This window comes from Schistocerca nitens, chromosome 9, assembly GCF_023898315.1.
Source record: "Schistocerca nitens isolate TAMUIC-IGC-003100 chromosome 9, iqSchNite1.1, whole genome shotgun sequence".
In the NCBI taxonomy this organism is placed as follows: Eukaryota; Metazoa; Arthropoda; class Insecta; order Orthoptera; family Acrididae; genus Schistocerca; species Schistocerca nitens.
The window spans coordinates 256,242,439-256,314,527 of record NC_064622.1 but is presented as its reverse complement, the minus strand read 5'-3'; positions in this window follow the sequence as shown (position 1 = coordinate 256,314,527).

Below are 72,089 nucleotides of genomic sequence, written 5' to 3'. Positions count from 1 at the left end.
TTTAGTATTGGATGTAATCGCGGAGGGTAAAAACCGTGAGACCAAGGCAGAAAGCTGTAAGTTGCTGTTGTTACTGCAGAAGCTTACACAGGATAGAGTTGCATGGAGAGCTGCACCAAACCAGTCTCTGGACTGAAGACTACAACAACAACAACATAGCTTTTATGTTCTCATCATTTCGTTATTGGTCATAATTACTGTGATGTTTGCGTTTAAGTTACACGCTATGCGAAATTCAAAAAATTTTGCAACGAAGTATATTGGTCGCTATGATTTTGCAATTGGTGCATAATATGTTGCTGCATATGAAATTTAGATAAGTATTGAAATTTTCTTTAGACTTGGGTGTCACCAGTCTCAGGAAAATTGATCTTCACTTGTGATCGCGTACGCCAACGATAAAACTAGAATGATATATCCATTACATTCCTCATATTTCATAAACGGTTTGAGAGATTATATCAGCGAGAAAGATGACAGAAAGAACTGAGAGGATGACGCTGTTCAAAAATCAAAATCCGTCGCGACAGTGTGCAGCTGCACATCTGTTCGACAACTAATCATATGATCGGCATCTTGTTCTACATAAAACGTATAGCTAAGATCTGTTTTCTCCTAACTTGTGCCTCTTTCGTCCAACAAAGCTCCTTCGTGGCCGAAAGACATCACATGTAGCAGTCTCGAATATCAGAACGTAGTCTTGACTAGCGATATTCGATCGCTACTGCTAAACAAATTTTTACACCAGACTAATAGCATTATAATTTTTTGAAACACAGTCCATCGAGGTGAAGTGCTCAAAAATCACTATTAAAATTTTTAATTAAAGCCTTCACGCCTTCCCTGAGCGGTTCCTCCTCCATGCCACCGTGTACAACAGTCATCATGAAGTAACTGGTCTGAATACGATATCACACAGATCAAAACCAGTAACCTTTCAGAATAAAAATTGAAACAAATTTGTTAAAGTTCGGTCATAAGCTGGATTGAGAAACATCTGTATTTATTTGTTGATTATTTTCAGACACTTACCCTCATTTTCAAATCATCCTACATACAATTACATTATACAAAAATACATCTAAGCTATACAAATTTACCATGGTTATGGAGTTTTATGCCAAAATACGTCTAAGCTATACAAATTTACCATGGTTATGGAGTTTTATGGGTTGCCTTACTAGTTCCATACTATATAGTGAGTGAGACAGTATAGGCGAAAGCCTATGTACAAAAAGTGCCCCTGCAGTGACGATCAAAGCGGTATTGTGGTCGGCTCACCAACAGTAAATAGACCACATAGGACAGACATTGGATAACTGATGTGCACACACACCAGTGGCTACCAGGTAAAACCTACAGGCCGCTGTCAATGGGTACTTCGAATATAAAATGTTTTTCTTACCAAACAATACTTTCCTTTTTATTTCCTTAACTTAATATAAATTTAAAATACCAGCAAGGTAATTTTTTTTTATAAGACACTCACTATTTTCCAGTGGGTCGAATTACACCAGACTGATATGCGTTACGTCACGACGTGACATCATCTGCAGCAGACGCCACAGCTGCATGAGGTACGCTCAGTAGTTTCACCAGCAGAATGCTGCAAGTTCGTAAAAAATTATTCTGCGCTGCCAAGATTGTTTTCTGATTGAAATTTTTAACGATACCATTATATGCAACCATACACCAAGGTTGATGTTCTGTTTATTATAAGCCGTAGTAAGATATCATCCCAATGATAGGATTCATTTCGTGGAACTTAAAAATGTATTACATTTTCATTACTGGGAAAATTGATCTCAAATGAAGACCGATCTATCATGTTAATGGTGGAACTCTCCAACCAGAAATCTGTGTGGGTTGTGGGGAGAGAGAAAGCAATTTTTATTACACACATTAGTCTATTTTGCTAGTGATCCTCTTCATACAATTTCTTTTATAGTTGCTGGCATACACTAGAAGATTCGTACACAAATACATTTGAAGGTAATTATGCTTTTGTTGCAAAAATCTAATTTTTAATTCATATTATCAAAATTTTCATGCAGCGCACGAATGTAGGAGGACATTCAAATCTATTTTCTAAACCTCATGTTTCTTTTTGTCAATCTTGTGAAATAATCCAAATATCAAACTCATTTCGCTTACAAGTCAAGCTGGCAAGAAGATGTCTTTCTGCAGGTTGTTCATTGCAACTGTTTTGAACTTTAAATACCGATTTTCTAATTAATAGCGAGACATGGACTTATAATCATTCGCCACGGTTACCTGCCCTATAGGCTCATAGCATCTCTTTACGAGAGAGTACTTTGATTATTAAAGGTCTTGTAACGCAGCGTGAAACGTAGATTTAATCTCAACATTTCTTCGGTTGAAATCCGTCCTTCATAGCCGTCACGACACGCCGTGCGCAACAATTACTCTGCTAACTGTTCAGCAGCAGCAGCAGCCAGATACCGATCATTCGGAGCGGCTTCCGTGATTCAGAAACCGAGAGTTTTAACACAACAACTTGAGGCCGACCATCTTCACGAGAGCCCTGCGGGGTTATCTCTCAAGCGAAACTCTCTCCTGACTCGGCTCTTGCTCGCTATCTACAAATTCATCAGCAAATAACAGCTAACCAGTGAAACAGCGTCCGTTGTTCCAAGACGGTTATCTAGTTGCATTTTATTCCCGAAACAGGTGACTTAGGGTAGTAGGGTAGGGTGGGGCTAAATGAATCATTTCAACTTTTTGGGCACAAAAGTGGTAAAAAATATTTGTAATGGTGAATACATCATAGTTATAAGTTTTTTGTGACAAAGGTACATTTCAGTATCTATTCTTCTTCATTGCAAAAAGTGAAATTCAAAATTTAGAAACAACGGAAGAATTAAAAATTTGTGGGTCTATTTAAGTTGTAAATAGGGCTACGTGACTCACTGCAAACTTTCATACAGTTATACGGAATATTACAATTTTAAACTGTTCCAGTAGTTGTTACAGGCATTTCCCATAGCAGAATTGGTTACATATATACATTAATAAAGAATAAATAATACATACTACGATTCAAAACGCCTCATGATGACTGATTCACATAGCTCCACGCCAATATTATTTTTTATATTTAATCTGTTGCTCAGATTTGTAACCGACGTGGAGGATGCTATGCAGCTGGTAACGGAAAAATATTTTAACTAGTTCTCTGTATGTCAACAATAGACCTTATTTTAAAAAGACTTAATATTGCGTGGCGTATTGTTATGAGCAGTACTCTCCTCAGATCTTCTATTTCCTTCAGAATGATTACTTCCTAGATGAAATATATTTTTAAAAAGGTTTTGGCGCTTGCACACGATTCGTCTAGCAACGGTCCTATAACATAACGGCGTTCGAACTGCGCCCACGGTTTGAACACTAGAATATTTTCTTATTTACACCCCCATAGCATCATTCAGAAAGCCACATCGTGATGACTGGGTGTTGTGTGATGTCCTTAGGTTAGTTAGGTTTAAGTAGTTCTAAGTTCTAGGGGACTGATGACCATAGATGTTAAGTCCCATAGTGGTCAGAGCCATTTGAACCATTTTCAGAAAGCCACATCCAAACCTATCTTTTTTGTAATATCAAGTTCCACTCTCTGTGACATGAGGAGGGATGTATAACAAGCGTTTTGCTTCTATATCTGCATCTTCATCTATAGGCCTACTGCGCAAGCCACTTTACGGTTCGTGGCAGAGGGAGTTTGTGTTATTTGCACGTCTCCTCTTGGTGTTATAGTCGCGAATGGTTCGCGGAGAGTACGATTGTTGGTTAACTCTCCGCGTAGGCTCCAGTCGTCTAATTTTACCTTCTCGCTCTTTTAGCGAGATATATGTAGGAGGAATGAATATATCGGTTGACTCCTACAGCAACATACAATCTTGCAAGTTCAACAACAAACGACACAGTGAAACAGAATGCCTCTCCGCCAGCGTCTGTTACTGGAGTTGTTTGAGCATCTTCATTACAGATTCGTGCTTACTAAACGAGTCTGTAAAGAAACGCGTCGCTTTTCATTGGATCTGCTCCATTTCATCTGTCTGATACTGACGAAAAATATTCAGATATTGTTACGGTATTTTAAGCTACCTTCTTTGGACCATTTCCTGCCTCACATGCGATTATTGTTATGTGGTTGTTCCACTTTAAATCGCTCCGTATGCGTGCTCCAAGATATTTTGTGGACGTGACTGCTTCCAGTAACTGTTCTTTAATCGAGTAACCAGACAATAATGGGTCTTCCTGTCTATTTGTGGGTCATACGCTACATTTGTTAAGGCTGGGGTTGCATTGCAAAGCGCTACATCTAACGTCGGTCCTGTGCTGGTCTTCTTGCATTTCGCTACAGTTTTCTAGTGTTGCAATTTCCATTTATGCGACAGTATCATCCGCATAAAACCTCCTGGAACTTCCGACGCTATCCACTAGGTCATTTACATACCCACTGACAAAAAAAAGTAAACACCAAGAAAGAGCTGTGCGACATAAACGAAAGTTGGTAGGCGTGTTTCTACATCTGAAAGATGATATCCATTCAAATTTCGCACAAGTTGCATAAGAATGGCGCTAGTAGCACCGCTATGAGGTTGCGAATCAGGTTTGCCTTAAATACACGCTGTAACTGTCGTGAGCGTTAGTTGCCTTTGAGATTGGACTTGGTTAGTTGATGTTAGTCAAGAATGCCTTGAAGGTGAAAAAGACACCATTATCAGCACCTCACTGAGTTTTAACGAGGTCGTCTAACAGGGGCACGAGAAGCTCGATGTTCCTTCTGCTGTACTGCAGAAAGACTTGGAAACAATGCAGGCACTATATATGCTGACAGCGGTAATCACGAGAATCTACTGTGACAAGAAAACCGGAATCTGTACTGCCGAGAGGGGAGACCATCGAGTTCGGCTTATGATTCTGGCTCACCGTACTGCGTCTGCAGCAGCAATCTGAGCTGCGGTTGGCACCACAGTGACACAACAAACTATTACAAACGGTTAGTACAGGGACTGCTTCGAGCCAGACACCCTGTAGCGTGAATTCCACTAGCTCCAAACTACCGCCATTTGCGACTTTGGAGGTGTCAAGCGAGAGCTCATTGGAGGTCTGGTGCGTTTTCTGATGAAAGTTGGTTCTGCTTCGGTGCCAGTGATGTTCGTGTGTCGGTTAGGAGGCCATTTGCGGGCCTGCAGTCGACCTGTTCTGCATGTTAGACTACTGGATCTATATCTGGAGTTTGGTCTCGCGTATCATTTCGTAAGACAGCAGAAGCATTCTCATTGTTATCCCACGCAACCTTAGTGCAAATTTGTACGTCAGTCTGGTGATTCGACCTGTTGTGCTGCCATTCACGAACAGCAATCCGGTGTGTTTTCCAACAGGTTAACGCACACCCACATACCGCAGCTGTAACCCAGCATACTGTACAGAGTGTCGGCATATTGCCTTGGTATGCTCGATCACCAGATCTCTCTCCAATCGAATCCATATCGGACATTATGTAATGACAACGGCAGAGTCATCCACAAACAGCATTAGCCTTCCCTGTATTGACGACCAGGTGTAACAGACGGGGAATTCCATCCCACAGAATGACATCCCGCAGCTGCACAACACAATACATGCATGTTTGCATATAACATTCTGGCTGTTACACCGGTTATTAATGTGCCAGCAGTTAGCTTTTGCAATGCTTACTCCGTATAAGAGTACAGTGTGGTTTGAGATTCTTTTTTCGGAACATAGTGAAATTATGTGCAGCGTTCCGTATGGAAGCTTGATGTGCTTGATACACTTACGACTTGTGAATTTATATCAGCCATACGCTCGTTGTGACACAGCAGGACACATTGCAAGACTCATTGGCAATTTTTACTCTGGTGTAGTTTTTATCTATTCTACATTAGGACTTGGAATGAACGTTTGGGTAAGCATCGGCATAACTTGTAGTGACTTGGCTGTGCCACGTCGGTGGCCTGGTCTCATTATTTCTCGTAATTATTGTCAGATGTATGGTCATAATTCCCATTGTATATTCTCCAACTGATGTTTTACATTTGAAAATGACGAATTAGTTCGTTGAAACCTTTAATCTAACCCTTTTCTTTTTAAAGAAACATTTTATATACTGTGACTATGATTTCACTACTGTAGGGCCAAATAAACATTTAACTGATATTTTGTCTCACTCCTTACGACCATTATGTCTCAATATAGAAATGAATGAAGGTTTTTATAGTGAAACTGAAAGCTGTCTATTAGAAACGTCTTTCATATTTAGTACCAAGACTCAAGTTGCTAGTACCGGCATGGCTCAAAAACTGTGTAGTTTACTCTGTCATATTTTAGAGAAGTCACTCTTTGGTTGAGTAGTGAGAAGCATACCTGTAACTGTACTTTGAACACGGAGTCTTTGTCGTTCCGGAACACCGAGCCTCTAGTTCGGAGTGCGGTAATAGGAAGAACAAACACTGTAATTAAGTTCTCAGAGGAGTGTGGGAGTGTAGGATGACGTGATGGCCTGGTGCCAGTTATATAGCATTTAGAGCGCTCCAAATCTATCAGCGTGCTCTTTCAGTGAGGTGGCTAATATTTTGTCCACTGAGAAATTGGCAAAATAATGAACTTCTGTTCAGCTTCGAAAGCAATGAAGTGTCCACTTCCGGAAATGTTGATATTCTGGCTTTTGACAAGAAATACATTAGTCACAAATGATATATTTGGACTGACAATACGAGAAGTTATGGTTGCGGAGCCATCATATGTATCCTTTTGCAGATTCCTTTGACCTTTTCTTTGGTTACAATATGTTTCTGCCACTAACAATGGAATACTGCTGATGTGCTTGGGTTCCATATCATTTCACAGTGATACCCAACATGGAACGTGTACGATAAAATATGTTACAGATGGTCTCAGACTAGTTTCACAGTCGATTCAGCGTTACTGAAATTGAGGAAAATCCCGTCTGGTGGACAGATGAACAAAAACACGGAATACTCCGCGCTAACATACCTAGAAAGTTTATTAAAAGGAAGGAATCTGTGAATACACTTCAGCTTCCTGTAGATCCTTTCAGCTGAAAACATGGATATAAAATTACATTAATAACAGAGACGTGCAATTAGTCAGTCATCCTACACTCTACGTGCTAATGGAATCTAAAGAAATCTTAATAGACTGTGTAGTAAAAAGTATCCTCTCCCACATAATTTATAGAGTTGTCCATTTTATAGATGAAGACGTAGACGTCTTTAGGATCCCTACTGTGAACGGGCTATATGTGTCTAAATTTTTCCCGTTTTTACTGAAGACTGTGTAGCTGAACGTTACTCGTGCCACTTTATGCAAGACAACGGAATGTAATTAACGGGGAAGGTAATCTCTTGTGGCAGGTAATAGTTTCCTCACCGCTGATATACTGCCTTTGCTACGGCTGATCAACGCTGGAGAAGTATTAGAATTTACGTTCACTTACGTGAGCGACGTGCTGTTGTCCAATAAATAGCGAATGTTAGTTAAGTATTGTTCTTCCAATAATAGTGTGAGCCTGTCGAGGAAATTATTAGTATTTGTAACTGAGCTTCGCAGGGACTCCGACAGACCTTTTCCTTTACTTGTGGCAAATTAGGAGCAACATATAAAACTATAGTCTTCTAAGGAATTGATTTTCTCCATACAGAAGATATACACAAATAATCTCCATTGCCTCTATTGCCATCAGCACATACTAATTGGGATTAAACAGAAAAGATGGAGTGGAAATCACACATGGGCCAACGAAGATAATAAGAGGCTGCGAAATTCGTCATTGCGTCAGAAAGCTGCGGGAGACTCACACTAGTAGAGTTTGTTTGGCATGCAGAGGGCTCTGCGACCAACCGCTGCGTCGACAGCCTGCTGCCAGAGTGGTATCATTTGATGAACTCTCTGACCCAGATGCGCTCCACTTGTGCTTTAGAAAGTAAACACTCGCGGCGCTCATCTTCCTGAGGTCTCAGAAGCCACATGCCGAAGCAGTTGCCGAGATTCTTATCTGTGTCGTGATCGTCCAGGCACCTGCTGCTAGAACCACGACTTGGGGTCGCGGTGATTGAAACACAGGCAGAAATGGCTCAAAATTAGCAGCAGAGGTGTGCAACAACGGAAATTCAATTTTTGTTACTAAGCAAGAAGATCGATTTTAACGACCCGTCGGTGGGACAGAAGTTAGTTAAGGATGAGGGTGAAAATCGGTGGTGCCAGCAACGTTTCAGAAAATAGCTGAGCATCAGCGTGAAAGCAAACCGTGGAAAACGTAAGTCACGATGGACGCATTGGGATTTGCGAAATGTGCCCAGAGTCAATCAGAGCAGATTACCATCGTAAGAAACAATCTTCAAACATAGAAACATGCTAACCAACAAATATGTCATTGGAAGGAGTTATTTTACTGCATTTATAACTCCAGGATGTGATAAAAGCTATTCTGAAAACTAAGAATCCCTGTAATAAGATCTTCAGTCTATTAATCTGAGTCGCTCTACGTCTTTTGCACTGTCACGTAGTTATTTCGAAACTCGGATAGTCCACAGACATAAACCTAAGTCTCATTCATTTCTGCGAGCCTGCGTCGCTTTTCAGTTGTTAAGGTTGTGTACTCACAGCTTAGAGAAAAAAGTACGAATCCCTGACCTACTATCAGATTTAGATATCTCGCTTCTAACTTACGCAGGGACGTAGTCAAAATTGGTCAAAAATAATAATTAAAATTTTGCCACTAGATAGTTCTGTAGCATGTTAGAAATACTGTCTGCAATTTTCACAGATTAATTCGAACTACAAATGATAAAAAAGCTGTCTCGTTTCAGTCACTGCGCAGCGCCTCGCCCACTTTTCTATACGACACTCTTCTTGTTTGCGACGTTTTATTATTTCTTGCTGTCATAAAAGCATTGGAAGAGTATAGAACGCTGTGGACCCGTTTACGTTGTGTTATCCTTACCTTCCACCAGCTATCTTTGGCACCTGTTATTGTCTGAGGTGCAGTAATATAAACATATTAGTTCTGTTGTAAGTGTGAGAATTACGACTGTGTTCGAGCTTTTTTTGTATGATTTGTGTTTTAAAATGCCAACCTCTAGTGGTAAAGTGTTTAAGAAAGTGGCTAAAGCTCGCCATTTACGTGTAAATAAACAGATTCTACAAGTGAGTCAACATAATTCAGCGGAAGATAATTGTGAAGCTGTTCATTCCCGAATGTAGCCCAAAAACTGTGTTACATTACGTAAACACATCTATTTTCTCCTACGTCCCCCAGGTTTCACAAAACTCTGCCTAATGTACATAATGTAACGCTTGACTCAAGTGTGTCCAGTATGTTTACCTGTGCTCATGAAACTTTTCATGGACTTCCTGTTGTAGCGGTCAGAAAATCTGCCCGTGAAGCTATTCAAATATTCACAATGTATACAACAGTCGAGTAAGTGGAGACGGCTTTCGTCTATGTTTGCAAAGTGTTGGTTGATATACTATCTTACCTTCGACACAAAAACTACGCAAACCAATGGACATCAGAACATTGTTTAGAAAGATGAATTAAAAGGGGCTTTCTGCGAACTAGCTCAGGGTTATTCTAAGGGTAAACTCGGCCGTAAAAAAATTTCTGACACTGGTGGAACATACACTCAAGATTTGCTTCACGCCTTCATTTCGAAATTCGTGGTACAGGAAACAAAAATTGGCTATTAAATATGCTCATATATTCAATTATTCAAAAAACAGTCTTAATCGCATTTATTATTATTATTATTATACCGCCAACCGGTTTCAACCCGACTTAGGGGTCATCTTCTGGGCGTTTACACCATTGGTCGACTGCTGGTGGTGTCACTCCTGTCTACATAACGGCAGGAAATGGTGTAAACGCCCAGAAGATGACTCCTACGTCGGGTTGAAACCGGTTGGCGGTATAATAATAATAATAAATGCGACTAAGGCTGTTTTTGAATAATTGATTAATCATACTCATCGCTGCTCCATCTCCACAACCATGTTGTCTAAAAGTCATATATTCATTTGCAACGAGTCCACATCAGTAAACCAAGCAGCAAACATTTGTGTGGCAACAAAATCGTCTCACCTTGCTCGGAAGCAGGTTTGAATCGGCGTTGCATACCATCAATGTGATCATCAAACCAGCCCTCGTCCAAACTGCCCCACTCTTCACTGGCGATACAGTGTAAGTCGCACAGAGTACGTGGTCTCGTTGACGTCCAAAAAACAGCTTGTTCCAATAGATCCCACACATTTCGATTGGGACCGTCTCCGGGGAACATGCATGCGACAGCGTTCTGGTGATCCTATCATACTGAAGGAAATATCTCACGTAAAAAAATTAGGCGATACGGCTGCGCTATAATCTGCAGAATCCCATCCCTGTACCGTAGAGCAGTGAGATTGTCCACCAGAGATTGACAACCACCAGGAATGTACGGTGGCCCCGTGCTATAGCACATGAGAACATCACTTCACCACCGCACTGCTGCACAAGTCAGACCCATAGACAACGATTATCGGAGTATAAACAGATCCGAGTTTTTTCCATAAACAACAACTGACGCCAATTGTGGGAAGTTAATTCTGCATGGTTTTGTGCCCATCTGTAACCTCCATGGTGCTATTGTGTTCTATGTAGCGCACGCCACGGCTGCCATTGTCGTCGCCTAACAGTTTGATGCGACACATGAAGTCCTGTAGCTTCTTCGAACGCCGAATTCAGTTTTGGAGCACCAAGCTAAAGGTTCCATCGAGTCAAAAGTCGTAGATCTGTTTCATCCTGGGCACCAGTCGAAAGCGGACGGCCCATGCAATGTACGTCCTCAGCACTGCCTGTCAGCTGGTACTGATTCCGTCTCCGCAAATAACTCTGACTACGATGCACACGTCGAGCGATTTCCCTCATTGACAGGCCTTCGGCACGTAACGTGATGTGCGCACTTTCATTGGCCGCGATTGTCCTTCGCGACATCAATATTCACACTACCGTTCGACAGGAGCATCTAATGCATCCCTCCTGGTGCCCCATTTTCAAATGAGGTGCTGCAATGTAGTGTGGCATTCTACCCATAGGCAGCACTCATGGTATCTGCGCGTGAGTTTACAAACGTCAGATGTGATCTTCCGATCAGTACATGAGCAGTCACAATAGCAACACACCTGCCCGAAATATGGGGGCGGCGCAAAATTTTTGAATCTGTTTTGTTCAAATGGTTCTGAGCACTATGGAACTTAACTTCTGAGGTCATCAGTCCCCTAGAACTTAGAAGTACTTAAACGTAACTAATCTAAAGACGTCACACACATCCATGCCAGAGGCATGATTCGAACCTGCGACCGTAGCGATCTGTTTTGTGCGGAAATTCCGATGGAATTTTCTTCTGAGCTTAAGATAACGGAGGTAAATTTTGTTAAGTATAAAATCTTTAAACATTTTTGGCCTTTCACTGTAAAGGTTTCCAGAAGTTACAGTATAAAATGACAAGTACTCGCTAACGAGCATTGGGTGCATTGAATGTCCACATTCTGTTACTAAACAACAATACCCCACATTGTGAAATTTAGAATGAAATATATCAGTTACGATCTCCGCTGACAATCGTTTATCTGTTTATTTCGTAGCTTACTCGAGGTTCACTAACGCTATCATCCTCCGAGACGAGAATACCGTGTGAATGACGTGGCGACTACCTCTTAAATGCAAATGCTTACAGCCTCTTCTCGGAGGTGAAAGGGTGAAATCCGCGCTGATGAAGAGTCTATTCATGGGGATATTGAAGCATATGCTCATTGTATCATCGATCGATCATCACTATAACTCGTGCGCAGACTCCACAAAGTACTGTGGTGTCGCCTATAAAATAATTCAGCGAACTCGACACACACAACTCAAATGTTTTGACGCAAATGCTGCTTTCTCTCCTCTCGTTAGAGGTCTAATTCTGACAAAGGTCCTTAAGAAATTGGCGCCAGAAGTCGAAAGTGCTGATGCAGACGGTTTAATTTGCGTTTTAACTGGACATGGGTTTAGTACGAGAGACTCCGGTAATGCGAGCTAGGTAACTGGTAACTGCGGTGCGACTGCTCGAAAAAAAATGTAGGCTTAAAGTAGGCGCTCAGAACGAAGAGCATATCAAGCATACAATTTTTTCTCGTATAGCCATTATCAAGTGCAAATATTGCAAAATACAAAGCGTGTACTTAAAATGTCATTCACATCATACTATGCATAAGACAAAAATAAAAATGGTAAAAAATAATACTATATTACTTACACTGTAAACCTAAACATCATCTCACATACATGCATGTCGTCGTCACATTCGACGTTATCGTTAACAGCAGTACTGTGTCTACATTAGACGAGAGGTAAATAGCGAAAATGGGAAAAATCGTACATACTTTTAGCGATGTTGATATCTTTTACATGAGTAATGTTAAATAGTTACTCTTGCACACGGTATCCATAACAAATTAACTGATTACAGGTAATTACATTCACATTGCGAATATTTCGCTATAATCAGGTATCTTACATTATAAAGTAATCATTTGCCATATAGTAACTTAAAATCAGTTCCTGTTTAGCTGACAGAAAGTCGGTGTTCTATAATATAATCCGATATGATGTGGTATAACCTCATATTATGTAATATAATCATACATTATAAATCAGTCATCCTGTCCAATTAATAAAGTCACTTTTTTATTATATAATGTAAAGCGCCAAATTTTTTCAACTACTTTCGAGGTCATTTTAAATTACTCAGATAGCATATGTTTACTCTGAAATGTATCATCTTTGACGAAAGCTAGAAATACTAACTGTGACAGTGCTTTGCCTCAACTACCTCAGTTGTGATTTGTACAGTGAACATGAGCAGTGATTTGATGTTGTTCATGTAAAAATGTTAACAGTGATAATAGCATGTATGATTTACGCAATTTTCACGATGTACTTAGCTTCGCTATCTTCTAATGCAGTCGTAATGTTTCAGTTAAAGACCTAACATACGAATGTGATAACGACGTGCATATATGTCAGATGATGTTTAGGTTTTGACAACTGTTGAAACACAATGTAAGTAATATATTATTAGATTTTTAATTTTTTTATTTACGTAATTGTCATGGTATGCGATTGCAATTTTACACACAAGCTGTGTGTTTTGCATTTTACAGTATTTCCACTGAAACTGCAATGCCGAGGTGTTAAGAAAAGTTTTAGTGTCAAAGGCACCCGCGAAGTTTTTCAGGCAATTATGTGCACGAGATGTTCTGAACTGTTGTGACCGTCTGTTGTACGCTATTAGTACAGTAAGATGGTTCTATGTGAAAGAATGGTAGAAAGCAGCAATCGTGTTGGGACTTCCATATAATCACACAGTACACAAAATTTCCAGATAGTTTAGTGTACTAAAGCGGACTGTACAACACTTATTTTATTTTATTTAGACGTCAAGTTCCGTAAGACCAAATTGAGAAGCAAATCTCCAAGGTCATGGAACGTGTCTGTACATGAAATTACAGCATAAAAGTAATAACAGATAAAAATAAAATATTTATGAACCCGAAAAATTTAAGCCATACGTTTAAGTAAATGCAATCAACAATACAATGAGAATGAGCTTAATTTATCAAGGATCTCATCGACAGTATAGAAAGGGTGACTCCTAAGGAAACTCCTCAGTTTCGTTTTGAAAGCGCGTGGGTTACTGCTAACATTTTTTAATTCTTACGGTAGCTAACTAAAAATTGATGCAGCAGTATACTGTAAACCTTCCTGCACACGAGTTACGGAAGTACGATCGAAGTGCAGGTTTGATTACTGTCGAGTATTCTTGGGAATAAGCTAATACCGATAACAAGCAATGACTTTAAGGACAAAAGCTTCGTGACAAAAGCTTCGTGAACATACACCACTTATTGTCCGAACCGACTGATCCTGAGCCAAAAATATCCTTTTGGATGGGAGGAGTTATCCCAAAATATAATACCATGCAACATAAGCGGATGAAAATAAGCAAAGTAGAATAATTTTCTTGTCGAAAGATCACTGACTTCAGATACCGTTAGAATAGTAAAAATGGCAGCATTAAGTCTTTTAACAAGATCCTGAACGTGAGCTTTCCACGACAGTTTACTATCTATCTGAACACATAGAAATTTGAATTGTTCAGTTTCACTAATCATATGCCCATTCTGTGTTTTATTGAATTGTGTGTCAGAAACTGTAAAAACTGATTGTTACTGTGATTTAGCGTTAGTTTATTTTCTACAAGCCATGAACTTACGTCATGAACTGCACTATTTGAAACCGAGCCAATGTTACACACATCATTTACTACCAAGCTAGTGTTATCAGCAAACAGAAATATTTTACAGTTATTCATAATACTAAGAAGCATATCATTTATACAAATAAGGAACGGAAATGGCCCCAGCACTGATCCATAGGGCACCTCCCCTCCACTTGGCTGTACCCCACTCAGACCCCACATCACAGCCATTCTTTCAACATTGTGAATAATGACCTTTTGCTGCCTGTTGCTAAAGTTAGAGGTTAACCAGTTGTGAACTACTCCCCGTATTCCGTAACGGTACAACTTTTGGAGCAATACTTTGTGATCAACACAATCCGACGCCTTAGTTTAATCGAAGATTGTGTGTTCATCATCATCATTTCATCATCATTGACGTGCAAGTCGCCGAAGTGGCGTCAACTAAAAAGGACTTGGCGATACGGCGGCCGAACTTCCCCGCAAGGGGCCTCCCGGCCAACAATGCCATACGATCATTTCATTTCATATGCCTAGCGTTCGAAACCTTTTGTTTCACCCATTCAAAACCCCACAGAGAAAAGAGAATATAGCATTTTGAGTTGTTAAACGACTTCTAAAGCAAAACTGTACATTTTGTAGCAAATCGTGTGATATAAAATGATCAATTACCCTTACATACACAGCCGTTTCAATAAGTTTAGCAAACACTGATGGCAAAGATATATGTCTAACGTTGTCCACATTATCCCTTTCTCGCTTTTTATAAAGCGGCTTTACTAATGAGTACTTTAATCGTTCAGAAAATTGACCACTCCTAAAGGAAAAATTCAAATATGGCTAAATACAGGGCTACCATGTGCAGCACAGTACTTTAATGTTCTGCTAGGCACTCCATCATAACCATGAGAGTCCTTAGTCTTCAGTGATTTAATTATTTGCTCAATCTCCCCCATGTCTGTATAGCAGAGGAGTATTTCAGACACCAATCTCGGAAAGGCCATTGGCAAGAGAGTTATATGATTCCCTGTAGAAACTAAATTTTTATTTAATTCACCAGGAAAGCTCAGAAAATGATTGTTAAATACTGTACATATATCTGATTTATCAGTAACAGAAATATTTTTACTACGAACTTCATACTTTCGACCTTGTGCTGCTGACCAGACATTTCCTTCACAACTGTGTCATCCCGATACTACCACCCAGCCATGTAGCACAATGTAAGACTAATATGCTAACCGACTGACACCGACATGATACTCACTCCCTGTCAATTACAATCAGTTCCACACCCGACCGAGCGAGGTGGCGCAGTGGTTAGCACACTGGACTCGCATTCTTGAGGACGACGGTTCAATCCCGTCTCTGGCCATCCTGATTTAGGTTTTCCGTGATTTCCCTAAATCGTTTCAGGCAAATGCCGGGATGGTTCCTTTGAAAGGGCACGGCCGATTTCCTTCCCAATCCTTCCCTAACCCGAGCTTACGCTCCGTCTCTAATGACCTCGTTGTCGACGGGACGTTAAACACTAACCACCACCACCACCACCACCATCCACACCCGATAGGGACTGCTGCTCTCAACGATCGCATATCTATGTAAACCAGTTTCCCGAAATTTTCCAAGTGAATGTTTCAAGTGATACCGAAAGGGAGCTGATGTGCATGCCGTTTAGCACTCAGAAATAAATATCACTTCCCCTTGGAATTAGGCCTTTGATACACAATTAGCATTTTACATCGGAAGTCATTGTGTCAGCAGACGGTTCGTAGCTTTAAACAGGTGTATGTAGGGCTAATCTGTGGCTGCTGTAATAAATTAATTCATGTTGCTTGACTCTAAGATCTAAATTATATACATATAGTTTCGATAGTCAGTTTAAAAGAAATAACTAAGACATCCATCGCCTCCTGACTTTTATCTGCATTCTGACAGCTTGCATATTGTAAGCATGCCATTTAATTTGCTTGTTAATTGACGACAATAACGTTCTATCTGTCGTTACGTATGATTATTTAACGGAAATGATACCGCTATCCTATATGGAAAACTAATATTAATGTATCAGACCTTTAATCGGGCTAGAAAGTGTGTGGTGACTTGTCGATTTGCACGCCATTGTGTGCAGACTTTTATTCTTGCAATACACACTACACATTCCAGGACCCGTACACTGTATGAGGTCGTGTAATAGTGTCGCCAGTGCAATGTGTCCCCAATAAAGTAAAAAGGAGAAGAAGAACGTAATTAAGTTGACGTGCTAATGTTATATACCCTGATGAGCCAAAACATTACCACCACTGGCTTAATAGCTTGTTTTCCGTCTCCACAACTAAGTACATCTCGGATTCTGCGTATCAGGGAGCCGATGTTTGTTGGTAGCCTTGTGGAGGTATGTGCCTTTAGATGTCTACCACAGGTCATGTAACTCGTGTAGATAGCGGGTCGCTGACATGCGTACGTAGCGATGGCTCCCGACAGCCACCCACATGGGGGCCGTACTATTTAGACAAAGCGAATTTGTTTGCCGAGACATCAGCGTGAATTCACCAATTTCTTCTCATACCATTATAGCAAGGTTATGGCTCCGAGACACGGACAGTTATACTGCTGAAAAACGACATCGCCAGTGGAAGAGACATCAAGAATGAGAAGATACAGGTGGTTTGCAGCTGTCAGCGTGTCTTCGACTACCACAGGTCTCATGCAAGCGCCGAAGAATGTCTTCCATAGGAATATACTGCTCCCACCAGCGTGTCAGAGGCGTGTTGCACGTTTGGAGCCGCCGTTCACATCGATGACGGCGTTCGTGAAGAAGACCATCGACTCAGTATTGCAAAAATGTGATTCACCCGAAGAACCGAAACGTTTCCATTGATCGATGGTCGAATCCCGATACTACTGAGCCCACTGCAATCGTAATTGCGGTGGCTCCCGACAGCGATCCTGATGGGGGCCATAGGATTTACACAAAGCGAATTTGGTCGCCGAGACATCAGCGTGAATTCACTATAATTCTCCTCATACCACTGTAGCAAGGTTATGGCTCCGAGACACGGACAGTTATACTGCTGAAAAACGACATCGTCAGTGGAAAAGACATCAACAATCAGAGAATACAGGTGGTTCTCAGCGGTCAGCGTGTCTTCGACTGCCACAGATCTCATGCAAGCGCAGACGAATGTCTCCCATAGGGTTATAGTGCTCCCGCCAGCCTGTGTCCGAGGCGTGTTGCACGTTTGGAGCCGCCTTTCACCTCGATGACGGCGTTCGTGGAGAAGACCGTCGACTTAGTATTGCAAAAATGTGATTCACCCGAAGAACCGAAACGTTTCCATTGATCGATGGTCGAATCCCGGTGGTACTGAGCCCACTGCAATCATAATTGACGTTATCGTTGGGTCAATGTGTGAACACGCAGTGGCGGTCTGCCATGGAACTCCTTATTCAACAATGTACTACGAACGGTGTGCTCCGAAAACCTTATCCCTACACCAGCATTGTGTTCTTTTGATAGAGATGCCACGTATCACCACCAATCCTACTTTACAAAGCAGACAAGCCTCAGAACCCCATATTCTGTGAAGAGTAGTGGATGTCAAAACATTTAGCGCCTACTGGTAGCTTCACTGTCCTTCTACCTCTTTCGTAGAGGCTTACGACAGTAGCCCGTGAACATAGGACCAACTTCCTCGTTTTCGAGATACTCGTTCACAGACTCTGCATAACAGTAATCCGCCCTTTATCAGAGTCGCTTATCTCAATGGATTTCCCCATTTCCAGCCAATATATCCGCTTGGGTGATCCCCTGTCCCTGTCTGCTCCGCTTACGTAATTTTTTACTCCGTCACGTGCCCGCCAGGCGTGATCCAACGACACGGTGGGCAGTGGTCATAGTGTGTTCGCATATCAGTGAGTGTTTCAAAAATGTTTAAACGTGTGTGAAATCTTATGGGACTTAACTACTAAGGTCATCAGTCCCTAAGCTTACACACTACTTAACCTAAATTATCCTAAGGACAAACACACACACCTATGCCCGAGGGAGGACTCGAACCTCTCCGCCGGGACCTCCGTGAGTGTTTACTAGTATGTGCAATAGTTGTACTGTCACATTGTAATAACCTTACTTTACTCTTTTTTATGAAAATTACGTATGAAAAACATCAAGAGAATAAGTTAACTAGAAAATATAGAAAAAGGAAAACTGTATAAGAAGCGGAATTGGCTAACCATATGATTATTGAGAATGCGATATCTGCACTACGTTGTAAAAGATGAGGTAAAGAACATACAATCTATTCTTTGTCTGCTTGAGCTTGAAGTGCATCAATATTTAAATTATACCCATTCAAAGAGATTCTGCTTTGTAGTTTAAATTTTACAATGGTAGATAGCTTTAACAATACTTAAAAGTTTAGTTGTGTAGCGTGGCTGAAATCACATTACAATGGCTATTCTGAGGTTTTGTACACTGACATCCATGCTACGCATAAATGTGCACGGCATATGACTTTGGTTTTATGTGACTTAGGAAGATGATGTATTCATGTCCATTAAGCACTTGAAAAGAACCATCCTGCGGTACTTACTAAAGTTCTAGTTTAAAATAACTGCCTGGTGGAAACAAATCCGTTCATTAAATTTACCGAGCATGTGGATCCCATCCAGAGTAAGTTATTCATACAATTTCTCAAACTTTTTTGGAGTTTTCTTAATTCTGTAGTTACTTTTGCTTATAGGTTTTCTAATCAGCATCCTGTTATGCATGTAGTAGCTCGTCCGATGACCACGTAACTGTGGCGTTCGTGATAAACTGATGAATCTGAAATAAAATCAAATATTAGGAAGTTTCTTCTAGGCTGGATCTTTCAGTAGTGCGCGTGAAGCGTGATTGCACAGATCAGCCCTCAAACGCTACTCCACAAAAGGCCGTTGTCTGCTTTCGAGTTCCATAGCGACGCACAGTTTAATCTCGAGTAAAGGTTTCACTACAGTGTATAGTCTGCTGCAGAATAAGTACACTGCGTACACTAAGCAATGCTTAACGCGGGAACTTATAGCAAATGTAACAACAAAACTGCTCAGCATCACGAAATTACCCGGAGGACCACCGACAAGCTAATTCCACACTAATTCCGAAGTAAATGCACAAGCAGCTAATTTCTCCACATCACCTTCAGTGCGAAAGCAATTACGCCAAACCGCAATAGCGTATTAGCTACCGGATCCGTAAGTTAGGTAATCAGGGTCCCGCTCATTAGATGAACTGCCGGGTCAGGTCAGCTGGACTCATGCTCTCAAACACACACTCACACACACACACACACACACACACACACACACACACACACAGGCAGGCAGGCAGGAATTCGAACGCGCGCATCACGTACGTACCCGACCACTTCTCCGCCAACCTCAGCAGGGTACCTCAAGGACTGTACCATCTCCTGACACCTGCGGTGATATCATCTTGAATTACGTCCACAGACGGTCCTCGCCAACACTATCCCAGTTTTAAGAGCCACCCAGGTGCCCGAATCAAAGTAATAGGCTGTTATTAAAGCACGGAACGCGGCCTAAGGGCACTGCGATGCAGGTGCGAGATTGTGGAGCTGCGTGACCGCAGAATTACAAGCCTGGCCAGCGGCGCGTCCTTGCGTCCAGCACGCTATCTAAACGGTACGTGTAGCTGAGCTGCCACGCGGCCGGAATCGCCCATCTCGCTACACACTTGACCCGTTTCGCGAATTAGGTTTGCCATTTCCTGTCCTGGCGTAGCGCCGCCTGTCGGGGCTTATCGTTCTTCGAAGCACGTACTGCAATAAAGACGCCCCCTGTTCAGCCTCTGAGGACGATACGGTTCTTCTTGCACCGCCTGAAGTGGCTCTGATGTATGCGCTCGTAGCGTACGGCAATTAGGCCACTCCTCTGGACGTTTAATTCGTACTTTTTTTGCCGCCTGAGAGACCAGGGCACGCCGGGGGCAGCAGCCGTCGGCAGGATGTGCTGAAGGATGGCGAATCGTGTGATCCGGGCAAGGACGCCTCCGACGCCAGTGCGGCCGCGTTACTGCAATAGTCGCCTCTCCTAGCGTCTGACGCAAATGGGAACTCGACCAATTCCTGTCGAGACGGTCAGTCTTTGCTTAGAAAGCGGCCGTGAAACGTTAAATGTCAACTTCTCATCGAGGTCGGACGCAATAGTCAGCGCTCGGAAAAGAGTGCGAAGAAGAAGATCACTTTGCGCTGTCGGTGCTGGCGATGCCTTATGGGGCAATAAGAGTTTCTGACGCACCTGCGCCGTTTCGGGACGAGACAATTTTCCTGCCTGTGGTCTTCCCTTTCGCCTCGCTTTGGAAAGAGCGCTCCCTTTGTATGAGCTGTGCCGTGGCCATGCACTTCTTACTACATACGCTTGTCATTATGCGAGTCCTGCCGCAAATTCATTCGTCTGGCAGTTAGAGGCTATCCAGTTGCAGGCGAACACGTGGTGAAAGTAAAAGGTTTAAAAGTTTTTACAGAAAGATGCACTATCAGGGCCTCGACACTACTGGGTAACACAAGGAAAACTCCGATCATCAGCGTGAAGAATATTCATTTGCCGATTATTCGTGCGTACTATTAGTTTGGTGCATAAGTTCGTATCGATTTTGTTTTGCATATTGGTGTTCCAGTTGGTATGGGTTTATTATTGGATTGTCATTTTTTATTTGTAGCTCATTGCTGTTATTTGAGTTAACATTTTGTGACTTGCAGATAGTGAGTGGAGCTGTGAACGCCTGAAAATGAAGTGCTAAGCGGAGAAATCGGAACATTTTCGACATATCCTTCTGTTTGCAGTCAGCAACATTTACGCCGTGTGTAGGGCAATGTCAATGGACAGAGCACGTCAGCAAAATGTTTTTTCTTATTTTAAGGAGGATCGTCCTGACATTAGTGACTCTTCCACGTTCAGGGAGACTTTCAGAGTTTATTATTTATTTATATATCGTATGGCTACAACAGCAGACCTCGACAGGAACATAAAGTTTAATTTTACACGTATATCCAGTTACACATTTACATATAGTTTAGTTTTACTTTTTGGCACAAATTTTATACACGTTTTTAAATTGTGAAAATTACTGACGTAATATTACTGACTACTTCAACTGATACAAATTCAAGTTTAAAACAATACAGATACATTTAAGTCATATGGTTCAAATGGCTCTGAGCACTACGGGACTTAACATCTGCGGTCATCAATCCCCTAGAACGTTGAACTACGTAGACCTAACTAACCTAAGGACAAACAATATCCATGCCCGAGGCAGGATTGGAACCTGCGACGTAGCAGTCGCGTGGTTCCGGACTGAAGAGCCTAGAACCGCTCGACCACCGCGGCCGACGGTACATTTAATCATAGTTCAATATATAATGATTGAAGCCAACTAACAGCAGACGGAGTAGCACTAATAAAGACACTATATGGTCCAGGATACTTCCTCTGAGGACAGTCTCCATCAATATGTTGAACACTTTATTCTTGGGCCCCACTGTCACAGGCTGGAGAATCTCGCAGTCCCCATTTGTGCATCATAGTTTTGCACCTGCCGTCGCCAGTTCTTATTCTGTTCAGGCTTGTCCACTCACTTCTATTCAGATGAAATCCTGCTAGGCCGGCAGTTCGGTCCTGGACACCTTGATGTGCTATTGTTGCAGCATTCAACCTCTTGCGCCACTCTTCTTGTCGTTCCTTCCATTATGCACAGTAGACTGCGATATTGTAAGCGGTCTGCGGGAGGGTTGCCTAAGACTGTATGAATTGGGAGGTCTTGTGGGTAGTCGGGGTGGTAAGTTTCCTCCATTCTCGATTGATTGCTTCTTGGCGTCGTAATTCAGGTGGTAGGATGTTGCTGATAGTGTGCAGCCAGGGTATAGGGTGGATTTTAATGTGTCATTGACTCGTTAAGATGTACAGCTTCCTCATGTGGGCACTACACTATGTGATCAAAAGTATCCGGACACCTGACTAAAAATGTCTTAAAAGTTCGTGGCGCCCTCCATCGGTAATGCTGGAGTTCTGCATGGTGCTGGCCCACCCTTAGCCTTGATAACCATTTCCACTCTCGCAGACATACGTTCAATCAGGTGCTGGAAGGTTTCTTGGGGAATGGCAGCCCTTTCTTCACGGAGTGCTGCACTGTGCACTGAGGAGGGGTATCGATGTCGGTCGGTGAGGCGTGGCACGAAGTCGGCGTTCCAAGACAGCCCAAAGGTGTTCTGCAGGACTCAGGTCAGGACTCGGTGCAGGCCTGCCCATTACATGGATGTTAATGTCGTGTAACCACTTCGTCGCAGGCTGTGCATTACGAACAGGTGCTCGATCGTGCTGAAAGATGCAATCGTCATCCCAGAATTACTCTTGAACATTGGGAAGCAAGTAGGTGCTTAAAACATCTGTGTAGGCCTGTGCTGTGATAATTCCACGCAAAACAACAAGGGGTGCAAGCACCCTCCAAGAAAAAAATGGCCACACCATAACACCACCGCCACCGAATTTTACTGTTGGCACTCCACACGGTGGCAGATGATATTCACTGGGCATTCGCCATACCCACACCCTGTCACCGGGTCACCATGTTGTGTATCGTGATTCGCCACTCCACACAACTCTTCCCACTGTTGAATCGTACAATGTTTACGATCCTTACACCAAGCGAAGTGTCGTTTGGCATTTATCGAAGTGATGTCCGGCTTATGGGCAGCTGCTCGACCATGAAGTTCAAGTTCTCTCACCTCCCGCCTAACGCTTATAGTACTTGCACTTTGGAATTCCTGTGTGACGGTCTGGATAGTTGTCTGCCTATTACACATTTCGACCCTCTTCAACAGCCAATTTAGTCTCTGTCAGTCAACAGATACGGTCGGCCTCAACGCTTTTGTGATGTACGTGTCCCTTCACGTTTCCACTTCACTATCACTTCGGAAATAGTGAACCTAGGAATGTTTAGAAGCGTGGAAACCTCGCGTACAGACATATGACACAAGTGATACCCAATCACCTGAGCACGTTCGAAGTCCGTGTGTCGCGCGGTGTGCCCCATTCTGCTCTCTCACCATATATAATGACTACTGAGCTCGCTGGCAGCACAATGCACCTAAAATGAAAAACGTATTTGTTGGGGTATCCGAATATTTTTGATCACATGGTGTACGTTGCCACAATGGAGCACAATATTAGGCAACTGGTTATATCATCGTAAGTACTGTGGTACGTTCAGTGATGTGTTGAGTAGTACTTAAGTAAATAATTTAGTGAAATCAAAGTGAACTAGAAATTAGAATATAAATGAAAAACTTGGTTTAGTTTAGAGAGTTACATACTCGCAAACAGCGGGCAGAACAGCAGAACAGAAGAGACAATGACCGTGAAGTCAGCAAGTTCGACATAAGCGGGCGCTGTCGATTCAGCCGTCAGGGCATCGCCCGACCGGCTCACGTGTTTCTCAGTTGACGCATGTGAGCAAAGGCCCTCGCCTACATTCCAAGAGCCAATGACCGACGTTAAGAAGACTCTTCGAGAAGCTTTTCAACGTGACAGAAGAGGCAATGACCGGCTCACGTGTTTCTCAGTCGTCACATGTGATCAAAGGCCCTCGCCTACATTCCAAGAGCCAATGACCGACGTTAAGAAGATTCTTCGAGGAGCTTCTCAACGTGACAAAAGAGGCAATGACCGTGAAGTCGTTCACCTCCAGTAAATTGAAGTGAATAAATACGCGAGACGCAGTGGGCCAGAGAGACGGAGACGGAGACGAAGACGGAGACGGGGACGGAGACGAAGACGAAAGACGAAGGAATGAAAGTAGAGCAGCAGTAGTTTTCAATCAGTTTCGGTGCTGAAGACCGTCATGCAAGAAGAGTCTGCATCATGCACAGATGAACCAAGTCCGCCGCTGTAATGGAACAGCAAGCAGCAGCCGCGGCGCCAGAAGACAGAAGTTAAAAGGTATTTGATTTTTACGTACCCGGGTGACTCGTGAGGACGGGAAGGAGACGGCCTCACCTCAGCAGTCACCTGTGAGCTGGGATGAAGAACTGACAGCCGAAGACTGGCAAGCGGGAGTCCGTGGTTCGAGTCCGGGACACTGGCCTTGCGCCGCCGGCCGCTCCGCTGGTCGACGCACAACACACGCGGCCGCTTAGAGAAGAGAAACACTGGGACGCCACATCCAAGGTATCACCATCCGATGCACGACTTCGCTCGCAATAATTAAACGGGCCACTTCGCGCTGCGCGTCTCCAGTCAACTGGGCGATACGGCGACACGAGATACACACGCGCTACTCGTAATCAGACGCCGCCGCCGCCGCCGCTGCCGCAGCAGAAGACTTCACAAACGACACAGCTGCCGCTCTCCGAACCAGAACATTCAGTAAGATACAGTTGTACCAATCTTCAATAAAGTTATCTTATGTAAAAATGATGTTTCATTCGACCTCATACCCGAGCCAAGGAAGAACCCACCCTGCCCACATGTTGTTAAGAGGGAAAAGTTAATTTATTTAATATTTTCACCCTGACAGAATGCTTTAGAATGCTCATCCTGACAACTGACTTGCATCAAAAGAGATAACCCAGTTACATTTAGTGACAGAAGTGTCACATTTAGTAACACAACTGTTACAGATGATCCTTGAAACGCATTCATCCGCAGTGATTCACGTCAGTTTACTCTGAAACTGGCAAATGTGATTAACTGTGATTATTGCGCTATCGTGCGTCATTTGCATACAATGATGCAGGTTCAAAAATCGGACGTATTCTCTACGCCGAAATCATAAAAGTCAGCGGAAGGGCTATGTGCTTCTCATTTTTCTGGTCATCAAGTGGGTCGTGAACGACACCAACCATTCCTAGGCTCTATCGTTACTCGTTAAGAGATATGGTGTCTTTATACTGACATAAGGAAAGTAAAGAATGGACTAGACCAAACCAAGCAGCAACTCCCCATACATAGGCCTGTGCACGTCGCCGAAAGATGGTTCAAATGGCTCTGAGCACTATGGGACTCAACATCTTAGGTCATAAGTCCCCTAGAACTTAGAACTACTTAAACCTAACTAACCTAAGGACATCACACACACCCATGCCCGAGGCAGGATTCGAACCTGCGACCGTAGCAGTCCCGCGGTTCCGGACTGCAGCGCCAGAACCGCACGGCCACCGCGGCCGGCTCGCCGAAAGATAATCTGATGGAACGGTGACGGCATACTGTACTACGAATTGGTCTCCCGAGATGTTACCATTACTGCTGTGATTTATAGTCAACAACTGAGATGTCTTGTAGGCGCAATCCAAGAACAACGATTATAGTCAACAACTGAGATGTCTTGTAGGCGCAATCCAAGAACAACGACCGGGAAGATTGCGTGAAGTGATGCTGCTCTACGGTAACGCCTATGCGCATTCTCGTAGACTGACAAAAAGCACTATACAGGTGTTGGATTGGTAAGCCATTCCACACCCACCTTATTTACCTCGTCTTACGCCCTCAGATTTTCACCTTGTGCGGTCGCTATCCAACAACCTTAAAGGAACGTTTCCGGTTGGAAATGAGTTCCGAATACGGCTCGACGAGTTCTTTGCCTCAGTCGTGATCTCTACAGCCACTGCATCGAAAAGCTATCGCAGCATTGGCGGACTGTTGTAAATAGTGAAGGAGAATATATTATTGATGACTAAAGTCTGTGTTATGTGTATCTGCTGTGTTTATTAAACTTATGGAATAAATCTATGACTTATGCACAAACCCAGTGCTTTGGAGACTTTGGAAATACGAGGAAAGGGAGCCCTAAAAGTATTCTGGTACAATTAGAACAAATTCTTTTGTTTGGGTACAAATTTTTCATAGTGAACAAATGCATTTGTTTGGGTACAATTTTGTGATAGCGAGGATGTAGATGACGAAAATATCCGCAAGATCTGAAACAGCGATGCTTGCGCAGCAAAGCGGAAAAATGTGTGGTCGTTAGAGGGCGAGAGCGAAGAGGAGGCGGGCGAGGAACTCGTTAACACTGAAGCGCGACGAACTGTTATTACAGTACGGCAGACAGAAATTATTTTTACTATAAGTGAGTTTTACTGGACAGAAAACAAGATACATGAGAATCAAGTGAGTCGAAAGACAATGCACCTAAAATGTATTTTTATGAATAAGTGGTTGTTTCAGGCTAGAGACGTGTAAACTGTGTAATGGGCTTTCAAATGTAAAGTGTAGCATATTATGTAATTTCCAAAACAGCAGAATGAATTTTCAGTATTGAACGGAGTGCCCGTGTATGAAATATTATGTCAAATTAGAACTGTGTGCCGACCGGGTACTCAAACCTCCTCGTTTTGAATTTCACGGCCAGTTGCTCTACCAAATGAGCTACCCGAGTACAACTGATGACCCATCCCCACGGGCTGTCACGAAGGGCCATGAGACGTGCTCGCATATTTCACTTGGTAGAACATCTGTCCAAGAAAGTCTATAAAAATTTTATAGTAACAATAATAGAGGAAATCATCGAACGAACTAATTTTTATACTTGGTAGAAATGCCTTTTTTTACAAAGTTTATTTTCTGACTGAAACGTCACGACTTGACGTTGCGTTATAGTTTTCCGTTGTGTTATAACACCTTAAATGTATATAAGGGTTGTGTTGCGCCAGTACATCTGAGACACTTGCAGTATCGATAACTGACTTTTATATAGCAATCTGGGATCAGAGTGACTTTGATAATTTACCTGCTTCCGATTTTCAAGCAATACATTTCCGTAGGATTGTAAAACAACAGTCAATCAGTTGCAGATTTAAAGCTTCATTAACCCATTATGAGGTATCGACAAATTTATGGTGAAACCGCAGTAAAGGGTTAATAAACCTTTAATTCTGTAACAGGTAAGCTGCTATTTTCGAAAGCTATCAAGTTTCTACGTGTGCCGCTACTGAAGGACAGCGGCGTTTAAAATTTTAAAATCCATCTTCATGGGCCTGTCTAACCCGCCTACCTTCGGAATTTCAGACAAACTTGTGGAGGCTGCTTAGCTTCTAAATAGAAAAACTACTTTGTGAAAAGATGTGAAGATGGATTGCTTCTTATCCGAAACAAGCTGCATTGAAACAGACTTAACTTCCGAAAGTGTTTAACAACGTTTTTTACTGTCACAGTCGTTGTGGTTTTGCTTGTGACATAAAATTGTTTACCTTTTCTTGTTGTTGGTCTAGCATCGTTATAGACGCCAAATAATCGACTGCTAAGATGCTGAGATGCTGCCTGAATCTATTAAAGGTACGAGGCACACAGTAACACAATAAGTAATGAAAATATACGGAAGAAAGCTATCTACAGCAGAAGGTATACGACTGTACTGTTGTCTTATTAACCATCGTTCCGTCCTCTTGAAACTGTGGTTGGTGAAATGTTGCCTGGTAAATACGGTAAACCTGCTGATATTGAAAAATGCTTAAACAGAACTTTTGCTCCTGATAAAATGACAGCTGCGACGAACCTGGCACCTGAGCGTAATACTGGTCTGCGGGATGGGATTCATAAAACGAGCGTGACGCAAGATTACAGAAGACGAGAATGAATTTTCACTCCTCAGCTTCTGAGCTCAGGTTACTTTAATGAATGACTAAAGGTTAAATTTCGAGTGGGAAAAGATTAGGGGGCACTTAAGACATGATTTCAGCACTGCGACTAATAGTGGAAAGAAGAATTAGATGAAAGAAGGAAACATATGTTGCATTTGTATATTGGGAGGAGATTTGTGATAATATGCAATGGTATAATTTTTTTTTTCATTTTTAGGCAATGTCGTATCAGCTACAATGAAACAATGGAAACATGTTCTCTGCATGTGAAGTAGACTGGAAAATGCATCGCAAATGGAATGGCATAAGAGGACTAAAACAAGAAAGTTATAAGATGCCACTGCGTATGAACTTGTGTTACGAAAAGTATAATTCTTTTGCCGGGGATATAACTTCAGCACGACACGTTTCGTGGATGACACAGCAGTGGCCGCTGTAAGCGAACAAGAATTGAGTCAGGCGGTTAATGAATTGGAACTTGTGTTAGCTGTAACAAGGACGCAAAGTATAATTCGAACAAAAACGGTAAATGAGAATGATATTGCTTAGACTGGAAGTCCGCTTCATTTATGGAGTTTTAGAGTAATAAGAACGTAAACGAAAAAGAAAACTACAGAAGGGGAAAAGGTATCTACGATCCGTACAGAGACTAGACTGCAATTGTGAAAGTAGAAGGACGCGAAAGAGAGGAGGTGGTTGAGGAGGGAGTGAGACAGATTTGTAGACTTTCCACCGTGTAATAAAATCTGTGCATCTCGAAAGTAATAAAGGAAAGCACTGGAACTTTGGGAAGACAACGTTGATTGAGAAGAAATTAAATGAATTATATTTGTTTACAACGTTCGTGATCTAGCAGAGATAGAAAATTACTTCGAGGGGCAGTTGAAAGTAATGGATAATATTTTGAAAAGAGGTTATAATGTCGACGTCAACAAAATTGAAACAGGGATAATCGAATGTAGTTGAGTTAAATTAGGTATGGCTGACGGAGCTTTGTTAGGAAATAAAACACAAGAGTAGGAGACGAGTTTTGTTGCGTGCTCAGAAATGTAACAGACAATGGCTAAAGTAGAGGTTATAAAACACAGCCTGTAAATAGCGAGAAACGGGTTTCAGAAAGAGATACATAACTAATAAGGGGGTACTGAATGGAATTTAAGAGGTAAATAATAAGGAAGTACTTAATTGAATTCGAGACGCAAATAATTTGACTGAAAGAAAGGGTCCGTTAAAAGAACACTTCCTGAGATTTCAAGGAGTAGTCAATTTGATAATGGAAGACAATAATTCTAGAGGGAGACCTTGCCTTGACTGTGGTGCGCAGTAATGTGCGTAGGCTATGGTAGTATTGCAGAGAGGTAAAAGCTGGGTCAACATGGATTGAAGACCATGAACTGAAGACCATGAACTGAAGGTCACAAATTCAGCAACAACACTAACGATGCTAGTGAGAATATTCTCTCTTAGGCATTCTTAGAATGAAAGCCTGGCCCACTACGGATACACTTTTGTTATCTCTTGAATTTCTCGTCATTCTACTGAGTCCCTTCTTCAGATTTTGTACCAGAACTTAGACTATAAACCTACTTTGTGATTGTTTTATCAGTCAAGAGTTCAACATTGTTGCAGCTTGATCGGCATGGCCTCCTTTTAATTAGGCCTATGTATGACCGTGGAAGGCGGATTACTGGTAAGTTAGGACACAATTGTTACAGAAAACTTCATAGTAAAATTCGCTTACTGTTTCAGAATATTTATACTATACCACTGTACATTTCGAAGTCATAGTTTCACCATCATGGCTTACTCACGTTACGTCCAACATATGCAAGTTCCTGTAATGACTGTATATGTTAAACATTTGGAAATTTCATTACTGAGATGTCAGATAGAAAAGAAGTCAACAAAAGTGACAGTCATGCAGATTCTGGAGTCGTGACACCGCAATGAAGGTCGTCACACAACAAAAAGCCCTGATAATTAAGAATGGTCCGCAGCTCGTGGTCGTGCGGTAGCGTTCTCGCTTCCCGCGCCCGGGTTCCCGTGTTCGATTCCCGGCGGGGTCAGGGATTTTCTCTGCCTCGTGATGACTGGGTGTTGTGTGATGTCCTTAGGTTAGTTAAGTTTAATTAGTTCTAAGTTCTAGGGGACTGATGACGATAGATATTAAGTCCCATAGTGCTCAGAGCCATTTGAAACATTTTTTTTAATAAGAATGTGATTCCAGATGTTCACTAGGGTAGAGAAACTGCTCGAAAACTAGTAGAAAGATTTTATTATTACGTTTTCCGTTGTGTGTGTGCATGCGTGTATTAGTGTGCGTGTTTGTGTGTTTTTGTGTGTATTTGTGTGGGTCATATGTGAAGTTGGACGCCAGTTCGACTACTTTCGTGTCCCTAATCTATTCCAACTGTCCAACTAGGGAGAGGCGTCCTGGAGCTAGATTAAAGACAGAAAAAATATTCGTGTTTCATCCAGGCTTCGATTCCGCGACCTCCTAGTTCCCAGGTTCGCATTTTACTGCTCATCTAGGCATCGATGCCGAAAATAAGAAGTACCGGAGTTGGACAAATATATGGAAGCGCTGCGACAAATACATGCTCGAACAAAAATAGAGATCCTGGCCAAATGTACAGGTTGCACTATTGTATTTAATCACGAATGGCATCTGTGCCGTCGTGGTCAGAATAGTGTGTGTAGCTGAGACTGCATTATGTTTGCGCTAAGTGAATTAGAACATGGGTTGACTGTCGGTGCTCATATGGTGCGTACTTTTGTACCTAACGGAGCCGAAGTGTTGGCTGTTTCAAGAAGCGCTTATACCATATACGAGGAAAACGGAAAAACATCATCCGATAAGTCCCAACGCGGACGAAAGTGTGTATTTAGTGATCGTGACAGATGGTCTTGCGGACTGTGCCGAAAAATAAGAGGACGGCAGCGTAAGTGACTGTACGACAGAATGCTGCACTTACGAACTATGTCTGCACCTAAACCACACAAAAGGAGCTGCATAAGCAGGGAACTTGAGGGCGATCTGGAATTACGAGATCAGTGACAAGAATGCCCGTGTTAGGAAAACGTGCTGCCGTAGACACAATATCTGGACTATGGAACGATAGAAGAATTAGTTTGGTAGGATGAGGCTTGTTTCACGCGGTTAAAACGTATGCCTGAATTTACGTGCCAAGAGCGAAACGTGGTGGGGTTTCGGTGATGGTTTGGCCAGCCATATCGTGGTATTCCATGAGACTAATGGTTAGTCTGCGAAGGTCACATTATTGCCAAGAATTATGTGACCATTTTGGCTGTTCAGATCCGTCACATGGTACAAATTTTGTACCCTGGTGGTGATACTGTGTTCATAAACGACAGGGAACCCTGTTCAAGACTATTTTGTGAGCACGAAGATGAATGGCGCCATCTCCTCTGCCCACCACAATCACCAAATCTCAATAATATTGAACCTTTGTGTTCTGCTGTAGAGAGAAGGGTGTGTCATCGCTACCAACCTCCAGCACCCTTACCTGAAGTTGCCACTATCTGGCAGGTATAGTTGTATAAGAAAGCCGTGCATGGCCTGTATTTATCAGTTCCGAGACGAGTGGAATCTGGTTGGAATGCTAACTAGTTTCCTTCATCGTATTAGACATGCTAATGCGTTCTTGGTGCTTCAATATTCTTGTCCACCCCATGCAACTTCCATGTGACTGGGCTGTAGATCGTCACGGTTGGTCAGCAGAACAAAGACCTATGTAGCGTCTTATATTACTTGATCTACATCTACATCTACTTGGTTACTCTGCTATTCACAACTAAGTGTCTGGCAGAGGGTTCAATAGGCAACGGCCTTGCCGCAATGGATACAACGGTTCCCGTGAGATCACCGAAGTTAAGCGCTGTCGGGCGTGGTCGGCCCTTGGATGGGTGACCATCCAGGCCGCTATGCGCTGTTGCAATTTTTCGGGGTGCACTCAGCCTCGTGATGCCAATTGAGGAGGTACTCGACCGAATAGTAGCGGCTTCGGTAAAGAATACCATCTTACGACCGGGAGAGCGGTGTGCAGACCCCACGCACCTCCTATCCGCATCCTCTACCGAGGATGATACGGCGATCGGATGGTCCCGGCAGGCCACTCGTGGATTGAAGAAGGAGTGCTTTTTTGGGGGGGGCAGAGGTTTCAATGAACCATCTTCAAGCTGTCTCTCTACCGTTCCACTCTCGAACGGCGCGTGGGAAAAAACGGGGCACTTAAATTTTTCTGTGCGAGCCCTGTTTCTCATATTTTATCATGATGATCATTTCTCCCTATGTAAGTGGGTGCCAACAGAATGTTTTCGCAATCGGAGGAGAAGACTGGTGACTGAAATTTCGTGAGAAGATCCAGTCCCAACGAAAAACACATTTGTTTTAATGATTGCAATACTCCACAATAGAGCAGACAAGTGTAGTGTACGCAGTCTCTTTAGTAGATCTGTTGCACCTTCTACGTGTTCTGCCAATGCATCGCAGTGTTTGGTTTGCTCTACCCACAGCATTATCTATGGATTGTTCCAATTTAGGTTATTTGTAATTGTAGTCCTTAAGTAACATATTGAAAAATCCGCCTCGGTTGCGAAAATTTTCTCGTCTTTACCCAGGTTTCGGCTAGAATAATCTAGCCTTCGTCTGAAGCATAAAATTACTATAACATGCCGGAGTAAGGCACAGTCAACATTAAAAATTAAAACCTATAGTACCGTGGTACCATGTCGAATTAACTACGTTGGCACTCTACATTGTTGCCGCTGCCAACCGACCGCGTGGTGAAGTGATGCCGGGGATGGACTCCAGTTAAGTAGTTTTAATTCGACATGGTACCACGGTACTATAGGTTTTAATATTTTAATGTTGACTGTGCCTTACTCTGGCATGTTATAGTAATTTTATGCTTCTGAAGAAGGCTAGATTATTCTAGCCGAAACCTGGGTAAAGACCAGAAAAGTTTCGCAACTGAGGCGGATTTTTTAATATATTAGTCTATCACAGTTGCTGACGGGGCTGTAATATGCTAAAAATTCTTAATCCCTAAGTATTTAGCTGAATTTACAGCCTTCAGTTGTGTGTGACTTATCGCGTAATCGAAATTTAGCGGATTTCTTTTAGTACGCACGTGAATAACTTCCCTCTTTTCTTTATTCAAGGTTAACTGCCACTTTTCGCACCATACAGATATCTGTATCATTTTGCAATTCGTTTTGGTCATCTGATGACTTTACAAGACGGTCAATGACACCATCATTTGCAGATAATCCTGTGCCGCTAATACTGATCAGGAAGAATAGAGGGCCTACAACACTTCCTTGGGTAACTTCTACTGAGGATACAGGCTACTTTTGCAGACCGTCGTAGAACATGACTTGGTACCTGTCCACAGTCTGTGAAATGATTATGTTTGATGGTGGTCTTTCTTAGTATGCTATTCCATTTAGGCGTTTAACTGCAGATAGAGCAAAAAAAAAAATCTTCTGCGTCGCCGATGTGAACGCAGCACATTCCGTGCCTTGCGCTCTTTCGAACGGCGTAGCGGTGTAACAGGTCGTCTGAATGAAGAATCCATGTTGAAACGCTATCTGACATCAGATGTGGCCAGCTAGTGTGATTGCGCCGAGTTTAGCCAGCGGCAGACAAGTGAAAGTCGTCTGCCGGGTCGCACGTAAATCCGATTAATTGGTGGTGCGCTTATTGCGCACACCAGTAGCTTTCCATCTAGGGCACGAGCGACGACCCGCATTATTTATTACCCGGAGAAGCAGATGAGCTACACTGAAGACATCAGTATCTGTCTCTAGCGGAATGCATGACTTCTTATGGCGAGTTGGAGAAGCACTAATATTTACGATGAGAGGACTACGTTAGCAGTTTTGCTAGTACCTAGTTTCATGAGCTTGTGCGACGAGTTACTTATAAATCGCGACCCACTTTCGTTTCTGTCACACGTTTAGCTCTCAGCTGTTAGGTTCACAGATTCGAGAAGAAAAAGTCTGGTACTTAATTCATTTTAAAGTTAACGACAAAGGTTTGAAAAAAGTCCTTACACACATACACATTCAAAGCTGTTTCAAACACGTTGTTATGAATTGGGTACTGGTTATAAGCAGCTGATGCAACTCTCTGCAAGAGTCTGGCCCTTGCAAGCTCCGTTATTTCTGTATAACTACTGAAAGCTACATCCACCTGGTCATGTTCAGTACGGTTAGGCATTGGTCTTCCTCTACATCTCCCCATGCGCTCACGCCCCTCTTCTGCCTCCACGCCGGCCGGAGTGGCCGTGCGGTTCTAGGCGCTACAATCTGGAACCGCGCGACCGCTATGGTCGCAGGTTCGAATCCTGCCTCGGGCATGGATGTGTGTGATGTCCTTAGGTTAGTTAGGTTTAAGAAGTTCTAAGTTATAGGGGACCGATGACCTTAGAAGTTAAGTCCCATAGTGCTCAGAGCCATTTGAACCATTCTCCCTCCTCCTCCCTTCCTTTCATTACCAAACTGACGAGTCTTGATGCAACGTGTTTTATCAGCCGATTCATTTTTTTAGTCAAGTAGCGTTAATTATTTCTCTTTCCTCCGATTCCATTCAGTACGTCTTTACTTGTTGTCTTATTCACCTATCCTACGTTATTCATCCGTAATGTGTATTTCAGTTGCTTGAATTCACCCCTTGTGTGACCTCTTCATGTTCCACGTCTCACATTTATGAAGGTTGCCTTCAGATACGGTTTCCTGACCCTTAAATCCATATTACATATTAACAAATTTCTCCTTTTCAAAAACAGTGTCCTTGCTTTAGCAGTTCCGCATTTTGTATCTTCTCTAGCTCCTTATAATCAGTTGTTTTGTTGCCTAAGTAACTCATCACTGCTTTTAGTATATCATTTTTAAGGATTATTCACTCACAATCGCATCATTTGATTCAACTACGTTCTCTTATCTTTTTTTCACTCTATAAACTCAAGACATTGCCTGTCTCGTGTATCTCGCACACCAGTTTTGTCACGCATGGCTATCGCAAGATCTCAGTATTTTTGAAGGAATGTTGTCTACTCAAGAGCCTTGATTCCACTACGGAGTTTCAGTCTGTTTCAAATTCTTCTCGCAGTAGCACTTCTTCCATTTCATCACGCTCATCCTCTTCCCTGTATATTACTAGTCTCAACTTTAGAAATAACAGATAGCAAAGTAGTATTTACTACTACGGAATATGGAAGACAGTTCTTGCGTACATCTCAAGCGAAAAGTCGAAACATTCCAGTATTGGTGTAAATTCGGTTTTACGTAACTTTTCTATCAAATTTAAAGCAAAAATTGATGCTCTGATTAATTGTCCACGCGTATTGTGTGGAAATTCATTTTAAAATTATTACTGTGTGATTATATTATTATCTATTTTTAGTTTCCAATAATGTTTCAGAAATATGTGTGGAATTCTCACTCGGATATGGTTGATAAAAATGTCTGGTTTTGTAAAGAGGCAGGTGTAACGTTCTTTCGATACAGTGAATGGAAAGAAAGCATGTTGGTGTGAACTGCTAGCGACATGAGTAACACATTCCGCCTACTACTCTTTGGTTGGACAACGAGGAGCAGTTGTGTGGTCATTATCTAGGAGGACGAACAGATGGTTCTGTCCACTATTAGATAAAGCTAGACGGAAATAACCGGGTTGTCACAACTTCCTGCAATCATAGCTGCACTATTGCACTGTCACCTCAGACTAAAACACGAGTGTAAGTTAGTAGATAAGCTGTATATCAGTTGTAAACCCTACTGGATTCTCATCAAATTCAAAGTCTTTAAGAGTTACGTGGCCGCTGGTTCACTTGTTTCCTGTTGTTTCGGGATCTTCATCGGACATTTGTTGCCAGCCTCTAAGATTTTTTGCCTCATGTGGACCGATAAGAAAGTGGGAGGTTCTCAGCAGTATCTGTGAAGAAAGGAGTTAGTGGAAAACACTGAGTAGTAGAAGGGGCAGGCTGGCAGAGCATGAAGGAATAACTTTCACGGCATTAAAGACGACACGAAGGGGTGAAACTGCTGAAAAGGACAGAGTCTGGAATATAGCCAACAAATAATTGAGGACACAGAATGTAAGTGGCATTGATTCACTCAGAAAAATGACAAGGAAACCACAAGTTTGGATATTGGTTATTTGTCAAGCAATAGGAAAATGAAAATTATGAACCTAGGATTCCAATTGGAATAACGACTCGTTTGTTTCATAACTGTTCATGTTCGACATTAAATTCTAGCGAGGACGTCAATTCGATTCTGATTCATTTGCAGATCCACAATTAACCAATTAACCAATAAAACCTTCATAGTAAAACGTTCACGGTTGAGGATGCTGTCCTTAGTATTCTTGGCAATGAGCTGTCGATGTTCTCAGATTTCACTCTGATGGATTCAGATTCGATAGACTTCTTCACAAAATCATAGGCACTTGCCCTTACAAGCAAGAGATCAACTGTTGATTGTCTTGGTCGTCTACGGATTCAGTAATAAATGACAAAAGCAACTGTTTCCAAACGTCAACAGCCTGTCTGAATTCAAATGCATAACAATACGATGTGTCCTGATGTCGCTGTTGCAATCAGTGGCAGAACAAACACGCATACCCACACGTCTATACACAGATTTAGCTCACTTGCCTGGCGACGTGAAAGATAAGCTCCTTCCAAGCTACGCACACCGATAAGTAAATCATATTATGAATTTTTCAATCGTCTTCGACGCGACATGGATTTGCTCGAGTTGACTCCTCAAATCTCCGATTGAATCATATATAGAACGAAACAGATATTATGCCAAATAAAGACATACAAAACGACCAACCAATCGCTATGCTTTAGAAGGAATGGAAGTAAATCTTGCTTTCAATGCATCATTTCTTGGGTACTATTTCACAAGAAACAAACGTTAGGCAGGTAGCAATAACAAATTCATATCCAGCTTGCTTCTAATTATAATACCGGTATCTTGAACAAGAGCAACTACTACTTTTATGTTACATATGCTTCCAAAAAGTTTGCAACTATTTGTTTATATTGTATTAACTGTAAGAAATTTTAGGGTTCCCCACAGCTGTTGAAGATTCTCATATGCTATGGGAGAACGAAGGCACGTTCGGTAAACTTTTTCGGTTTTGTACTAAATTATTAGATACTTACGTCAGAAGCAGATACATTACTGGCCATTAAAATTGCTACACAAAGAAGAAATGCAGATGATAAACGGGTATTCATTGGACAAATATATTATAACAGAACTGACATGTGATTACATTTTCACCCAATTTGGGTGCATAGATCCTGAGAAACCAGTACACAGAACAACCATCTCTGGCCGTAATAACGGCCTTGATACGCCTGGGGATTGAGTCAAACAGAGCTTGGATGCCGTGTAAGGTACAGCTGCCCATGCAGCTTCAACACGATACCACGGTTCATCAACAGTAGTGACTGGCGTATTGTGTCGAGCCAGTTGCTCGGCCCCCATTGACAAGACGTTTTCAATTGGTGAGAGATCTGGAGAATGTGCTGGCCAGGGCAGCAGTCGAACATTTTCTGTATCAAGAAAGGCCCGTACAGGACCTGCAACATGCGGTCGTGCATTATCCTGCTGATATGTAGGGTTTCAAAGGGATCAAATTAAGGGTAGAGCCACGGGTCGTAATACATCTGAAATGTAACGTCCACTGTTCAAAGTGCCGTCAATGTGAACAAGAGATGACCGAGACGTGGAAGCAATGGCACCCCATACCATCACGCTGGGTGATACGCCAGTATGGCGATGACGAATACACGCTTCCAATGTGCGTTCACCACGATGTCGCCAAACACGGATGCGACCATCATGATGTTGTAAACAGAACCTTGATTCATCCGAAAAAATGATGTTCTGCCATTCGTGCACCCAGGTTCGTCGTTGAGTACACCATCGCAGGCGTTCCTGTCTGTGATGCAGCGTCAAGGGTAACTGCAGCCATGGTCTCCGAGCTGATAGTCCATGCTGCTGCAAACTTCGTAGAACTGTTCGTGCAGATGGTTGTTGTCTTGCTTGCAAACGTCCCCATCTTTGACTCAGGGATCGAGACGTGGCTGCACGGTCCGTTACAGCCATGCGGATAAGATGCCTGTCATCTCGACTGCTAGTAATACGAGGCCGTTGGGATCAAGCACGGCGTTTCGTATTACCCTCCTGAACCCACAGATTCCATATTCCGCTAACAGTCATTAGATCTCGACTAACGCGAGCAGCAATGTCGCGATACGATAAACTGCAATCACGATAGGCTACAATCCGACCTTTATCAAAGTCGGAAACGTGATGGTACGCATTTCTCCTCCTTACACGAGGCATAACAACAACGTTTCACGAGGCAACTCCGGTCAACTGCTGTTTGTCTATGAGAAATCGGTTGGAAACTTTCCTCATGTCAGCACGTCGTAGGTGTCGCCACCGGCGCCAACCTTGTGTGAATGCTCTGAAAAGCTAATCATTTGCATATCAGAGCATTTTCTTCCTGTCGGTTAAATTTCGCGTCCGTAGCACGTCATCTTCGTGTTGTATCAATTTTAATGGCCAGTAGTGTAAAAAGCTTTACTTAGTTATCATCTCAACTTCATTTGGATTTCCGCGCTCCGTGGACGCAAACACGTCACAAGTAATTCGTAAAATTCGTAACTATCACTTATGTTTTTCAGACGCGTAACTTCTTCTTTAGAGGCGCTATTTTTCCAAAGATCTGAATCAGAATATGAACAGAACATCTTTGCCATCATCAGTCACCATGAGAGACAATACAGGTCATCGAGTAGCATTACTTTCATCATCCTATCAGAAAACAGGCTCCGTTATATTGAGGAGCACCTCGAAGTATGAAAGGTGGCTACACTGAGCCAAAGCGCCAGAGATCGCGCCAGAGAGTATTATTCTGCCGCCTCCACTGGCAGTTCTTGTCGAGAAGTCGTCGTGGAGAGTGCTTGTCGAGATGTGGCAGTAGTGAGTCGGTGTTGAGATGTTGTAGTAGGGACTGCTTGTTCCATGTTTTATGCAGTTGTTTGATGGGCTAGACAGCAGATGTTGTTCGGATGGAAATATTGTAATGATCAGAGTGCTTTTCGTCAATATATATGAAGGTAAAAAAATTCCCTTTTCTTTTTATTATTTCAGTGTCTTAAATAATGCGTCATTACAGGTTCAGTCAACAAAACATCTGGCTCGTGTTCTTGTATTAGAGTGTAATTCTGGTTTTCTTGCGCAATTATAGTATTTCTATTTTTATAATTACTTCAGCATAAATGGTATTTAAAATTTCTTGTCTTATTGAAGAAGAACCGTGCCAGATGTGTACATTGAATCACACTTCCACACACAGAACAGTTACATTTGTGCTTTGGTTTCGTACGTTTTATAGTTGCTGGGGACTTAATTAATTAATTGTGTTAACGGAAATTTTCTTTCATTCTTTGTTGTTATTCTATGCAGTCAGATTGCGTACTAAAACTAGTCAGGGCCAACCGTCTACGAGACTTCGTAATCGGACTTACAGCTACGAAAAATTTCAAAATATTTGCATTCTAAATAATTAAGCCCCCATGCACGTGGCGACCGCTGCTTCGGATCGTCCCTTGGAAGTCTTCTGATTGTAAAAATAGCAGACAGTAGTATTGTTGTAGTAATTTGTAATTTACTAATTGTAGTCTATATTGCATGCTATAAAACGTACGAAACCAAAGCACAAATGTAACTGTTCTGTGTGTGGAAGTGTGATTCAATGTACACATCTGGCACGGTTCTTCTTCAATAAGACAAGAAATTTTAAATACCATTTATACTGAAGTAATTAAAAAAATAGAAATACTGTAATTGCGCAAGAAAACCAGAATTACACTCTAATACAAGAACACGAGCAAGATGCTTTGTTGACTGAACCTGTAATGACGCATTATTTAAGACATTGAAATAATAAAAAGAAAAGGGAATTTTTTTACCTTCATATATATTGACGAAAAGCACTCTGATCATTACAATATTTCCATCCGAACAACATCTGCTGTCTAGCCCATCAAACAACTGCATAAAACATGGAACAAGCAGTCCCTACTACAACATCTCAACACCGACTCACTACTGCCACATCTCGACAAGCACTCTCCACGACGACTTCTCGACAAGAACTGCCAGTGGAGGCGGCGGAATAATACTCTCTGGCGCGATCTCTGGCGCTGTGGCTCAGTGTAGCCACCTTTCAAGTGGCGTGGAGGCAACAAGTCGGTGGGAGTCCCCTGCAGAAATGTGAGCCATGCTGCCTCCATAGCCGTCCATAATTGAAAAAATATTGTTGGTGCACGAATCTGTGCCAGACCATCTTTAGAATATGTCCCGTTAACGTTCGACGGGATTTAAGTCGGGCAGTGCTGACAGGCAAATCATTCGCTCGAACTGTGCAGAATGTTATGCATGACGCATGGTCATTCATAAAAATTCCATCGTTGTTTGGGATCATTAAGTCCACGAATAACTGCAAATGGTCTCCGAGTACCCGAACATAGCAAATTCTGGCAATAATGGGTTCAGTGCGACCATGTACACACAGACTACACTATTATGGAGCCACCAACAGCTTTCACAGTGCTTTGAGACAACTTGAGTCCATGGCTTCGTGGTGTCTGCATCACAATCGAACCCTACCATCGACTCTTGGGATTCACCTGACCAGGCCACTGTTTTCCAGTCGTCCAGGGCCAACTAGCTTTGTCATGAGCCTAGGAGAGCCGGTGTAGGCGACGCCGTGCTGTTAGCTGTTAGCACTCGCGTCGGTAATCTGCCGCCATAGCCCATTAACACCAAACTTCGCCGCACTTTCCTAGCGCATACGAGGTGCGGCTAGAAAAAAACCGGACTGATGCTGGAAAAAACATTTATTGACAATTATTTACAATTTCATGTTATCTCCTTCAATGTACTCTCCTCCTCGGTCTCTACACCGCTCCATTCGAATTTTCCACTGTTCATAGCAATGCTGCAGATCATTTTCGGTAAGTCCATACATTACTTCCGTCGCTTTTTCTTTTACTGCTTCAACAGTCTCAAATCTAGTTCCTTTCAAAGCTGACTTGACTTTAGGGAAAAGAAAAAAGTCACAGGGGGCCAAATCAGGTGAGTAGTGTGGATGATCTAAGATGGGAATGTTGTGTTTTGCCAAAAACGTCTTCACTGACAACGCACTGTGAGCTGGGGCATTGTCTTGGTGAAGGATCCATGACTTTTTTCTCCACAAATCGTTCCGTTTTCTCCGTACTCGCTCACGTAGGGTAGCCAGGACGCTAATGTAGTAATGCTGATTCACTGTTTGTCCCTCTGGTACCCAATCAATGTGCACAATCCCTTTGATATAAAAAAAAAACAATCATCATTGCCTTGAATTTCGATTTTGACATTCGTGCTTTATTTTGTCGTGGAGAACCAGGAGTTTTCCAGTGCATCGATTGGCGTTTAGTTTCGGGATCGTAAGTAAAAAACCACGATTCATCGCAAGTAATAACATTTTGTAAGAAGGTGGGATCACTTTCAATGTTTTCCAGGATGTCAGAACAAATCATTCTTCGGCGTTCCTTCTGTTCAATTGTGAGACACTTTGGAACCATTTTCGAACACACTTTGTTCATGTTGAAACTTTCATGAAGAATCTGCGTAACACTTTCCTTGTCAACTCCTGTTAACTCAGACACTGCTCTGATAGTTAAACGGCGATCTTGTCGAACAAGTTTACCGATTTTTTCAATGTTTGCATCAGTTTTTGCTGACAATGGTCTGCCAGTGCGAGTGTCATCACTGGTGTCTTCGCGGCCATCTTTAAATCGTTTAAACCACTCGAACACTTGTGTTCGCGATAAACAATCATCGCCGTACACTTGTTGTAACATTACAAACGTTTCACTTGCAGATTTTCCTAGTTTGAAACAAAATTTGATGTTAACACGCTGTTCTTTCTGTACACTCAACATTTTCCGACGCACAGACAAAACGTCAACTACTTAAAACAGACGCCACGGGCAGACTGAGTGCAGGAGGCAGATGAAACTCGAGCAGTAGGCGGAGCGAGAGTCACGTGACAGGCCACGCGACTTTCAGCCTTATTGCATTCGTTTTATTGTTTCACCAGTACTAGTCCAGTTTTTTTCTAGCCACACCTCGTATGTTCGCCGTACGTCCCACATTGATTTCTGCGCTTATCTGACGCAATGCTGCTTGTCCGTTAGAGCTGACAACTCTACACAGACGCCGCCGCCCTCGGTTGTTTAGCGAAGGCCGTCAGTGACTGCGTTGTCCGTAGCAAGAGGTAATGTCTGAAATGTAGTACTCTCGCAACACTGTGGATCTCGGAATACTGAATTTCCTAATGATTTCCGAAATTGAATGTCAAATCTATTAATTCTCGTCACGCAATTATAATCACGTCGGAAGCCTTCCCACATGAGTCACCTGAGAACAGACTACAGATCAACCAATGCAATGCCCTTTTATACCTTGTATACATCTGTACACGTGCATATCGCTGTCCCACGACTTTTGTCGCATCAGTGTATATTATTCAAGGACTTAACCAGTAAGGAGCATACAAAATTACATGCAGTGGTTGAGACTGGACCTGGAACAGTTTTCAGGTTCATATGGGGAGAATTCGTCTAGTTCAGGCTCATAAATTAGATTTTACAATATTCTTATAAGGAAATGTCAAACTCATTCACTCCTTCAAAAAAGAAAATAATCTAACGCTTATAAAATGATCATGTCATTTTAGTTTTTATATGTTATCGATGTGCACATCAGAGAGAGAGAGAGAGAGCAAGTTACGTAACTGTTAAACAGTCTTTGGTCTTGTCGTGGCACAGACTTTGCTTCTGCGCAGTCAGATACATTCTTAGTTGAAGTGTGGTAGGTGATGGATTTATTCATTAGTGCTGCGTTCACTAGCCATTATATATGTTAGATGAAGAAAGATTGATTGTAAAGGACAGCAAAGATGAATAAGATCCATATATTAGAAAGCGAAGAGAATACGTATTTTCAATAATGTCATAATTTTTGTAGAGAACAAGTTCGAGGTAAGACTGTAGTGCTGCGCGCCTAATTTGTAGGAACGATTATTGTCAGCTAGTTAACTTAGAGCTGAAAGAGAGATCACTCCACTTCCCTGAGCCATGCATTAACATTTTAACCGATTAAGCTGTTTGGATTTTATAGAAAGTCTGTGTTTACTTTGTATCCTTTTTAAATGAGTGTTCACTTTGTTAAGTGCAGTATTGTTAAGACCTATGTTATGTATGAAGATCACGTGAAGTTTTTCTCTGTCATTTTGAATACATACTTAATTCTAAAGTCGTTTTCTTATAATATCATTTCGTAGTAACAGTTACTGCCCCCACCCTAGTATTTATCATCACTCATTACCAAAAAAAAAATGGTTCAAATGGCTCTGAGCACTATGGGACTTAACTTCTGAGGTCATCAGTCCCCTAGAACTTAGAACTACTTAAACCTAACTAACCTAAGGACATCACACACATCCATGCCCGACACTCATTACCACATGCAAGAGTTTGAATATGTATTTAGAAATAGAAATCTAGTTCAGCGGCTGCTAGTTTGCTGTCGTGCTATCGAGAAATCGGCGACAATGTTGTCAAATGCAAATTAAGTGGAAATTTTGATTAGAGCCAGATAATTCTTTTACTTCCACTGCGCATTTAAGATAAAGAGAAATTGCATTCAGATCAGTTACATTTCAGTTAAAATTAGGTCTTGTTTATTCAAAAGTTAGCTTAAGAGTTTATGTTGGATAACAGATTGAGGGTACATAGTTTTGGTAATACGTAGACTTTTATAGAGTGAAAGGTATATTTCGGCTAAATCTCAGACAGAAAGAATTATAGTGGGGAGGTTACACACTGAGGGGAGGTCTGAAGATGTATGTAAAAACAGCGGCATGTTTTTTCAATAATTAAGGAACTGACAATAGCAACACAGTAATAATAGATATCCGTAAAAGGTATTACTTTTGCACTGACATACATAAAAAAGTAACTATGTACGAATATTCCATCAACCAAACATCTAAACAAGTCATTGTAACAATCCTTTGTAATAGCACATGTATGAAATTAAATTTATTTTGTGATTTATTTATTCATGTGACCAATTGTAATTGCTGCTATCAGGCCCCTTCTCACGTCTTACCCGAGTTTCACACACACACACACACACACACACACACACACACACACACACACACACGCACATAGAGAGAGAGAGAGAGAGAGAGAGAGAGAGAGAGACTTTTTACATCATAGTTACCTCAGGAATAACAATTTTAATGTGATAAGTAGTATTAAAATGATCTGAGAGTCAATAGTGGTAGCGTGAGTAAAATATACTGACTACGAATTAACGAAGTTAAGCGTGGCAGTACTTTTACTACTGCTGCTGCTGCAGCCACTAATAGTCATAATACTAATAATAAAAGTAATGACAGTAACAATAATAATAATAAAACCAATGGAGGCCCAGGAAAAGAATAGGCCTCCGGTATGTTCTGCCAGTCGTAAAATGCGACGAAAAGAACAAACCACTAATAGGCCTAACCCCCCCTTTTAGTGTGATTAGTTGGTTCAGGACAGAACTAAAGAAGCCTCGGACAAGCGCCGTCATGGTCGAGGACGACGTTTGAACCCTATGCCCGCCCACAATGGTAACGACACTGCTAGCCAACTGGAAAATGATTTAAATCCAAAGAGAGGTGTTTTGCAGGATATGCTTCCTGCAACCACCTTAGAAGGAAAACAAAGACAGAGTATGAGATGGTCAGATGAAGTTAATCGACACCTCATGTTCTGTTATTACCAAGCAACAAACCTAGGAACCAACACAACTGGATACAGATCACATGTATACACAAAATTTATTATCAGATACTCAGAATTAAAATTTTTAACAGAACAACGACTAGCTGATAGATCCGTGTAATAATAAAAAATGACAGGAAACCCCAGTCAGAATTAGAAAACATCAAACAACAAGTACAACAAATACTGGAACAAAATAATGTGCAATCAGAAGAAGAAGAAAATACAGTAATGGACTCAAACATCCCAGAGCAAACAAACAAACAACAACACGCAACAATTAAACAGTTAGAGGAAAACGAAATCTTAAGACAGCCACCAGAACAAGCACAAATAGAACTCGAACTAACACACAAGTTAGATATAGAAGAAAAATTTCAGCTGACATATATAGAATACAAAGACACAAATACAGACATTAGACCATTCTTGCATAGACCGCCAAACAACCCACAAGTCGAAACAACAATAAAAACTATCAACACAATCATACACAACAAAATAAATGAAAACACAACTATGGAAGAGTTACAACTACTGGTTTATATAGGAGCACTCAGTACACTAAATATACACACTAGGCAGAGATCAGAACCAACCAACACACAGAAGAAACCCACAAAACCAGAATGGCAACACAGGCTACAGATCAGAATAGAAAAACTGAGAAAAGACGTCGGACAGCTAACACAATTTATAGGAAATGAAATATCAGAAAAAAAACGAAAAAGGTTAGGTAAAATCTCACAACAAGAAGCGATAGAGCAATTAGATGAAAAGAAGCAGAAATTACAAGCATTGGCCAAACGACTTAGAAGATACAAAAAAAGTGATAATGGGGAAACAAAACCAAACATTCAACACAAACCAAAAGAAATTTTACCAGACAATAGATAACACACACATTAAAATAGAAAATCCACCAAACATAACAGAAATGGAACACTTCTGGAGCAACATATGGTCAAACCCGGTACAACATAACAGGCATGCACGGTGGATACAAGCAGAAACAGATACATACAAGATGATACCACAAATGCCTGAAGTGATAATTTTGCAACATGAAGTCACCCAAGCAATTAATTTTACTCACAATTGGAGAGCCGCTGGAAAAGATAAAATAGCAAATTTCTGGCTAAAGAAATTCACCTCAACACATTCACATCTAACTAAATTATTTAACAGTTACATTGCAGACCCATACACATTCCCTGATAGACTTACACATGGAATAACTTATCTGAAACCTAAAGCAGAGACAGCAAACCCAGCTAAATATCGCTCCATAACCTGCCTACCAACAATATACAAAATATTAACTTCAGTCATTACACAGAAATTAATGACACATACAACACAGAACAAAATTATAAATGAAGAACAAAATGGCTGCTGCAAAGGAGCACGAGGATGTAAAGATCAACTGATAATAGATGCAGAGGTGATATATCAAGCTAAAACTAAACAAAGGTCGCTACACTACGCATACATTGATTACGAAAAAGCTTTTGATAGTGTACCCCACTCATGGTTACTACAAATATTGGAAATATACAAAGTAGATCCTAAATTGATACAGTTCCTAAACATAGTAATGAAAAATTAGAAAACCACACTTAATATCCAAACAAATTCAAATAATATCATATCACAGCCAATACAGATTAAGCGTGGAATATACCAAGCAGACTCATTAAGTCCTTTCTGGTTCTGCCTTGCTCTGAACCCACTATCCAACATGCTAAATAATACAAATTATGGATACAATATTACTGGAACATACCCACACAAAATCACACATTTGCTATACATGGATGATCTGAAACTACTGGCAGCAACAAATCAACAACTCAACCAATTACTAAAGATAACAGAAGTATTCAGCAATGATATAAATACGTCTTTTGGAACAGACAAATGTAAGAAAAATAGCATAGTCAAGGGAAAACACACTAAACAGGAAGATTACATATTGGATAACCACAGTGACTGCATAGAAGCGATGGAAAAAACAGATGCCTATAAATATCTAGGATACGGGCAAAACATAGGAACAGATAATACAAATATTAAAGAAGAACTAAAAGAAAAATATAGACAAAGACTAACAAAAATACTGAAAACAGAATTGACAGCAAGAAACAAGACAAAAGCTATAAATACTTATGCTATACCAATATTGACCTACTCATTTGGAGTAGTGAAATGTAGTAACACAGACCTAGAAGCACTCAATAAATTTATACGATCACAACGCCAGAAATATAGAATACATCACATACATTCAGCAACTGAAAGATTCACATTAAGCAGAAAGGAAGGAGGAAGGGGATTGATCGACATACAAAACCTACATTATGGACAGGTAGACAATTTAAGAAAATTCTTTCTAGAACGAGCAGAAACTAGCAAAATACACAAAGCAATCACTCATATAAATACATCGGCTACACCACTGCAATTTCATAACCACTTCTACAACCCTTCAGATCACATAACATCAACAGATACGAAGAAAGTACATTGGAAAAAGAAAACACTACATGGCAAGCACCCATATAATCCAACACAGCCACACATCGATCAAGACGCATCCAACACACGGCTAAGAAAAAGCAATGTATACAGTGAGACGGAAGGATTCATGATTGCAATACAGGATCAAACAATAAACACCAGATATTACAGTAAGCATATTATTAAAGATCCCAATACCACAACAGATAAATGCAGACTTTGCAAACAACAAATAGAAACAGTAGATCACATCACAAGCGGGTGTAGAATACTAGCAAATACAGAATATCCCAGAAGACATGACAATGTAGCAAAAATAATACATCAATAGCTTGCTTTACAACATAAACTTATAAAACAACACGTTCCCACATACAAGTATGCACCACAAAATGCACTGGAGAATGATGAATACAAATTGTACTGGAACAGAACCGTTATAACAGATAAAACAACACCACATAACAAACCTGACATCATACTCACCAATAAAAAGAAGAAATTAACACAACTAATCGAAATATCCATACCCAATACAACAAATATACAAAAGAAAACAGGAGAAAAAATTGAAAAATACATCCAACTGGCTGAGGAAGTCAAGGAGATGTGGTATCAGGATAAAGTTGACATTATACCAATTATATTATCAACTACAGGAGTCATACCACACAATATCCACCAGTACATCAATGCAATACAGCTACATCCAAACTTATATATACAACTACAGAAATCCGTAATTATTGATACATGTTCCTAAATGCAATATAACATATACCGTACAGTTGAAAGGAAGTCACGCTTGATCAAGGTCCGCGTCACTTTCCATTTTTGACCAGACATAACGTCTGAGAAAAGAATGAAATAATAATAATAATAATAATGGCAGGTAAAAGAAGAACTTATAGGTGTAGAAAATAGATGTTTTCTGATACGGCGAGTTCTGGGGAAAGGAAATTTAAGGGTACTGCATCCGCTTGGAATACTGGCAAATGTCCGCAGCTCGTGGTCGTGCGGTAGCGTTCTCGCTTCCCGCGCCCGGGTTCCCGGGTTTGATTCCCGGCGGGGTCAGTGATTTTCTCTGCCTCGTGATGACTGGGTGTTGTGTGATGTCCTTAGGTTAGTTAGGTTTAAGTAGTTCTAAGTTCTAGGGGACTGATGACCATAGATGTTAAGTCCCATAGTGCTCAGAGCCAATACTGGCAAATGAGGAGGATTAGGTTGTTAAGACGGATTTAGTAGGGTAACGAGCGCGTACAAGTAGAATGGTTAACCTTGTTATTGCTTTAGTAAATATGTCACTAACTATCTTCTGAAGCTGGATATGTTATTCGTTTCTGTAACAAAATGCAGGAGGTTATTCCAAGTCTTATTCCTACTACTGAAGAAAGTGGTTGAACGACACAGTGGAACAGAGATAGATTTTTCCAACGGGAGCGGGTGTTTCTGCCGTGTTGTTCAGACAAGGGCGTTAAGGAGAATGAGGGACAGTCTTTATTAATACGACAGTAGAGAAGACAGAGCGTATGGAAATATCTGCTTTTGTCTGCACGCAGCCAGAACAACTGTGCATGTGATGGTGAAATGTGGTAAAATTGTCGAACATCACTAATATAACAAACGGAGGCATTCATAACCTGTTCCAGGCGCCATGAGCTTCGTGATTTGAAACTATAACTACATGTTATACGTACTTACCTTTTCCAAAACAAATTGTAGTTCGCATGTGTCTATACAAGATCTATTATCCAGTGATAAGAGTATTGATTATTGACATTCGTGACTGTTGCACCTGAAAAAGACCTTAATTTTCTGACAAACCTCTGTGAACAACTACCACACGACAAGAGAAAACTTTTAAACATTTGTCAAAATAATGAACTTTGGAAATGACTTGGGGTCAGAGGAGCAGCCTAGAGTCACAAAAATACCAGCGGACATGTTTAGTTGATAGCACAGCAGTCTTGCACTAAAAATTAAAGGTAAAATATGGTATTCATTCATAAACTTTCACTCACGTAGCAAGCAGTCAGTTATAAATATATTTTGAGATTGTAACGATGAAAAATAGGCAACTTGAGGGACAGTAACTGAAAGTTCCCGCAAGTAGAGGCAAGACATAAACATTCCGCAAAATATCACATGTGCTATCTATTCTTTTTCGCGGAAGTAGTTGCCCGCTTGTGAGATTGACGCAGTGTCCATTGCCAAACCCACTGGGTGTCAAGGAATTCCTTCAGAGAAAGGCGACAGACAGAAGGATCCTTGCCGCTTCACTCTTTAAGCTGTTTCCTTTCTCCAGTCTTCTTCCTGCACGCTTTAAGCGGCGACAATTCAAGAATGTCGGGGACACAATTCACGCCACTGGAAAATGACTGGCGGGAATAAAGCACCTTTCACTCAGCAGCGTAATGTGCGGTAATCTTATAAGCGAATTGGAGGTTCGCACGGATACAGAGGCGTGAAGCTGCTGTTGCATTGCCTCCACGTAAACTGAAAGACACATTCGTTGCATTTCTAGGATTATTTCCGTTGTCGTGCCTCTTGCTTGAGACTATTTCTCCAAGGTGTACAGGTGAAGTAGACAATACCATCGCATTTACTATGATTCCGACTGTCCCTGTTCGCTAGGGTGTCAAACAAGAACTAGTTCTTGGATATGATTGTTAGTTTTATTATTATCATTATTAAAATTAGTATTACAAGCTTAATGAATACAAATATCAATCAATCGATCTTGACAACATTCTTCTTTATTCGTTTTCTTATGTTATGCTCGTCAGTTCAGGGTATCCTCCTTGTGTACAACACGATTCTCGGTTATTTAGTTTATGTGGGTATTCTAAGACAGTCGTGGTCCATGCGTTTGCCAGGAGGTTTGTGTACGAAGATTTTCTTTCGCCACCGATGATGTGGTATTATCAACAAATTCCCACACCAGTCGTTTCTTTCAATTACAGATGGTCCAAATGGCTCTGAGCACTGTGGGACTTAATATCTGAGGTCATCAGTCCCCTAGAACTTAGAACTACTTAACCCTAACTAATCTAAGGACATCCTACGCATCCATGCCCGAGACAGACCGTAGCAGTCACGCGGTTCCGGACTGAAGCTCCTAGAACCGCTCTAGAACGGCTCTTTCAATTACTTCTGTTCAATTTGCCCTCATTCTAGCTCTTACTTCGTTGTTATTAGTTTGATGCACAAGTTCGTAGCGTTTTTGTTTTGCGTGTTGGTATACCTGTTTCTATGGCTTTATTTATCAGTTGCCGTTTTTTTTTATTTGTAGCTCAGTGTTGCTATTTGACTTTACATACTGTCATTTTGGCGTTTGAGATAGAGTGGAGCTGTGGAGGCTAGAAAAGTGGTGCCAAGTGGAGAAGTCGGAACGTTTCCGATATATTCTTCTGTTTGAGTTCAGTAATGGGGTGACAATAGCGGAGGCAGCTAGAAATATTTTCGGCACGCATGGAGAGAATGCCATTGCATAGAAAAGAGAAAGTAAATAATTTTATCATTTCAAGGGGAATCGTTTCGACATTAGTTACGCCCACCTTCAGGAAGACATTCGGGTTTCGATAAAGATCGTTTAAGCACATTAATCCGGAATTATCTTCGTCTGTTTTCTCGAGAACCGCCAAATGTGATGAAATGGTCATTTCCTGACTGTGCGACATTTTCATGAAATGGGGATGGTCACAAAATCTGGTGTGCGGGTACTCCATGCTCTAAGCCAAAACCTAAAAAATCTTCGGTTGACAATCTATGCTTGTTCGTCATCAATTGGCTCGTGAACAACATCAAACATTCCTACCCTGTATCGTTACTGGTGACAGGAATGGTGTGTTTAAGCTAACATCGGGTAATTAAAGGAATGGCTGAGCGCGAACAAGTCAGCTACTCCCCGTACAAAGACCTGCGCGCATCCACAAGAGATAATGTTATGCATCTGGTGGAACAGCGACGGTGTGGTGTACTACGAATGGCTTCCCCGAGATGTAACCATCATTGCTGATATTTATTGTCAACAACTGAGACGTCTTGCAGGCGCAGTCCAACGAACAACGCCCAGGAAGAGTATGTGAAATGATGCTGTTCCACGATGACGTCAGCCCGCTCTCTGCAAGACTGACAAAGACATTACACAGTAGCCGGGTTAGGAAATCATTACTCTCCTACCTTATTCACCTGATCTTGCTCGCTCAGATTTTCTTCTTTTCCGCTCTCTACCGAACAACCTTCATGTAGCTTGCGGATGAAAATGCGCTACGAATAGGGCTCGAAGAATTCTCCGCCTCAAAAGCACATGATTTCTACACTCCCAAAAAACTAAACTAAGCCCGAACAGGCCATGAAGACTCAACGGTACCGACCGACCGCCTTGTCATCCTCAGTCCACATGATATGGAGGGACGTGTGGGTAGCACACCGCTCTCTCGGCCGTGTGTCATTTTACGAGATCGAAGCCGCTACTCCTGAGTTAAGTAGCTCCTCTGTTTCTTTCACAGGAGCTGAGAACATCCCGCTTGCCAACAGCGCTCGTGAGACCTGATGGTAACCTATCCAAGTGCTATCCCAGCCCGACAGCGCTTAACTTCAGTAATCTGACGGAAACCAGCTATTGGCGATTTCTAAAACCGTGTAATTGAAAAGTTAGTCCAGCGTTCGCACATTTTTGTAAATAGTGAACGAGATTACGTTCTCTGTGCCTAGAGTATCTATCGTGTTTATCCTTTGTGTTCATTAAACTTAAAGATAAACGCTACGAACTTATATGCCAGCCTAATAGCACTTTTCTCGTTTCTTGATACTCTGGCGCTCCTTCGTAGGTAATCATTTCCACAGGCATTAGTCTTCTTTTGAGGTTAGCATTTAAAATCCAATAGCATAAGACCGATTCTGTCATTAGCCTACTCACTCTTTTCTTGTTGTAAGAAATGTTCTCGTCCCTCAAAGAAGAATTCACACGTCGTATTACTCTTCTGGCGAGGAGGTCTGTGTATCTCAGTAATCCACATGCTCCTGCTTGCTCAAGCCAAAATGGTGTGCTGTTCACACGCCAGACAAAGACTAGAAACGAGGATACGAATCAGTAACATGTGGTGGCTCCCTTCTTCGGAGTATAGGCCCCCAGCTGTGACATTACTACTACTACTACTACTACTACTACTACTACGTGATCAGGCCCAGTGGACCGCACGCATTTACAAGTTTCCTCCTTCACTTTATTCTGTCCATTGCTGCTATCCGCCATCCGTTATCATCTATTGAACTTGGCTTAAATCTTCATGCAGTCCATCCCTCCAACACTTCTTGTGTCTCCCTGGCGGTCTCTTTCCTGTAGGTGTCAAATACAGGAGCTTCAGAGGCCATCTGTGATCCTCCATCCGGGCCACTTGTTCTGGATGCAGATACAGGGTAATGGAGGATCAGATACAACCAAGAGCTGGAGGTACTATACCAGCAGCCCAACATAGCAGCTGTAACATTGCTTCAGTTATTTCTGTCAGAGTTCTGTTTTCTTTCCTGACGGCATCTGTTGTCCAGGTCTTCCTGACAGTACTACGGCCGGCCGAAGTGGCCGTGCGGTTCCAGGCGCTGCAGTCTGGAACCGCAAGACCGCTACGGTCGCAGGTTCGAATCCTGCCTCGGGCATGGATGTTTGTGATGTCCTTAGGTTAGTTAGGTTTAACTAGTTCTAAGTTCTAGGGGACTAATGACCTCAGCAGTTGAGTCCCATAGTGCTCAGAGCCATTTTTTTTTACAGTACTACGTTGAGAAGTCGGTGTCTTTAATTTTCATTTTTTAGTCTTATCTTACGGAAAGGGGGGGGGGGGGCGGAGGGGAATCTCTTTATGTTTCCTAGGGGGATAAGCCCTGATGCCAAATGCTGGTCCTTCTGGGTGGGGTTGGGTCAATGGGCTAGTAGCTTTCTAAGTGTGGAGAATCTAAAGCGAAGATTTTTTATTCTTTGGGAATTAAAACATCACTTATACGATAATTTATTCAAGAAAAAACTACACTACGATTAAAATTACCTTGTGATTGGCGTTTCAGCGAGTCGAGGGGTAGGGGCCATCGGTTGTTCAATTGCAGTCGTCACTCGAGCTCCATGTGCGTTGCCTGTTTTGTAATTTCCATGCAGCGCCTTGTAAAGCGTGGCTGGCTGACAGCTAGCAGTATTGCCTATCTACCACTGCAATGTGTTAATCATAAAACTATTTTAATCGCATTCAGCAACGCCTCAGCGCCGGAAATATTGCCCGTCTACCACTGCAATGTGTCAATCGTAAAACAATTGTTATCACAGTCAGCAACAACTCATGCTTCTGTTTGGTGCTCAATGGATGCGAATGTGTCCGTAGACGACCCGGCGAAAGATGACAGGAAACAGTGGTTTTTGTGACCTAAGGTGTCGGAGAGCTGTTGGATTTGACAACAACACTGATCTGGTAGTTGTTGAAGAGACACTGATTGCTCTCCAACATGTGGCAAGAGTGGTAAACCCTGCTGTAGTACCCTGCACGACCAATGCGATGGGAAGACGTATAATAGCATATCAGTCTCCAGACGGAAAACTTCATGCACTTACAACATAAAATGTGCTGAGGCTAACATTCGTAAGCTCTCTGATTCCACGCCATAACTAATACAAAAGTAAGGATCGAGGCTGAAACAATGAAGAAAAATTAGTATGAACACCAGGATTCGAACCCAAGTCTCACGTTTACGAGGCGTAATTACTAACCACAGCGCCACAACGGCATTTCAGTTATTATACCTACTAGGAGAGCCATAGTATGTCTCCCTCCGCAATACAAATCCATTGTTGTTCCACTTCTAATCGCGTATCACTACTGCGGAAGTTCTTCAAAATGTGGGACTAAGTATGTCTCAGAAATATCAACTGTATATGATTAATACAAAAGTGTATTCATGCCCTTATTGGTCACATCTCATACTAGAGTTTCTGATCCAAGTTTGTTGCATATGGAATGAAAGTTTAGTCGTTGGATACCAGTTACATGATGAAAATCTCCACAATGGTCTTATGCTTCAAGGTGTACCTTTCATTTTTGTCTGCATATGTAAGGAACCCTTTTAATAAAATATCACAACTACTGATAAAAACTTTATGCATAGTCAGTTATTGGTACCAGTGATCTTTGTCAACATTTCCTCGTTGTTTGTACAAAGATTCATCCTATTATGTCATCTTATCGAAATCTCACAATAGTAAAGCACTCAGTCGGTGGAAAGACTTTCATCTTTCAAATCTGACAAATTTTACATTGTTTCCTATAGTAAGAGGCATCATAATCATATATTTCAAATTTCTTGTTTGCAACTTTTTCGACGACCTTTCTAAATAATCAGAAATTTATAATGCCTGCTCTATGAAATCGTCTTTGAGTGGCAATCAAATTGCTGTGTGTCCATGGTTGGAACCTATTTACTGCTAACCATTTGGATAACAATCGTTAGCAACGGCGCAGAAGACGTTCGAAGCGACAAGGCAACGTACGTGTCAAAAACGGTGGAGGAGAGAACAGAGGCTTAGGACAGTCTCTTGCCCGTTGTGTGGAAAACTCCCCCTAAAAGGCGGAAGAATCAACAATGATCAACAGCACAGGGATGCACAAGCCAATGTAAACCCGGAAAAGACACATGAAGCGTATCCACATGATGAAAACAGTAGCATGATGGTCTTCCCGTCAATAAAAGATTCCGGATTAGCCCTAGGTTCAGATCTCCGGAAGGGGTCTGCCCAGGGAGATAAAAAGATGGAATAACTGACGAACGGATAGCGTTTTACGAGTAGTAGCATGGAATGCCACGAGTTTGAACGTGGTGGAGAGGCTAGAGAATTTGAAAAGGGAACTGCAAAAGCTCAGTCTAATTATGGTGTGTGGTCAGTGAAGTGAAATGAAAGTAGATAAGTATTCTTTCCAAGCCAATATAACGTAGTAGCCACAGAAGCACGAATCAGTATGATGGGAATACGATTTTTGTCTGCATATGTAAGGAACCCTTTTAATAAAATATCACAACTACTGATAAAAACTTTATGCATAGTCAGTTATTGGTACCAGTGATCTTTGTCAACATTTCCTCGTTGTTTGTACAAAGATTCATCCTATTATGTCATCTTATCGAAATCTCACAATAGTAAAGCACTCAGTCGGTGGAAAGACTTTCATCTTTCAAATCTGACAAATTTTACATTGTTTCCTATAGTAAGAGGCATCATAATCATATATTTCAAATTTCTTGTTTGCAACTTTTTCGACGACCTTTCTAAATAATCAGAAATTTATAATGCCTGCTCTATGAAATCGTCTTTGAGTGGCAATCAAATTGCTGTGTGTCCATGGTTGGAACCTATTTACTGCTAACCATTTGGATAACAATCGTTAGCAACGGCGCAGAAGACGTTCGAAGCGACAAGGCAACGTACGTGTCAAAAACGGTGGAGGAGAGAACAGAGGCTTAGGACAGTCTCTTGCCCGTTGTGTGGAAAACTCCCCCTAAAAGGCGGAAGAATCAACAATGATCAACAGCACAGGGATGCACAAGCCAATGTAAACCCGGAAAAGACACATGAAGCGTATCCACATGATGAAAACAGTAGCATGATGGTCTTCCCGTCAATAAAAGATTCCGGATTAGCCCTAGGTTCAGATCTCCGGAAGGGGTCTGCCCAGGGAGATAAAAAGATGGAATAACTGACGAACGGATAGCGTTTTACGAGTAGTAGCATGGAATGCCACGAGTTTGAACGTGGTGGAGAGGCTAGAGAATTTGAAAAGGGAACTGCAAAAGCTCAGTCTAATTATGGTGTGTGGTCAGTGAAGTGAAATGAAAGTAGATAAGTATTCTTTCCAAGCCAATATAACGTAGTAGCCACAGAAGCACGAATCAGTATGATGGGAATACGATTTATTGTAAATAGGAAGGTAGGGCAGAGATTTAGTTACTGTTAACAGTTCCGCAACACGATTTTTTTCATCAGATTCGACAGAAAGTCAACGCAGACAACAATAGTGCAAGTATAAATGCTGACGTTGCAAATGGATCAAAAGATAGGGAGAGTATATAGGCTACTGAAAGGATAATTAAGTACACAAAGGGATACGAAAATATAATAAATTGTATGGTCTAAAATATGGTTATAGTGGAAGGAGTAGAAGAATGGGTTCCTGGAGAATGTGTTCTTGGTAGTCAGAATGAGAGAAGAGAAATAAGAGAAATAACAACTCTGTTCTGCAACTAATTTCAGCAAGTAATAACAAACACTCTATACAAGAAGGACAAGAGGAGCATGTAAACGTGGAAAATGCCTACAGACGTGAGGAGATTCCAGCAGGGTTACATCACTGTAGGACAGAGATTCGGGAATTAGTTCCTGGATTGTAAGACTTAACCAGGATCAAATTTAGACTCAGTTCATGATGTAGTCATGACGTTTAAAAGAATGGAACGGTATAGTCAGAAGGGAAGGAAGTGTAACACTGAAGTAATGAAGAAGAACGACACCATTTGGAGTTCGGTAAAAATGTGGACGCTGCGAAGAGGAATATCACGGTAGAAAATTCAGCTGAAGAGCAGTGGACATTTCTAAAAAATGTATTCACAGGTGTTAGACAGACAAGAAGTTGTAAAGGGAAGCTGACTGCGAAGAAATCTTTAATAACAGAGGAAATACTTTTATTGATCAATGAAGGAAGGATGTACAGAAGCGTTCAGGGAAAGACAAAAATGCAGCATATAAATCCAGAGGATTTACATAAATATAAAGAGCACGGCAGCTAAGGCTTCATTGCAGCAGGAAACATGTGAAAAAATCGAAAAAGAAATGACGTTCAGGAGGACTGACTCAGCACGTACAAAAGTTAAAACAACAGTCGCTGAAAGTAAAGTCAAAGAAAGTAAAAATGGAAATTTCAGTGTTAAACGGCGAAGAAACAGCACACAGGAGGCTTCTACGAGGAGGACTTGTCTGATGACGCGCTGAAAGAATATATTAGAGTGATCCAGTATTAGAGCCAGAATTTAACATTCTGTTAGATTTCTACAATCAGTGGGCAAAGTGGCAACCGAATAACGATTGTAGTTGTTCGAAATCTGTGAGACCGCTGGTATAGAGTCATGTTTTCATCGGAGGCGGGCAAGCTAGTAGTTGGCCCGCCCGTGTGGCTGTAAGACCCGAGGCTCGCACTGTAGACATCCAGGATTGGAGGCTGGCAGCCGCAGAAGTACGCCCGCAGGAGCCCCATCGGAAGGAGGGCGCTAAATCAGTAGCATCAGACTCAGCGTGAACTGCAGACACTGCTAGCAGTGGCAGAATCCAGAGGATGAGCCACACAGATTTTTAAACTCGTGCAGGTTCCTCCTGGAAGCTGCTGGCTGTTGGACTGCATATTTCGGTATAGAATTGAGTAATTTATACTGTCTTGGCTCGTCCCTGCTTTGCCATGGCTTCGCTTCCTGTCGTACAAGACACATAAGTACCACAACTCAGGCATGCAGCAATCAGGTCACTAATGTCACAGAGCTCTGCCTTTCTGCTGCCTCTATGATAGACGGGGATAGCGATGTGCACATTAGAGATGCCGGTACTATCGCGTAAAGAAGATATGACAGGGCAGTAAAATGGCGCAGCTGTCATTTGTATTGTTGCGATTATAATGGTCGCCTAGTCGTAGACATTGCTATAATCACACTATTGGACTCCCATTTACGGAGCTTGTTAGCACTTAATTTTAGGTTGGCGCCATTAAAATGCATTGTGGTAATCGCTGCTGCTTGCTGCGCGGCTGCTGTGTCTCGATGCTAATGCTGGCTCTAAATCGGGTTGTCTAGGGGTAAAAAGATGAGGTCCCGTGTTTTTGATGTGCTTTTGATGATAAATAATGAGCGAAACCAACAAATACTTAAACTTCAAATATTTATTACTCTGGTGGCCATCTTCATTCCACTGTCCACCAAAGATAATGAGACAACAGAAAGTAGCACTTCTTTTACATGTTCTTTGCAATGTTTACCCACCTCGAACAGTAACACACATACACTTTACCAAAGTGACATTCAGACTCCGCTCCCGACCCTTCTTGCTGCTTGTATTTATAACCTTGTAAAAGAACTACTAAAAAGAGATATAGTTTATAAGTCACATGTACATCTGTTATCGTAATTTGTGCAGAAAAGTTGTTAATTTATATCGAGTGACATAATTTAACAGGTTATTAAAATGACAGACAGATTTGTTGACTTGACAGAATAATTCCTTGTTACAAAAGTCCGTTTTTTAGAAGTTTGTCAATTGACTATTCTAATTTGCATAAATAAGTAAATAACATGAATCATTAATAATTACATTGGTTTTCGTCGAAAATAGGAGTGTTTACGTGAATACTGAGTGAAAACGGTCCTAGTGAACAAATAGGTTTCACTGGGTGATTTTTATTCAAGGAGATCCAAAATACGTAAGTTGGCCACTATTTTTCGTACTTTATATTAATTATTTAAGATGAACTTAGTGTTTTTACATGATGACATTTGCTGTATCAGTGATCAAGTGATATTAACTTTTGTGTGGGTCAGTTATTCAGTATAATTTAATGAGTTGACTGTTTATGGAGACATGTTATGCAATCATTATTAACATACACAATAACTTTTCTATAATCATAAATACTCGTTAAACTGGTTGAATTTGGAGGGTATCGCATACTTCGGTAAAGTAAAGCCTTTAATAGGTTCCGTTACACGATTCATGTGGAAAGTTGTTCTATGTGAATGTAGTCGCACGATGGTAATTAACAGACTTTGAACGCAGAATGCTAGCTAGAGGTAGACGCGTGGTACATTCTGTTTCGGAAATCGTTAGGGAATTCATTATTTCGAGATCCACAGTGTCAAGAGTGAACCTAGAACATCAAATTTTTCAGGCATTACCTCTCACCACGGTCAACACGGTGGCCGGCGGCCTTTACTTAACGTCCGAGATAAACAACTCTGCATGAAATGACCACAGAAATTGTGAGAAGTACAACTGAAGAATTTGTTAGCACAGTGCGGCGAAATTTGGCGTTAATGCGTTATAGCAGCATCGTCTATAGCTCCCCTTCGGGGCTCGTGACCATATGGATAGGACTCTAAACGACTGGGAAACCGTCGCCTGCTCAGATGAGTCCCGATTTCAGTTGCTAAGAGCTGATCGTAGGGTTCGAGTGCGGCAAAGCCTTGGACCCAAGTTGTCAACAAAGCACTGTGGAAGCTGGGGGTGGTTCCACAATGGTGTGGACTGTGATTACACGGAATGAACAAATGAGCCGACCACTGACTGGAAATGTTTATGATCGGCTACTTGAAGACCATTTGTAGCGAGCCATTCATGGACTTCATGTTCCCAAACATGTCACTGTGGCACAATTGTTCACGTTTGGTTTAAAAACAACCTGGACATCCGAGCGAATGATTTGGGCACCACCAAGATTGCTCGATATGGATCTGATTGTACATTTATGGGACATAATTTACACGATAGTAGGAGGAATCCTACAACATTTGTCACACCAGTGTACAAAGACTCCAGCCGCTCTGCGGTTCCAGGCGATGTGGTAACTGCAAGACGCTGCTGACGCAGTAGTCGTATCAGCAGACGGCTCCTGATGTAATTTCGCTTGTCTGGCCCTGGTGTGACCTGGTCTTGCATTTACAGTGGGGACGTATTTGTTTTATTCAGCTACGCCAAGTAAAATATTTGCGGTACAGCAACACTCTCAACAGCATTAGCGGAATGAAGAGCATTATACAGGGTACTCAGAGACCGCCAGATATCAAAAAGTTCGTCTACTTCCAATGGAAAGAAAAACTATGATCACTGGTCACTGGTTTGTAGTATTTTCAGGGATATTCCTCACACTTAGTCGAAAAAACCGGAACCGAAGTTTGTTCCAGCAATGTTTCGTTGTTGGTTTGTTTCAAATAGGAACCGCTTAAAATATCAACAAACATCTGGCAAACAAGAAAGACTTATTTAACTACAAGAACGAAAGAAACAATGTAGCAGCGGCCACCCTGCAAGAATGCGTCATTTATAATTCGAACTGCTCCCCACTCACGTCGTTTAGCCCCGTGAGATTTATTTATATTACTTCTTTCCATGTTAATTTATAACACTACCGTTGCTACTGTTGTACCATAACCTTAAAATGGGAAGCAGATCGTAAAATGGAACTATTTTGTTAGAGTAATTATGGTATAAAGGAACAGAGCAGTGTTACCCTCTGAGAGGAAGTTTGTTTGTGTTGACCGTGAAATACCTAACGGAGGTAGCTAATCCGAAGTGAAAGTCAGAATTACGTAAATATTTAAACAGTAACAAACAATATTTTACCTATGTACACTGTTCAAAGAATAAAGCAAACGGTCGCCAGTCTAATTGGGCAAGAGAATGATTGACATTCTTGTTGATGAAAATAGGTATGAGTAACTTTAAGGGACAAACACAATCTATACTTTGTCACACGCGAATGCAATGAACTCTGGCACCTGAATACAGTATGTTCACGTTAAGGTTGGAGCTACCAGATCAGAACAAACTATTTGCATAAATATAACCTTATAACACTACACACTATTACTTTCAGGGCTTATTCAAACTGAATGGTACTTATAACATTACTATTAATATTCACTGTAGAATCATAAATTGGACATAGGTTCAGTATTACTTTTCAAACATTTTTCCAGCTGACATAAAATTGTAAATGTAGTTCACTGCAACATTGTGAACTGGTCACAGGTTAAGTCTCTCTCAGCTAAATACTTTTCTGTTTAGAATAAAAGTTAAATGGAATTCGCTAACAGGTTACTTCTTACTGTCTTTTGAATAAAAGAAGTTACTGTTTTCACAGATAGTGGTCTTTCTATTAATTGTTATTTATCAAGAGCATAAAGGATAAACTATGGATCCTATTACACTGTTAATACGTACTTTCAATACACAAGAGAAACAGGTGCTTAGGAAATATGACTAAATAACTTTCCACAATTGTACTTTTCAACTTGTACTACAGTTAGACACAGAATTAACATTTTTGTAAGATACTGACTCACCTTTTGCGATTTACAACAGGCAGAAATGTGATCATTTGCTAAGCAAAACTTTATATGCCTCAGTTTTAAGAACTTTCAATTTTGAAGTTGTCAACAACATATTAATAAGCAGTTTTAATAGAAAAATTATTTTCAGTAAGCATCATTTACTTTAGTTCATTCTCTAGCCACATTATCTTCAACTTTCATTTTACTATGTTCCAGAGGCCTTAATTAGTTTACCGAGCGAGGTGGCTCAGTGGTTAGCACACTGGACTCGCATTCGGGAGGACGACGGTTCAATCCCGTCTCCGGCCATCCTGATTTAGGTTTTCCGTGATTTCCCTAAATCGTTTCAGGCAAATGCCGGGATGGTTCCTTTGAAAGGGCCGATTTCCTTCCCAATCCTTCCCTAACCCGAGCTTGCGCTCCGTCTCTAATGACCTCGTTGTCGACGGGACGTTAAACACTAATCACCACCACCACCACCACCTTAATTAGTTAAAACACTAGGCTTTAATGTTCTTTCAATAACGAGACTCGGTAATCACTTTAGCATGGGAAGGACCCTAAGTAGAAATGTGACAAAGGGATAAAAAATCAAAGTAGGTGTAAGAGTTCGAGTATAAGTTACCTTATATTGGCGTACACTAAAACATCCAATGAGCTGATCCTTACAATTCTTGGTTCCTTTCTAGTGATTGCGCAACGTGGTGGCGAATGCATGTTGGTAAGTGGATTTTCAGGTAGAATTGCTGGACTCTTGTCATTTCTTGGTGGCGATGATAGATACCAATTTGAGAATAGTTCCAGCTCTTTATCCATCCATCCGAGGCATTGGAAAGCATCAGGAAAAGCCTCTCTCGGAACCAGCACAATATACAACTTTTACTTGGGCAGCTGACAGCTTGGTAGCTCGTCCCCGACTGACTCTTGGTTCCACCTTTTCTACCTAGGCCAACCACAATTTGCGCGCCCTACACACCATTTACATACAAAATAACTAAGAACCGTAAGTGAAGGTCAGCAATTTACATAACAGCAAACAAACATTTTAAATAAAACAGAAAATTTTCATATATTGGTAGTTCTACACAAAATTATTTAAATAAAATATTTAAGTTTAAAGATAACCAAAGAGATTATATGAGGAAGACAAAAGATCATTACAGAGATTATACTTCATTACAGTATCGAATTAATTGTACACTAATTAAAGAAGTTCAACAATGAGATGTTGAACAAAACAGAAAGCTAACTGAATAAACAAAAGGTATGTAGTGTCTAAGCTATGGTGTTACAAATTGATTTCTCTCATCTATACTTGAACAACAACACATTTTTTCCCGTTTAAATTCTTTTTAATACCTGATTTGGATATTTTGTTTGAGTGCAAGGACTCTCCATGCTACGATAAACTTTCCCCTGCCAAAAAACGTAAAATATTCTCACACAACATCAGCTTCTAACACTGTCTCTGGAGGGTAGTCGAAGGAGAATATGTGCTGGTGTCACAAGCATCATTTAAACACAAAGCCTTAATTCTTTTATAAAAATCAATGTCACCTGACATTTTTTAGAAGGAATGGAACGACTGAAGATCGAATAGGAACGCCGAGTCATTCCATGAAATTGGAACGTCATCTTAATGAGCATCTTTGCGGACAAACCTCTTGGTTCTCACATTTTATTCTGTTAAATATCTGCTGACACAAACTGCCTGTAAGCAGTGTGCGTTTGTGGGATGAAGTCATCTTGTCAGCAAACAGCACAATGAAGTAGAAGAGCGGCCAATAGAGTAAGAACGTTCTGCGTACGTAGTGACAGGGCAGTAAATAGTAGCCTGTCTCTCACAGAGAGTCCGTACAGTGGCCGTTGTATGCAGTGTACTTTGAAGTGAGAGAGAATTACCTTTTTTTTTATAACTATCATGCAGTAATGGGTCACTATCGATGAAGCAGGAAACACGGTTTAATAACTTAATGTTTAAGCTGAAACGTCATTCATGCTTATCAAAGCTGTCAGTTATTATCGTACTTTTGCCAATACATAACCTCATTTCATAAGACTCGTTTAAGTCCGAAAGAAGGTGAACGTAAAAAAATTACGATATAACGAGATGAAAGAGAAATCGTTATTCTACAGCAGACAATGAGCTAACTAAGTGTGTAGAGAGCATTTCAGTAAGAGTGAAGTGCAATAAAGAAAGAATAAGGCAGCTCAGATAACCACAGGTACAGCAGAATCTGATGCGGCAGTTCCCGAAACAGTTTAATCTTGATTGCTGGAGGTATGATCCGTCTTTCCAGCTAAATGAAAGGCTGTTAGTTTGTTGCCACAAACGTTCCGCTTCTTTTAATTACGAAACATATTCAGTAGCGTGTAATACAAGTTTGTGTTTGTATATATAATAATTGCATTATGTGATGGTTGCAAATATGTTACTATGTTACGCTTGCATGGGGGCTTAATTAAATGAAATGAAAATAATTTTAATTTTTTGCTTTAGTAGCTGTCTGTTCGATTACGAAGTCTCGTAAACGGTTGGCCCTGACTAGTATTATTACGCAATCTGACTGCATAGAACAACAACAAAGAATGAAATGGAAATTTTCATTAACACAATTACTTAATTAAGTCCCCAGCAACTATAAAACCTACGAAACCAAAGCACAAGTGTAACTGTTCTGTGTGTGGAAGTATGACTCAACGTACGCATCTGGCACGGTTCTTCTTCAACAACACAAGAATTTTTAAATATCATTTATACTGAATTAATTAAAGAAAATAGAAATACCATAATTACTCAAGAAAACCAGAATTACACTCTAATACAAGAACACAAGCCAGATGCTTTGTTGACTGAAACTGTAATGACGCATTATTCAGGACATTGAAATAATTAGAAAGAAAAGAAAAGTAGTTTGTTACCTTAATTTATATTGATGAAAAGCACTCTAGACTTTACAATCTCTCCACAACGACTCGCTACTATCACATCTCAACAAGAACTTTTCAGTATCACATCTCAGCAAGCACTGCCTACTAGCTCATCTCAACAAACACTCCTCACTACGACATCTCAGCACCGACTACCACGAGTTCTCCCAAAGCACTGCCCACTACGAGTTCTCAATAATCACTGACTACTCCCTCGTCTCGACAAGAACTGCCAGTGGAGGCGGCGAAACAATACTCTCTAGCGCGATCTCTGGCGCTGTGGCTCAGTGCAGCCACCTTTCATATGCCCTTCCTCCATGGGCTAGAATTTGATGGTATTTTTGCCAGCATTGGTGGTGAAAATACCACCAAATTCGTCAAAAAAATACAGACAAAAATAAAAGATAATATTAATGCGTAAATATCATATAACTAGATAAAATTTTGGCTTTGCACTGACCTTTCAATAACCTAATATATAAAATACAGTAAGCAATACAAATTCTTTCATACATGTGACTTTACATAATAGTTTACACAAGTATTATGTGGTTAAACAGTTCAATCAATAGCGTCAGCAATGACGAATATGTGCAGGTAAGAGTCTCATAACTTTTCACAAACAGTAATACACAAAAAACCAGTTTATACAAATATTCACATAAACGCTTTCCATAGCCCAAGAAACAAGTAGTTGACAGTTCCAGCAGTAGCACCCAGCAATGGTCAACAGGTGCAAAAACCAACAAGTGACATTTTTTCAGTAGAAACAGTCCATCAGTGGCACCCAGTAATGTTGAATAGGTGCAGACACCAACAAGAAACACCATTTCAGTAATAGCAGTTCCATTAGTGGCACCAACAATGTTGAGCAGGTGCACACAGCAACAGGTGACATCTTTTCAAAAGAAGCAGTCCATCAGTGGCACCCAGCAATGTTGAGCAGGTGCAGACATCAACAAGTGACATCATTTCGGTAGAAGCAGTCCATCAGTGGCACCCAGCAATGTTGAGAAGGTGCAGACACCAACAGGTGACATCTTTTCAGTAGAAGCAGTCCATCAGTGGCACCCAGCAATGTTGAGCAGGTGCAGACACCAACAAGTAACACCATTTCAGTAGAAGCAGTCCATCAGTGGCACCCAGCAATGTTGAGCAGGTGCAGACATCAACAGGTGACATCTTTTCAGTAGAAGCAGTCCATCAGTGGCACCCAGCAATGTTGAGCAGGTGCAGACACCAACAAGTAACACCATTTCAGTAGAAGCAGTCCATCAGTGGCACCCAGCAATGTTGAGCAGGTGCAGACATCAACAGGTGACATCTTTTCAGTAGAAGCAGTTCATCAGTGGCATCCAGCAATGTTGAGCAGGTGCAGACATCAACAAGTGACATCATTTCGGTAGAAGCAGTCCATCAGTGGCACCCAGCAATGTTGAGCAGGTGCAGACACCAACAGGTGACATCTTTTCAGTAGAAGCAGTCCATCAGTGGCACCCAGCAATGTTGAGCAGGTGCAGACACCAACAAGTAACACCATTTCAGTAGAAGCAGTCCATCAGTGGCACCCAGCAATGTTGAGCAGGTGCAGACATCAACAGGTGACATCTTTTCAGTAGAAGCAGTCCATCAGTGGCACCCAGCAATGTTGAGCAGGTGCAGACATCAACAAGTAACACCATTTCGGTATAAGCAGTTCCATTAGTGGCACCAGCAGTGTTGAACAGGTGCACACCAACAAGTGACATCATTTCAGTAGAAGCAGTCCATCAGTGGCACCCAGTAATGTCGACCAGGTGCTGACCGCAGTCCATAAAATTCACTTTCACTAATCACACTGTTCATCAGCAGAAATTAAACATGTTCTAGTGGCACCAATCATGTAGAAAAAGTGCAAATAACAGTTCATAATATTCCCTATCACTAATCACACAGTTCATCAGCAGAAATTAAACATGTCCAGGTGGCATCCACCATGTTGAAAGGTGCAGCGCCATCACTAATCAGACAGTTCAGGCATGAACAATAGTTTGAATACACATACAAATGCTTTTACACTAAACATACAAATCATAACAAACACACAAATGATATCACATAATTGTCCTATTAACTATTACAATACACAAATAACAGTAAACCTATAATATTTATGGGTGTCAGTGCAAGCCACAACAAACAAGTAAAATAATATTTAGGAGATAGGTTGGGATCACTTCTCTGGGATTATAAAAGGAAAACACACAAAACACACTCACTCATCTTTCATCCACATTTAGTGCTCCTGTGTAGTTGAATAGTGTTAACTGTGTAAATGTAATTCTGTCAAAATTTTATGTTCATCATGTGTATCAAGTAGTAGTGGTAGCAATGTATACCAGTCAATAATAGTTAGTCAACGTCATAGTCATCATGTCAAGACCAATGTTTGCCAAGCCAGATCAAAATGTACGGTTGCTGAACAACTGTCAGTGAGCCAAGATATGCAAATGCTTCCTCTCTCAAGAAAAAGTATATACTGCTTAGTGATTTGACAAAGTGTGTGTGTAGACAATCTTCTTTCTACTTGAGTGTTCTAGTCGGCCATCTTCATCCTCCTTGTTCCATATAGACCAACAAAAAAAATATGCTCCTCACTTACTTCACCTCTTATCCACCAAACTCCAATAATCATCAGCATTACATAATCTCAATACTTCAATAATACCTCATTTACCTTACCTCTTGTCCACGAAACTCCAATAATCATCAACTTCACATAATCTCAATACCTCAATAATACGTCGATACATATAAACCTCAGCACCAATATCATTTCACTTCCATAACAACTCTTTCCTCTAGCCAGTCTCCTCGAACAAGTACAGACAAAATCCTAGTGCAACTTCAATTCAGCATCCCATACAATCCGAAGACACAGTGTCCACACACAACCTCTGTGTAATCCATCTGACACAAATTTTCTACTCATTATAAATTATAAGATACATTTTGGTTCCTTGTCCATCATTAAATAAAAGAAATGCATACATGACCTCTAACAGCCTTTAGTTTGAATAACTTTCAGTAAGTAAGTACGATTACGAAGTGTTAATGATCATAATATTTCACAGTGTGTACACCACTTCAAGAATTATGGCAAACAGAAGCAAACATGTGGAGTATTTCTTGTGTCAAGTGTCACTTCCTATTTCAATTACTCACGAAAAATGCAGTGTAATAACTGTCAATGGGCTAACCTAGTGTTGGTATGTCATGTCGTTAGCTTCCTTCCTATTAGCATAAATTTATACAGTTCCATAAAACCTCCAGCTCATGTGACTTCTATGAAGTTTCTTGTACTAACGTCGTTCGTCGAATTATAGCAGTTCATTTTCTTATCTTAAAAATATAAGTCACTGAGCGTAAGCAAAACATGCAATAGCGAGCAAATATACCAGTAGCGAACAGAATGTCAACAAGTGGATGCAACACAATTCCTATAACAAGGCTCTGCCAAGCGAACAATCTATAATTAATACCACAGTGTAACCTAAACTCTATGTTCGTACACAGTATATCAGCATTTCTATATATAGCAAATTAAAGAATAGTTATGACAACAAACAGAAATGTGTAAATATGCAATCCATACGCAAAGCAGCAAATATGTATCTTACATAATAAACAGGCCATTATCATCATATCAGCATAAGCAAATAAATGTTCGTATGTAACATTAATAAGTAAACATGAAGGCGCAAGCAGATAAATCACAAAGTATAACTTACATACATAACCACAGTCAGCACAATTAATCAGTTGACAATTACAATTTAAATAAATAAGCACAGCAGGCACATAATAAAAAAATATAACATCAGTGAAAAAGCATAGCAGCCAAGCGATGCATAATATACACAAGTACCAACCCGGTTCATTAATCAATCATTGTCAAAATCAGTTAATGTACGCAAGCACGTCGCTTCACAAGTAAATTCATAGAACATGAAATTTAGCACAAAGTATGAGTCACGTAATCGCGAGCAGCAAATTACGTCTAAAGTACGTACCTAAGTGGAAATATGTTACCTGAAAAATAAACTCAATTAATAGTTACCCTTTTTAGTTTATTACTTTTTTTTCGAAATTACATTCTTCCTGAAATTTTCTCCATAGCAAGTCGTCTTAACGTCGGACACGCACAGAATTTACCTGAAGGTCTTAAATATTTTATACAACCGTATCCTGAAAAATACTGAACGTTAATAACATAATTTATCAGGTCACTATAGCTTATACTGAATTTAATCGGAGAAATTAGACTGTGTATTTGTTTACGGCTGTCAGTGCATTCACACTGAGCGCTCGATCAGCTGTAGGCGCGTGATGTAGGAAGTAATTGTTTGCGGTCAACGACTGCCTTGTGCGGCGCGCAGACTGACTGTTGCTTTGAGTACGCGCCGCCGCCAGAACACGGCGCGGTATCCTTGTACTCTCTGCATGTTTACGTATAGCTGTTGGTTTCTCTAAAGTATGTTATTCCACAAAAATTTTAACGTTTGATATATGATGTATTCCTTTAGAGCGCCGAGATTTAAGAGTTTCTACTTCAACAGTATTATCATGTATAATTTTGAGAATCCTATATGGACCGTTATAAAGCAGAAAAAATTTGCGACACCAGCCTTTTCCTTTATGAGACAAACGATGAGACTTAATTAACACCTTTTGACCAACTGACAAAATTTTTAAACGACCAGGACGTTTAGCTGATTTCTCTCTTCTAGCAGCCGCAGACGCAATATTTCGTAGAGCCAGGTTGACAACTTCAGAATGCCGCAGTTTCTGTGAAGGCGGAAAAGGAACGATTTCAGAAATGCGATTTGTTGGTACTTTATTTTTTAATACCAATAGAGGCGGTAAAGAAGTTGAGTCTTTAGGAAGTTCATTCAGAATGTTTTGAAAAATATGAAGATACTGATCCCAAGTTCTGTGATTCTGATGACAATAAAGACGGCACAATTTATTGATTTCCTTCATCCATCTCTCTGAAGCATTAGATTGAGGGTGAAAAAGTGAAATAAAAATTGGTTTAATCTTACGACACTGTAGAGTACGAAGCCAAATTTTAGAGCGAAACTGTGATCCATTATCTGATATAACCTTATCAACATGACCAACTTTTTTAAGAAAATGTTTGATGAAAGCGTTAGATACTGAACGAGCTGTTGCTTTGCGTAATGGTGTAAAACACACATATTTTGATGTCAATTCCACTGCTACCAAAATGTACGCAAAACCATTAGTCGAACGAACCACTGGACCGAACAAATCGACTGCAGCCATGTCCTTTAATTTCGCTGGAATGATAGGAAACAACGGTGCTCTGTGAGAAACAGTTGGCGGCTTAGCCTTTTGACCTAATTTGCATTTGGCAAGAACAGATCGAATACGTTTTTCCATATTACTGAAGTAACAATTTTCTCGTAATTTATGAAAGCATTTTGAGACCAAAGTGTGCATAACTGAAATGTGTAAACGAGGTGTGGCCAAATCATCCAATCTAACAAAGCGTCTAAGAAAATTACAAACACCAAGGAAACTACGAACATCACGTTTTGTAGTAGGAACAGCATAATTACGGATAGCGTCTAGCTTCTCTGGATCGGGAAGAATACCTTCTGTAGAAATAATGTGACCGAGAAATTTCACCTGAGATCGACCAAATTCAGATTTTTCTAAGTTCACTGTAATGCCAACTCTTGCAAAAATAAGTAATAATGAATCCAAAATTTTTTGTGCTCACTCCAAGAACGTTTAGCAATAAGAATATCGTCAACATATGAAGTAATATTGTCACGAAGATAAACAGGTAAAATTTCGTTTAAACTATGAATGCTGCTGAAGATACTGTAAGTCCAAACGGTAGTTTCCGAAGTCACTTTTGGGTAAAACAGTCAAATCCGGTTATTGTTTACCTACTGTCTAGATAGATGGATAGTAGAAGAATTGTTTTTTTAGATACAAAGAATAGTGAAAGAGTAGGCAGCGGTGCAGAAAACTAAAAGGGAAATAGCACCACTACAGCTCGGGGCCCTGTGAACGCTACGGCACATATTCACTTAGTGTAGTGAATCCCCTGAGGACTTTAATAGCTGCACATAAATTTCAGTTTGTGACTTAGTGGCAAATTCGGCGGAAGTACGTACGTAAATTGATCTAACCATGCACATGGATGTATGTCATTCTTGGAATTGCGAAAGATCTTAAATTTCCGAACAGTCAAAAAGTGTTTATAGTCAAAGTTTTCGCCTCGTGGCGACAAAGACCTACCGCGTCTGTCCCAGTTTGAATGTCGATTATTGTCAAGTTCGCGCGCCTGGCGTTCTCTTGTTGTGTCCCGTAAATGAAACAAATTATCTTCTTCAAAGCCCTCTGCTATCTGTGATTCTAAATTTCTTCTGCTGTCTTTTCCTACGATTTCGCCTTCAATTTGTTTGACTTGCTTTCGTAATGCCTCAACTTCCCTTTTAACGCGTTCATTAAATTTTCCCTGATTTTCAACATGCTTATTTATGTTCTGGTACTCTTCGGTTTCTGCAAATGGTAATGGAGCTGTATCATCCGAATCTCTGTCCCCATGTAAACTAAGATTTGTCAATTTATCTGAAATTTCCTCAACTCTTTCCGATAAGGCACCTATTTTTTCTCTCTGTTTATTTACGTCTTCCGTAAGTGTCGCGACTCGGGTTTCAGTGTTGACACATTTGGTAGTTAACTGTTCATATTGTTGTGTTAGATTATTTATTCTGTCATTTGGTACGGATTCCTCGATTCTCTCAAATATTTCTTCCTTATCGTGTGCACATTGTAAATTTAACTCTGAAAATTTCTGTACTATCACGCGATCTCTCTCCTCCTGTTCTCTATCCTGTTCCCTTTGTCTAATCTCTACTGCAATTAATCTATTATTGTGAGAATTCAAAATCGGTTGTACTTCTTCTCTGATTTCTTTCTTTAATTCATCTTTCATATTTTTGAAACATGTCCCTATTCGTGAGTCTAACCGTGTTTCCATTGTCCCCATCTGTGTTTTTAATTCAGATCTAAACTGTGTTTCCATTGTTCCCATATCAGTTTTTAATCCCAAAGTTCCCATCTCTGTTTTAATTGCTCCTATCTCATTTTTAAATTCAGATCGAAACTGCTCCATTGTTCCCCTATCTGTTTTTAATTCAGATCGTAACTGCTCCATTGTTCCCATCTGTGTTTTAAATTCAGATGCCAAATTTAATATTACACCCATCAACTGCTCCGTATTAACTTGTTCGAAATTCCTTTCGCCCCTAACATTTCCCGCAAAACCAGTTTCATTCGTCATAGCTGTAAAGCTATCTGTGTTCGATACTATTTCAGAATCTTCTATCGTTAATCTCGTATTCTGTGAATTTCCTGATTATTACATTGTTTTCCACTTCATTATTCAACATACTGTTCTCCTGTGTTGGCGAGCTCGCCATGTCAACAATTTCGTCATTCTGACTATCCATCATTTTTGCCTTTTTCATCGATCGCGTAATCATTTACAAATACAAAACTCGTCACTATATGAAAATTATCCACAA